Genomic DNA, 72,089 nt, shown 5'->3' on the forward strand with positions numbered 1-72,089 from the left:
GCATCAAATTGTGTTATGACTTTACATAGCTTTCTATTAAATCACGCACAATGGGAGAATAACCTTTTGCTTACATCTTAAAAGGGGTTTTTTTATACATTGCTTTGCTTTTTAGATAATTTGGGATGATGGAGATTTATCATCAAGAGAATCCATCACAACATTCACTTCCACTACTTGAGAATTTAGTGAAGCATCAAAAGCTTGTGTAATAACAAGAAGAAGCATATATAATATGATCATCTTTTTACATTATTATAAAGGGGCCTTGTGCAATGGATAAATAGTAAGGGGTGAATGCTATCTTTTGTTTTCCTTCCCTTATTTTTTCTTGTAGGGGACAAATGCATGCCCCTCACAATAATCATCCATGCATAAATGGGTATTTGATGGAAAAAGTGGAGAATGTACAATAGGTAACAAGTAGTCATGAATTAAAAAAAAGGGGGTGGAGGTCAATGCTTTTAAAACTTAGCATATAGTGTACTTTGATCTGAAATTGAGAAATCCTAATTTGATTGTTCCTTTGTCTTTATTGAAAGGGTTATATTTTTTAAAAAATAATCATAATTCCAAATCGAACCATTAGTTTCGTTGATTTAAAAGGCAAAACTGATTACCTTCAAGCTTTTCCATTAATGGTGTTTGGAAAGAAACACTTTTTTCAAGGTTTGGTAGGAGTGGCTACATGGAAAGAAAAGAAATGGATATTTTCAATGAGAACGTAACAAAATCACTTAAAAAAAAAAACACGTACCTTGCATGTGTTATAATCATGGCCTTATATTTACATAACAGTGATTTTTAGTAAGAAATAAAAAAGTGAATACAAGTGCGGAGAGCATACACTAGCTTGACGAAAAGAACGTGGGTGGTGATAGTGTGAAGAAAAGTCATGCACGCACAAGAGTGGCTGTACTTTTGAGTAAAGTGCAAGCGGATGCATGGAGGTGGCATGTCATTACTAGGTTTGATCACAACACAATATTCAATTTGCTAGAAAAATTCTAAACTATTGAGGAATGATGGATTACCTAAGGTACACAAGCGTGTGGTGGAGGGCGTAGAGTAGTCCACAAGCATCATAGAGAGAAAAATTCTAAACTATTGAGGAATGGTGGAATACCTAAGGTACACAAGTGTGTTAAGGGAGAAGAATATTCCACAAGCATCATAGAGAGACAAAGAGTGGAAATAACTTTTTCATTATGGAGTAAATAGGAATGCACTTATTTCTTATATTATGGAGGAAAAAGGAATGTATAATGTAGCCATTGAAAAGTGCTCCTTTACTTTCAATTATGCAACACCTCCCAATGTCAAAGATAAGCATGCGTATGCATGTGAGTACATATGCAAGTGCAAGCATGTGCACGCACACACATGCACACGTGTGGGCACACTCTTGTGCACACACATGACAAGAAGGTGAGAGGTAGCAAAGCCATGCCTTCTTTTTGATATGCAAGGGGATATGATAAAAGCATGTTTAAGTGTACCAAAACCATGTCGCGAGATTATATGCAACACATAAGCATGCCAAATGCTATGAGGAGAATGCGAAGGCACATGAGGGAGTATGTATGGGGGAAGTTTTGAGGTAGAAAGGTAGAATGTGAATGCACATGAAAGCTTCCACTATTTGAGCCAAGAGGAGACGTACTTAGTTTTTTGAATTCAAGGTGGAGCATTGTTATCATTTACAAGATCAAGGACAAAGCACATTAATTGTTGCAAACATATATAATAGCTTCGTCACATGGGCAAGGAGTGTTAATCATTGCATTTGATGCTTCTTCCCCTCGGCTGTTTTTTTTTTTTGGAAAACACAAACTTAGCATGTTTTTCTATTGGATTCTTAAATGCTCTATGGAGGTGTCACTTGCCTCACAAACCACAATATGGTTTCTATATATCTGCTTTGCAGGTGTGAGGACCCTTTGCATCTAAGTAGTTAGAAAGCTAATACATACACACATACAAACATTGGAAGGAAGTCATGACGATTTCACACTAAACTTCAGAGCATCTTTGTACAAATTGTTTCTTCAAATCATTGTTTAAATGCAAGGAATGTTCCCAAAAACACATGACGTGTGTGGGGCTTTCTCATGCTATGCTTTCAGTGAAATGGGTCATGGGTACATGGGAGGCAGGGCAACAGAGCATGTCCCACGTAGCGCGAGAACACCCCCTTTTTCCATGTTGAACTGAAATAATATTACTCACCTACTCACTTTTTGTGCATAATAGCTTGGTAGACACAAAACCATACAGACCCGAGTTCAAATTGACCCCCCGTGCCGTGCCCTCACATCTCCTGGCCCCCTCCCCCCCCTTCTTACATCATAAGGTGGGGGATTAAAACCATGAAACAAACCCTCTAGAAAAGAAGAAGAAGAAAGGCAATGGACTTTTCAAAATTAAGGTTTTCTTTTGAGGGTTAAATTGTTCATCCCTTTGATACTACATTGCCCCACCGTCCCCACCGCGTGCACCTCTCTCGGGAGACGTGGATTTTTCCCATCCTTCCAATTGGGCGATTCCCTCGGGGGCCCCATTTTGGGGGGGTGTATTCCTGGCCCCGCTCGTCTCTCTCCTCTGCGCAAGGTGGGTTGTCTCCACATTATTTTGCAGTGGTAGCTCTGGCGTAGCATCCTTTTCCCTCACCAGAGAAGGAGACGAAAGAGAAGGGTTCGGCTTGCCATTGTGCTTAACTGGGCGGCTTCGTCCCATCTAATCCCGCGCGCCTGTGCGAGCCCAATCATTGCTCAAGAGGAGGAGAGAAGAAACAAGGTATTGTGTCTTGCCCCTCTTAGGGATATCAGAGCACTGGCCTTCACTTATTACAGGAAATGCTTTGTGTATAGTTAATCCTCTTATCACAGTGCCTTACGTTCTTGTGTGGGCAAGTATGAAGATGCAAAAGCCTTAAGTCCTTATGTGGGCACCTCTCCATGTTTGTGTGTAATATGAAGATGCAAAGCCTTAAGTTCTTATGTGGGCACCTCTCCATGTTGGTGTAATATCATGATGCAATGTCTGCTGTACCTGTGGAAGAGGGAGTCTTTAATCTAATTAATTCCAATGGGTATCCATGATTGGCCAAGATTCTGAGGTTAATTTTAGTAGGCGCCAACGCATGGAGTTGCTAAAAATAGGGTCTCATCATTGCAAGCTGATCAGCATGGATTGTAGATTGCAAGGATCGAAACTGCAGCATAATTTATCACAAGGATTGAAATACGGACGTTGAGACATCCAGAGATATTCTGAGCTAATGACTTCCACACATGGGTCTATTTTGGAGATGGCTTACATCAACTGTAAGCAATCAATAGGTATTCACATGCAGATATGGGTCTATACCAGCTTAGTGTATCAAGAGGAGATTAACCTGGAAGATTCAAAGAATGTCTGATGAGGATTTCATTTGAATAAAAGTGGAGGATAAGGCAATGGGCTTACCCCTTACTCTTGGAATAAATTTGGCATCTAAATGAAGGGATTGTTATGTGGGTCTTAAAGCGCAAGACGTCAAAACACTTCGACATTGGGCCTTTGATATACAAAAGCATGGGTTTGCAGCCATTCAAGGGGTTAAAGATGTTGCCTAGAAAGATGTTGCCTAGAAAGACCTCTTAATTTTCCTTTATTTTTTTGGAAGGAATTTGATTTTGCTCCTTGGAAGGAATTAGGAGAGCTTTTGGGGCAATGGGTTTGTTGCAGCCCCCTCGTGGGGATGCTGATGAGGAGGCAGATGCATTTGCTAGTAACTGCTCATTGAGAATGGATGAAGGCAACAGCACCACAAGTGTGGCTCCTCAAGGTAGCTTTGTTAGTTATGGCAGCAGCCATGGCTATATACAATATGCTTCCATTGACAAAGACAAGTATTCTGAGTGTCTAGGAAGGGCTGACATTTTGAACTTACACACAAATAAAATTGCCGAAGGTCACAGAGCCAGCCATTCCACCTCGAAATTTGGAAAAGTGGGTCAGAATTCACATTTCCTGAAAGACCCACTCAACAACAGCAATCCTGCCTCGATCATCGTTGGTTTCAACACTCAGCAATCTTCGTGTTCAGAAACAAGCCTAGGGCAAAGTACCGAACTTGTGAAGTCAGTGCAGCTGGATTCTCCTACAACAATATTGCAAGAAATTAAAGACCAGTCGTCTGGGCCATTGCGAAAGAAAACCCCCTCTCCTCTCTCAGATTTACTCTCTACTAGTAATACTGGTTTTCTTGGACATACAGAAGCGGAAGCTGAAGAAGTCAAGGATGGGCAACACCATTCCAAGGGGATTAACAATTCACAAGATCCATACACAAAGTTTGTCTTGGAAGACACAGGCACAGGTTTCTGTGTCTATCAAACAGAAAATAATGGAAATTGCATCAAGAGCAGCCCATTGTCCATACCTTTGTCAGACCGAAGCTGCAATGCAGGAAGAGCTGTTGAACTGGGGTACACTCGTTTACAGACAGATGGTCCTTTGCTTACAGACAAGGAAGTGCAAGCATTGCAGAACACCATGGTGGATAACCATTTTCAACAACAGCAGTCTTCTCCAAGAGTGCTGCAGGGTGACAGGTGGATTAAGGGAACTTCATATCAGCATTTCTCCCAGCAAGGACTCTCCTTGACTCTTTCTTCATCACCCCTTGGTCCTAAAGGCACCTCACGGGTAAGAAGGTCACCAAGTATGACCGAATTTGGACAGTTGGCCACTGCAGTGACATTCACTCCTGCATATAATGTGACTCCCCCATTCAATCCAATTTTGATAGAGAAACGGGCTGGAAATGGTGTGGCTGGAATCAGGGAGAGGGCTCTGCAATTGGAAGATAACTATGATGATGTACAATCACACCCACCTTGTAGGCCAGGAATTCTTTGTCAAAGATGGAGTTACGAAGCTGTCCCGTTAGTGCAGATGGGATACAAGCCAGTAACAAGCTTAAATGGTTCAACTACGAGGAGGTCCCTTGTGGGATCCTTTGAAGAGTCTCTGTTGTCCGGCCGTTTTTTGGCAGGAAAATCTTGCCAGGTAGTTATTCCAACTTTTACTTAGAAAATCTACACATCAATGTATCATACCTGGCAGTACATCAGGTGTATAATGCTGTGCAAATAAGATCTACTTGACTTTTATCTTGTGGAATAAACTGTGCCGGGCTGCATAGATCATACTATTTTTGGATTTTTTGCAGAGATTGGAGGGGTTTTTGGGTCTTCTGAGTGTGACTGGCGGATGTTGGTCACCGCCACTACAAAAGCTTCCATTTTCTGTTACTTGTGTGGACGGAGAGAGCTCGCTACTCTATTATGCATCCATTGACCTTATTAAGAATGCCACCAGCGTGAGGCTTAAAGGAAACAAGGCAAGAAACGCTGGCTCTCCAGATGATGGTCCAACAAACAAAAATCGTTTGAGGATTCCGATTAGTGGCCGCGTGCAGTTGGTATTTTTCTCTTCGTGCGTGTGCGTGTGCGTGTGCGTGTGCGCGTGAGAGAGAGAGAGAGAGAGAGAGAGAGAGAGAGAGAGAGTTTATATTAACGTCCTCAAAAGACCCAAAGGATCTATGAGAGCTCTGTGTAACAGGATACAACGTGTAGTGTAAACAAGAGAACACTCACAAGAAGTAGGATCTTTCAAAGCACAAAACTTCAAAACTCAAATTGCATAGTAACAGAGATAGAGAAGAATATTGTATTATTGAAGTGATATAATAGATGGCAAATGAATAGAATCGGTACTTCAATGGACAAAATTTAGCAATCTTTCGTGATGAACAGAACGCACCAGATAGAGAGATATGTGCAAAAATAGAGAGAGAGAGAGAGAGAGAGAGAGAGAGAGAGAGAGAGAGAGAGAGTCGGACACAGTATTGGGTCCTGAATACCCTCTGTAGGGCCCCCACCATAGATGGTGTATTTGCTTTATTAGAATGATGAACAAATAATGCAAGTATTTATAGATCTTATGACTCTTGACCTTCAACCTTCACCTTGGCTTTAGGCTTCCCTTTGGCTGTCTTGGCCCTTGGAATTCTGCAGCCCTTTGTGAATTGTAAGATGATGAAATGAGATGCTAGCCTTTGCTTTTATAGGCTTTTTATGTGCTGGTCGGTGGTCTCTTACAGGAGTTGGCCTGCTGGAATATTCACCTCACGACCTGAATATTGCCCTTTTTAATGGGTGCTTTTCACATCATGATCTGGCTGCCTTGCTGGGCTGTCCAGCAGGCTGCCCATGGGCTAGAGCCCACCGTCTGGCCAAGCCATGAGGGCTGGCTGACTGGGCTGCCCAGGCCATAGGGCTGGCCGACAGGCTGGCCAAGCCACATTGGCTGGTCGCCTTGCTGTCCAGGTCCCTCCAGGGTTGGCCGAGAGCATACCCAGCCATAGTGTTGGCTGTTGGGCATTGGCCATGGCTTCTTGGCCCCTAAGATGGCCCATAAGGGATATATATATATATATATACCTAGATGAATCCAGGACATACCCGAATTTGCCTTGATAGGCTAGGGTCTAATACCCTGACTAGGGTGGGGCAAAGGGCTGCCCCTTCTTCTACATGCAACTACATGCTCTAAGACCCAAATGCTTGGTATTTGGCTACAAGCCAAACACCTGGAACACTTGTCATCATTCCAAAGGGTGACTCATAGTACAGACTGGCACTGCTTCATGTGCGGGACTTGCACGCCTGACCAAGACCATGTACGGGACTTGTACACCTGACCTTGGACGCTTAGAGTGGAACCCTGGCTGACTCGTCCTAGACTGGGGCTCACAAGGGACGAGTTTCCACTCCATGTCCCACACCTGCCGCATAGAAAGAGAGGGGGAGAGAGAGAGAGAGAAGGAGACGGAGAAAAAGGGGCTGGAGTACGGATTCTTTTTTTGGAGTCTAGAAACCAACCACACAAATGAATTTTTTTTTTTCTGGTTTTCTGGCTGAATCTTCACATTGGAAGAAGAAGGCTGGCTCTGATACCAATGTAACATACGGAAGCTTGATGAATAGAATCGGTACTTCAATGGACAGAATTCAGCAATCTTTTGTAGACGAAGATAACGCACAATATAGAGAGATATGTGCAGAATAGAGAGAGAGAGAGAGAGAGAGAGAGAGAGAGAGAGAGAGAGTTGGACATAGTAGTGGGTCCCAAATACCCTCTGTAGGGCCCCTACCATGGATGGTGTATTTGCTTTATTAGAATTATGAACAAATAATGCAAATATCTCTGGAGATCTTCTAACTCTTGACCTTCAACCTTTACCTTGGCTTTAGGCTTCCCTTTGGCTGTCATGGCCCTTGGAATTCTGCAGCCCTTTGTGAATTGTAAGATGATGAAATGAGATGCTAGCCTTCGCTTTTATAGGCTTTTTATGTGCTGGTTGGTGGTCTCTTATAGGAGTCGGCCTGCTGGAATATTCACCTCAGGACCTGAATATTGCCCTTTTTAATAGGCGGTTTTCACCCCATGATATGGCCACCTTGTTGGGCTGTCTAGCCTGCGCAGGTTGCGCAGGCTGCCCTCTTTGCTGGGCTGGCTGCCCATGGGCTAGCCCACCGTCTGGCCAAGCCATGAGGGCTGGCCATAGGGCCGGCCGACATGCTGGCCAAGCCACATGGGCTGGCCACCTTGCTGTCCAGGCCCCTCTAGGGTTGGCCGACAGCATGTCCAGCCATAGTCTTGGCCCCTAAGATGGCCCACAAGGGATACTCCCTTGATAAGCAAGGGTCTAATACCCTTTCTGGGGTGGGCCAAAGTTTTGCCCCTTCTTCTACATGCAACTACATGCTCTAAGACCCAAATGCCTAGTATCTGGCTACAAGCCAAACACCTGGAACACTTGTCATCATTCCAGAGGGTGACTCACAGTACGGGCTGGCATTGCTTCATGTGCGGGACTTGCACACGTGACCAAGACCATGTACGGGACTTGTACACCTGACCTTGGACGCTTAGAGTGGAACCCTGGGTGACTTGTCCCAGACTGGGACTCATAAGGGACCAGTTTTCTCTCTAGGTCATCTTGCACTTGCTGTACAGATATGTCCACGTGGCATCCAAGTGCGGGATGCACATGACATCAAAGCCCCACACTTGTGTGCTCTTGTGAAGGGAGCTTTGATGGCTGATCTGGAATTGCTAGAACGGAGGCTTTATGCTAGTAGAAAGTGACGACTGATGAATTGTGTAGAGAAGGGACTGGCTGTCTATCTATATAGGCCTATATATATAGGGTGGTTATGACATGACCACGTAGGTCTATGGTCATAGCCGTTGCCATTGTTTTGCTGTGTAGACTTAGCCCCTAAAGGTGCACTAGAAATTGCTATGCGGATTTTCTACCTCCCACAGCTCTTTGGATCATCTCGGACCCCGCAATGTCAAGGCAAGGGCAGGGTGTTCAAGAGTAAAGTCAAAACTACTCCGTGTGTGGACCCTTATGTGTCACAAAATTCCTCATAGCTTCTGTTTTCTACTGTTCATGTGTGGCATATGGAGCCTGACATGACATATATGTATGGTTGGTGGAGCTTGACATGGTGTGTCTATATGGCATATGGAGCCTGACATGACAGTACATGTATGGCTCATGGAGCCTGACATGATGTGATTCCCTGGGACTAGCTATCTTGGAGATCTTCTGTTTTTATGTTCTGCGAAGGTTCCGGAAGGATCTTGAGCCCTGGACATTTTAGCTGATACAACTGTGCAGATGGGTGTTTCTTCCGGTCTAGCTGTACTCATGTGTGTGCATGACTTTGATTTTATATTTGGATGACTTGTCTTGTTTGCCTAGACAATGCCTGAGATTGCTGCCTGTGTTGTCCATGGGACCGTGGACGCCTGGGCACCCTGTGCACATGTATGTGCACACTGGTTTGGGACTGACAGGTGGTCTACATGTGTTTTATAGGTCGTAAGTGTCCCTAAAAACCCAATTTACACCTTTATGATTTCACATACTAATAATTATGGGTGCAGGTTCACACACACTTATAAGTGACCGGACAACTCGTAAGTTGTGAACACTAGACAGGACTTATTTAATACACGTGGCGGCCAAAAGACGGGCTCGGACAAGATTTGGGCCATTTGCATGTAGGCCCAATCTGGACCTAAAAAGCACATGTTTCAACTATTCTTGGCGGAGGAGCTCTATTGTTGAAGGGGAACTCCAGTTTTGCTCATGCACATGCTTTCTGGATGCATGGGAGAGCTGGTCGACCAGTTTTACAGACTGCGACAGCCATCTACCACGACAGAAACTCACCCGGTGTATGAGAGATGCTGGCCGACTGACAGAGAGAATAAGCTGATCATTAAGGCGGAGATTTGATGGATATAATGCTCATTTATTCTCAGATTTGCAGATCAGCTGTGGAGAGAATCGAGATGTGTGGCACTCATTAGGAGCTTCATAATGATATATAGGATGCATAGGACATTTTCATTAGTTAGGATTATATTTAAGTTTTAATGTATGGACACTTATAAGTGACTTTAGGATGTTTATTTGGTGTGAAGACTTTTATTAAACTTTCAGCTATGAAGAGGTACGTGCATCATCTTTGTGCCCAGCCTTTCACGGGTGTCTCTACTGCAGCGACAACATATTGGCATCACAGGTCAACCTAATAGTTCATTAATTCTAAGTTCATTGTCTCCCTGAATTTGTGGATGGGCACTGGCCATGGTTCGCAGAAGCCCCCACAACACCACAGTAAAGAGCTCTGCAAGGATAGGCATGTTTATGCAACCTTGCTCAGATTGTGGGGGGATAGCAAGCTACTGCACATGGTTGGCAAACGTGGCCACAACTTCCCCATTCTTATGACCAGTCATTCACTAGAGGTCTTTGATCTTCTGAACATACTATGGGTGGAGAAAATTGCTGCTGCAACCATGTGTGGATAACTTCACCCTCATCATTAGTATGAGACATCTGGAATTACAACCATGTGGATGCTCCCCCTCAAAGATTGGAATATCTTGGTTTTTTTCTTCAGTCTTCACTACTTGGAAGAGGTCTCCTTTTTTTTTTTTCTGATGAGTAGATCCACCTGTAGGTACGATATTGGATGCCTGCTTGAAGGCAGCTTTTTACATGTCTGGTAACACCAATGGGTGGCTAGCAAGGGTTGAACTTGGGACGTCCCCCTACCGAGCTCCAAAACCTGCACCTTTGGGCTATGCGCCCATTGGCTAAGAGGTGTCTTTCTTAGTTACTGATTGCTCTTGTTTGCAATTATATTTTTCATACTCCTAAAGTTTGGAAGTATGATAGTATGAAAATGTTTGAAATTTCCGGGCCTGCTAATCTTGGTAGGGTTGTTTGCCATTTTGCTGCATGTAGAACCTGGTATTTCACAAAAATGTGGTTCTCAAACATGTTGTGAAGAAAGCACTCGGCAGCATCATTTCTTAATTAATCAAGGCTGCACATTGTACTGACAAATATTTCAACCCTTTCAAAAACATATTATGGAAGGGCATATAGCATACATTGGGTTTTTTGAATAACGTTTGCAAATGTTGGATCAGCAATCATACGAGTATCATTGCACCCATGATGGATGATTCCTTAGTTGCAGCTATCTTTTTCTTTGTTCATTTTTTGAGTTATTTGGTAGCATAAAAGCCATTTCATTGACTATTTTGAGGCATGTTGACACATAGCATAATCAAAAAGTTGCCTGGTTTTTGAGCTCATCAAGTTGTATAAGCCACATCCTTGTCTGTACAGGTTCTGAGTAATCCGGAGATGACTCCTGTGCATACATTCTTATGTAGTTACGACCTTACAGATATGCCACCTGGAACAAAGGTATAGTATGGTCAGGAAAAAGATTTTTTTATGCCTACACCCCCTTGCACACACGTGCACACACCCTCACTCACTAGCTTATATTTTTCTTTTGTCAGACATTTCTACGGCAAAAAGTATTTCTATCAGCACCGGTATCAGGGGAGATGATTGGGAAGGTTTCTTTTGCCTCTGGAGAACACTCAAAATCTAATCCGGCCTCATGGGACGGCCTCAGCAAAAGTGAGGTTGTCTCTGCCTACAAAAGAACCAAAGGAGCGTCAGGGAATAGGAATGGTGCATTAGAAACATGTACAGTGCACCTATCTAATGCATTTGGAGGTGCTGAAAGTTTACTAGTAAGCTCTTATCACACTGAAAAGTGTGTAAACAATGCTGCATTGTCAGACAAAAGTAGTATGGTCTCCTTGAATGGAACTAACCATGAAGGAAACCATTTAAATTGCCAGAAGGATTGCAAACATTTTCTTAAAAGTTCTACCTGTAAAGAGGCATGTAATCATAATCTTAGGCAGTCTGAGAGAATACAGAGTAAGAAGAACACTGAAGGCAGTGGCAGTGTTTTGCGCTATGCACTGCATCTGCGGTTTGCCTGCCCACCTCTGAAGACAACTCAGCGGATGAAGAGGTCGGGCATACTTCCCTCTGACTCCCCTCAAGAACTGTTCTCTAGTGATGATAGCCTTGCTTTCGAGGACAAAAGACGTTTTTATTTGTACAGTGACCTTCGTGTTGTCTTTCCTCAAAGACATGCAGATTCTGATGAAGGGAAGGTAAATTGTATCCTATATCTGGCAGTTTGTTTCTTGGTTTAACTTTGGTACTTTACTCAAATAAATAATTTGGTATAAAGCAAGATTGATATGTTTTGTTTGCCAACTCAAGTGATAAGAGGGCTCATTTCATGGCTAACCGCACTTGAGGGGGGGAAATAATGAACAAGGGGTAAAGAATTTGAGAAGGAACGGGGGGATGTTTCGATGGCTCCCAAAGGCCGTGTCACGATTTGTAACTAATCTCTCTAATAACAGCCTAATCTTGATTATTAGTGAAGAGACACTATTCAAGGGTTGTGATAAGGAGCCACACCCCTGCATTTGGCATGTGACACATTAATTGTACCTCTTCAGGCCATATTTAAGAAAGACTTCTGTCTCAATGCAACAACACTTAGCTTTCCTCTCTATTTGTCTTTACTCTCAGTATTAAGTCTCTAAACATGTCTTATTAAATATCATTAGGCTAAGAAGTCCTTACAGTGATATTAGAGCAATCAAGCTCCTACATGTAGTATGCCAACTGCAAAACCCTAGCCCTAAAATAAGAAAACTATAACTCTAAAAATCAGCCAACCCTAACCCTAGAATTAGGCTTAGCAAGGTTTGTATGGAAGAAAGGGAGAGAATGCCTAGTCAATTTTGCCCAATTTTGCTTGATTTGTTATTTCCCCCAAATATGCAATAAGCTTTCTTCATTTTTTTAAAAAAATGATAGAAGGCTTTAGGCTACCCGGCCAGCATGTGTTCTTACCAGATCTTTGATCAGCTCTCTCCACCCCTTAAGAGGCATCATTTTATGCAAATTCCCTCTTCTAGGCTGAATCATCACCCTTCAAGAGTCGCCACCTTTCACTAAGAAAAGACAACTTTTTGATAAAGAAAAAAACATTACAAGCTAATGTTTTTACTATTAAGGCTTTTACCTTAGTCTTATCAAAACATTATTAAACATCCGAGCCACGTATGTGGCCTACACTCATCCAAGTGATCAAAGGTAATGTGGCCGCCTAGAGCAAGCACACAAAAAAACACCACCACTTGAACGTCACGTTTTGGACCTCTATATGCAAACTGGCTAGCCCGACCAGCGTGCGCACACTAACCAACTTCCCCAAAAAAAAATGTGCACCCCTTGGAATATCGGATAAACGGTTGAGTCTCCCTCCTCTTTATGCTTGCGTGCTTTAGCTTGTGGCTCCCCCCTCTGCAGCAGCACACGTGTTTGGCCTCTTCGTGCAGAATTCTCAAGTAGCCGGTTTGCACGATAGCCTATGGCAGTCATGGCTCATCAAGTGTGCTCTCTCCATTTAAATTTGGCGGTGAAATCATTAAAAAAAACATGTGGCATTTCCACGTGAGAGAAACCCATCATTTCATTATTTTTCGGCATAGTAGATATCAGGTGAAATGTTACATTTTATGGGTTGAAGACACCTACTTGCATTTGTCGAACACACCTCATCATTTTTCAGTAACCCCCTTTGCCAAGGTGGCTTATGGCCGAGAAATTTTATAAGCTCAGTTATCTCCAGGATTCTCCTCCTTGGGAACCTTCACTACTCTAGTGCCTTGGCTTGCACCTGATTTCTCTTCCCGAACATTTAAAGTCCAGGTAGCCACACCTATTGAAACCGGCCTTCACAGACTTGACGGGCAGTGAGCACAACTTAATGAGCTGGAATAATAAACTTTGCAAGAGAAAAAGAAAAAGAGATGGAGCTAGAGCGCTCCTGCACACAAGAGTCCAATAGGCCCCAAAGCGTGGCGCCCCCGCAGGTATTTATTTCTCTCTTGAAGTCGGCATAACCTTTGTACAACTTCCGGGAAGAGAACACCTTGTTTGACATAGAGGGAGTCTCTTCGAAGCTTTCACCCAATTTTTCACGTGGGCTACAATGCTGGGCCTTGGCCCCCTTTTTATACAAATTTTGGCTAAAAAGCCCAGCTTTTATTTTTTATTATAAAATCTCATTGAACGCTTTTGTTTTATTTAAAAAAAACTCGCACACGGGAGATTTTTCACTTTGCTTTTCTCTTTCAGCGTTATGGTTTCAACACTGCTCTCTCGCTCTCTCTCTCTCTCTCTCTCTCTCTCTCTGCGTTTTAGGGTTCAGCGCTGCTCTTTCTGCGTTTAGGTTTCAGCACTGCTCTCTCTGGCGTCTTTTTCTGCTGTAGCCTGGCGCCCCTGCTATGTGGCAGTGCCACGTCATCCGGACGGGCTGCCTGGCCTGTTGGGCTGTGCAGCAGGGCTGCCCTTGCTTTTGCATCACCTGGCTGTTCTCTACCCGCTGCCCTTGGCCACCCCAATGCTGCCCCGCCAGGCTGCCCCTTAACCTTTTTTATGTAGTCCTTTGGGTTGCCCTTGGGCTGCCCTTGACTGTGCAACAAAAGAGAGAGAGATGGTCTCAGGTGCACCTGCAAAACAGTAAGAGAAACATACCAAAAAAACACATACATACATACATGCACGTGTACATACATATGAGCATGTACACACACACCCCAAGCATGTATCTGCACCTACACACGTGTACAAACTTACACATGCACATACAGAGTAAAACATGATAAGTGAATGTAAAACATGCTTAAAACATAATCACAGTGCTTAAGAATAGAGGTAAAATACTCAGTCCTGTAACATATCCCCCTCTTAAAACAAAGCAATCGTCCTCGATTGCTTAGTCAAAGGATCTGCCAAACTGAAACAGAACCTAAGATAGCAATGAGAGAGCTATGTCCTGCCAACTGAAACAGAACATCCAGAATAACACAAACCAAATGTTATTCACAAAACCGGCTTCCACTTCGTGAATAGACATGTCCCCTTGGATGCTTTACCTGCTCCGCTCATGGCCATCCCACAGGACCCACGATCAGCAGTACATCATGAACATGAGTAAACACTGATGCATCAAAGCAAGCATACATGCATACCCATAAATACTTCTTGAGGTGTTCTCATATGTTTTTAAACCTTGGATTCCATAACATATAACATCTCAAAGGTATCTATATACATGCATATCAAACAAAAGTCTAGAATAGGCATCCCCATTCTCTCAATAGATCCATATATCCATGAATCAAACCATTTGACTGGTACACATATATCATAGAAGTCCCATAGGCAGATATACTGTCAGTTCAGTATCTCGGGTGTGCTAAGAAGAACACCAAGCGACTTCTAGATCTCATCCAAGTGAGCTCTGTGACAAGGGAGCAGAGTCACCCCCCTCTTGAGTAACAGGTATCCAGAATCCACAGCTGAACCTGTTGAAGCACTTTGTAAGGTAGGCTCCAAACCAAAAGCCTCGAGGTAAAGTTTTAGTATCCTCGGTGAATCTACTAAGTCACCCTCCTTCATCCACTTCGAATCCATAGGTGAATAGTTCACAAACTTCACCAGATATCGACGTGAAACTTTCCCTCTGACTTTTCTTTCCTTATGTGCCAAAATCTTTTTCGGTTGAAGAATCTCATCTAGTTCTTCTACCTCTGGTTGCGGCTCATCAACCTGATCTGTAGGCACCTCACCTCTGAAAGGTGTAAGAAGACTCACATGGAATGCATTATGAATCCTCCAATGATCCGGTGACCGAAGACGATAAGAAACATCACTCATCTTCTCAATCACCTGAAAAGGCCCATAATACTACATACTCAGTTTAGGATATAAGTGTTGTTTACCCTTCATCTTCCGAGTCTAGCCTTCTCAAATCTCAAAAGCACCCAATCACCCAAATCAAAAACCAATGATCGACAGTGAAGGTTTGCTGCTTTCCTTTGTTTCTCTTGAGTTCTTTGAAGAGCCAACTTGACCTTCTTGTAAGCCTCATCCATATTCTCCACAAAACGGTCTGCCTCAAAGATCTCATCCTTTGTATGCAAGATTGGTGGTACTTTCTTCCCGCCTTCCACAATCTCGAAAGGTGCCTTACCTGTTGAAGTGTGAATCGTGTTGTTGGAAGCAAACTCCACCAAAGGAAGGTACTTTTCCCACTGCTCCTTATGATCCGAAACATAACACTTTAGAAGATCCAATACAACTGAGTTGGCAATTTTTGATTGCCCATTTGTTTGTGGATGAAAAGGTGATGAGAACTTCAACAAAGTCTTCATATTCTCGAACAATGCTTTCCAAAATAAACTCGTCATTCAAGGATCTCGGTCACTAACACTAGATGTGGGCATCCCATGGTACTTGAAGATATTTGTCAAAAATATCCTTACCATTTGCTCTGCATTAATCTTCTTCCTGACTGGAATGAAATGGGCCTGCTCGTTGAAACGATCCACGATAGTCCATATGCCATCATTCCCACTCTTTGTCCTAGGAAGATCAAAGATAAAATCCATATCAATACTCTCCCACGGTCTATCTGGAATAGGCAAAGGATGAAGTAACCCAGGTGTCTTTTGACGGTCATACTTCACCTTCTAACAAATGATGCAATCATGAACAAAAGCATCAGCATCCCTACGCATACTAGGCCAATAAAAGAATGCCTCCAAAGCTTTCACTGTAGCCTCAATACCACGATGGGCCTGCATAAGGCGGAGCATGGCACTCTGTCATAACCTTCTGCCTCAACTGAGATGTGACACACAATTTGTCATGCATCATAAAAAATCCTTCTTTGAGAGAATAATGATCAACTCGCTCTCCTTCAGTCAAACGATCAAAAATCTGTTCAAAATCTACGTCATGAGCATACTGCTCTCGCATATCATCAAGTTCATGATGAAAGATAATAGAGACGGCGGCCACTTGTGGTTTCCTGGACAAGGCATCCGCAACCACATTCTTTTTGCCATCCACATGTACAATGTGAAAGTGAAACATGGACAGAAAGTTAGCCCATCTCATATGCTTCTCCAAGAGCTTCGTTTGAGTAAGGAAGTATCGTAAAGTTTAATAATCACTTTGAACAATGAAATCAGCTCCAAGAAGGTAATGCTTCCAAGTAGAAAGAGCATGAATAACCGCAAGAAGCTCCTTCTCATACACTTTTAGATTCCTTTCTGCTGATGACAAAGTTCTACTCTCATAAGCAATAACATGCCCATCCTGCATTAGAACAGCTCCAATGCTATTCCTACATGCATCACACTGTATCACAAAAGGCTTATGAAGATCCGGTAGAACCAAAACTGGACCAGTGGTAAGCTTTTCCTTAAGTTTGTTGAAAGCTTCCACTTTCTTCTCTGTCCATCGAAACTTTACATCCTTTTTGGTCAAGTGATGTAAAGGTGAAGCAATCTCTGCAAAGAATCGGATAAACCTCCTGTAATATGAACAAAGTCCCAAGAAACTTCTCACATCATGTACAGACTGCAAATCCGACCAATTCTTTATTGCTTCAATTTTTGCTGGATCTATCCTAACACCATCCTTAGACACTATGTGTCCAAGAAAGTGAATCTCCTGCATGAAAAATTCACTCTTTTTTCCATTGACAACCAACCTTTGTTTTCTAAGTTCCTCAAACACTTTGGTCAAATGCTCCTGATGCTCCTTCTCTGAATGAGAAAACACAATCATATCATCAAAGAAGGTGCCCACAAAAGCACTGTGAGGTCGGAAAATTCGATCCATCATCTTGTTAAAAGTCGCCGCAGCATTCGTAAAACCAAAAGGCATGACCAAAAACTCATAAAGTCCAAAAGTTGTCCTGAAAGCTATCTTGTGCACATCTTCTGGTCTGATGCGAATTTGATGGTATCCACTAATGCGACTGAAGTAAGCTGCTCCTTGTAACCGGTCCAAGATATCATCGATTCGTAGTATAGGGAATCTGTTCTTGAAGGTAATCTTATTCAGTGCCTTGTAATCAATGCACATCCGCCAAGAACCATCTTTCTTTTGTACCAAAAGCATTGGTGAACAATAGGGCGAAGAGCTCGGCTAAATCAACCCTTTGTCCAACAGATCATGCACTTGGCTCATAATCTCTTCTTGTTGGGCTGCACTTATCCTATAAGGTGGCTTATTCGGTGGCGAACTCCCAGGAATCAAATCAATCACATGATCCTCAGGCCTAGTAGGCGGCAACTCCCTTGGCAAAGCCTCTGAAAAACAATCTTGAAAACTTTTGAGAAAATCCATTCTTTCCTTGTCCAACTTAGACAGGTTAGATTCTGTTGTGTGCTGATTCTCTTTAACATACACTAAGTAAACAGAAAGATGTTTTTTCATTAAACGAGTCAAGAGTGAGTTCCTTATTCTTGTGAGTGAGAGTAATTTTCCTATTGAAAGTATCAACTACCGCTTTAACTTTATGGCACCAAAGCATACGCAACAAAACATCACAACCCTCCAAAGGCATAATGTAGAAATCATCCTCTCTGTCCATGTAAGTCTGCATACTGAGACACAGTTTCCCATGATCAGCGTAACCTCAACCGTATGTCTAGGACAAGCCAAAGTAGCCTCATGCAACACACCCATCTCGTCTGGTTTGATGCCCAACTTTGCCGCAAGCTCGGGGGTGATGAAGTTTGCACGAGCCCTAGGGTCGAAAAAGATCAAAACCTCCTGATTCCGAAGTCTTCCCCATGCTCTACACAACTCTGAAGATGCGTCTCCTTGCTTCAACCCGATCAAGTCAGTTCAGCAGACGGCTTCTGTTTCTTTGCTTTAGGCTCTTCCTGTGAATTATCTGTGTTTTTGAGTGCTCTCTTCGGACACCTATAGTACCGATGTCCCTCTTCTCCACAAAAGAAACATTTGTTTGGCAGCTATAAGTTTCTTTCCTTCATTTGTTCTTTTTTGGGGTAAGGGTTGAAATTTTCTCTTCCTGGATTGCCCCTTCTCTTGTGGTTCAGTGTCTTTGGTCTCCTTTGACTCCTTTGTCTCTTTAGATGCTTTCTTTGAGAAGAGACGTTGATCCTTGAACCCTGACATCTGACCAGTAAGCATGGCATATCCAGTCTGAGCATTTTCTATCATTTGTGTCATATTGGTGACCTTTGTTTTAATGCAATAGTCACGAAGCTCCTTGGGTAACCGACAGCAATACGTCTCTACCTGCTCAACCAGTGACACTGGCATAAAGGATGTGACCGGCAACAGAGCATTCCAAAATTTCTTGTTATATTCTTCCATATTGCTACAGTCTCTGGAATCTAAACGATGCCAAGCCGTCATAACATCCACCTCAAAAGTCGGTGTCAACCATAAAGGAGAAGATTTGCTTGAACTCCACCCAAGTGCTTGGTGCTATGCCCTGATGAAGAAGTGTCGATCACCATTGAAGAGCATTTCCCTTTAGGAAAGAAGCTGCCTTCTGTACCTTAGATGCCTCTGTGAAGTTACCACCAGAGAATGCCGCATCAAACTGTTGAATCAAGGTGAGAGCCTTCAAATGATCCTTTGCATCACTAAAAGTATTAAACTTCAATGCAGCACCACCCTCTTTATAATCTTTTGGCTTCTCGCCCGGAACGAGATTATCATAGGGATGTGGTTTGAGAAAAGAATTGCCCACAACATTAGACCCCATGCCCATCATGCCACCTCCCAGACTAGGCATACCAAAAGCACCTCCACCACCACCACCACCACCACCACAAGTTCCATACATACCTCCATACATACTTGGCTGTATACCACAGCCCCCAGTCATGCCCATGTTGGGTACACCCGTCATGGAATGAAAGACAGAGCCTCCGCCAAAGTAACCAGGATGAGAAGTATTAGCAGGGTTTCCATAGGTAGGTGGGGGAAAAGAAGAAGAAGAATAATCAGGGTATGGCTGAAAGTTTGGGTAGATGGGAGCCGAATGTTGAGGCTTAGCTTTCTTCTCAGACCCCTGCTTCCGTGGTTTAGAATCAACTTTGAAGTTTTGTGGAAAACGTGAGTCCTTCGCGAGTTCCATTAATCCCTCCATCAAGCTCTGCATCTTTGCTTCATAGGTAGCATCATCATCTTCAAGTTCTGGCATATTGGGAGGTATTTCTTGCTCGCTTTCCTGGTCTTCTTCATAGTAGTCGTCCTCTTCCGAAGACAAATCCTTCATCTCCGCACTAGTTCCAGCCATAGTATTAAGTGTGTCGACCACAGGCTCGCCCTCTTGAAAAAGTTGACGATAGATCCTGGCAATGGAACCTTGAAACCGGCCTTCATAGACTTGACGGGCGGTGAGCACAACTTAATCACACTTAAAACTCTTAATGAGCTGGAATAATAAACTTTGCAAGAGAAAAGAAAAAGAGATGGAGCTAGAGTGCTCCTGCACAAGAGTCCAATAGGCCCCAAAGCGTGGCGCCCCCGCAGGTATTTATTTCTCTCTGAAGTCGGCGTAACCTTTGTACAACTTCCGGGAAGAGAACTCCTTGTTTCACGTAGAGGGAGTCTCTTCGAAGCTTTCACCCAATTTTTCACGTGGGTTACAATGGGCCTTGGCCCCCTTTTTATACAAATTCTGGCTAAAAAGCCCAGCTTTTATTTTTTTATTATAAAATCTCATTGAACGCTTTTGTTTTATTAAAAAAAACTCGCACACGGGAGATTTTTCACGTTGCTTTTCTCTTTCTGCGTTTTGGTTTCAGCGCTGCCCTCGCTCTCTCTGCGTTTTAGGGTTCAGCGCTGCTCTTTCTACGTTTAGGTTTCAGCGCTGCTCTCTCTGGCGTCTTTTTCTATTGTAGCCTGGTGCCCCTGCCACATGGCAGTGCCACGTCATCCGGATGGGCTGCCTGGCCTGTTGGGCTGCGCTGCAGGGCTGCCCTTGCTTTTGCATCACCCGGCTGTTCTCTACCCACTGCCCTTGGCCACCCCAATGCTGCCCTGCCAGGCTGCCCCCTAACTGCTCCTTATGCAGTCCTTTGGGTTGCCCTAGGGTAGCCCCTTGGGCTGCCCTCGACTGCCCAACAAAAGAGAGAGCGATGGTCTCAGCTGCACCTGCAAAACAGTAAGAGAAACATACCAAAAAAACACATGCATACATACCTGCACATGCACATGCACATACATATGAGCATGCACGCACATGTACACACACACACACACCAAGCATGTATCTGCACCTACACACGTGTACAAACTTACACATGCACATACAGAGTAAAACATGATCAATGAATGTTAATCATGCTTAAAACATAATCACAGTGCTTAAGAAAAGAGGTAAAATACTCAGTCCTGTAACACCTACATCCCAGCCTCGCAGTTCGACGTGTGGATCTTGGCTATTACTATTGCCAAGGAGTATCTTCACCATTACACTTTTCTTAGAGGTGCCACTTGCAGCTTTTACAGTGTGTGCTCCAAAATTCTCCTTGGACATCCACACCCTCCCCGGTACCCCAAAGTCCCAACCTAACCTGAGGTCCTGTTGACCCCCCCACGGTATAGGGGGTGGTCTATCGCTACTGCTCCTTTGATAGCCTTGCCCTAACCTTATTCCTCAATGGCTTAGAATAGTTCTCACTAAGATGCAACGTTGTCTCCAGGAGCTGTAGTAGCATGACCAGGTTCCTTTCACTACCATGAATTCTTGAAGACGAACCCCTGTGGCAACAAGAGATGTAGACTCAAATGGTGGCACTACAGGCTCCGTTTCACGTCACAAATGTAGACACGTCACTCTCAATTTACAAGTTCAACGGCTTCTATTGTTACTCGCCCAAGAAGTGTGGGAGCGTGTGCATCGCTTGACCGTGAGCATAATTAAACATTTTGGCATTTAATCACAGCCATTAAACAATCCACAAAGCTGAAAAAATAAAAGTTGCACATATAACATCGCATAGAGGCTGGAATGGGCTGGTCCCTCCCTTGGAGTATTTCTGTCATGTGCAAGACATGCACAAGCATACCTCAAAGCTAGTCCTGAAGAGGCAACAAGATAAAGACAAGAGCAGAACCAGATTGTGGAGCTTAGGTAGCTGAATTGGCAAAGGAGTTTACTGTTTGAGGACATGGTGAGCTGTCAGCCAGCGCTGAATGACCTGGATGTTCTGTCGGCTGCAGCTTAAATAAATATTATGACTTGGACCTGGCCGACCAGCAGTCGGCCAGTCCATGGGTGCTCTCCCAAGCCTATAAAAGGCGCCAAGGCTCATTGTTGTGACTCATTCAGCCCCTTGTTGGCTGGGTCATAGAACTAGGGATTTGTTCAGGTATTTTACTACCTTTTCAAGGCAGCCCATGGCTGCAAGGATTCATGTACCTTTTTGTACCATAAGATATATTGAATTTCCAGCTATCCCTCTCTCTCTCTATTCTCCCTTCTGTCTGCGTTTTTGCATCAGCATGTTCTAGATGGTGTTTAGGGCTGAAAGAAGCATCTCAGAGCTTCCGCATGTTACAATTTCATTATTCAAGGAGAAAAATAACATGTACAAGCTTTGAGGGCCTCTCTCTCCCCATGGGAGATGCCGGATTATCCATATACAACCATAAACCTATCCTTCATCCAATATGGCTATCCAACATGTCCTTCCATAGGTGCACAATTTTGTAAACCAACCCATGTGGCTCATTCATGAGCTCATAAACTTGTAAACCAGCACATGTGGCTCATAAACCAGTATAACAAACAGCATGTGTGTCGCATCCATGAGCGCCAAAACTTGTAAACAGCCTGTATATTGCATAAAACCAGAAATTTCAGCAAGCTTTAGGACTGTTTTTTTGAAAAACAGCCATCCGGGTGTGCAAGATGGTGTAGAGTAATGAAAATCATCTTCCCTAAGCTGGATATGGCTATGGTGGGCTTAGAAGTGAAGAGAAGAATTGGTGAAAAATCAGAGTTTTCAACCTCCCAAAAACCTGCCTGAAGCTCAAACACGCCCAAGAGATGACTCTCTCATATTCAAATAAGCAAGAAAATGCTACAATGCCATGTGCAGTGCTGAATTGACAAGTGTAAGGACACTTGTCTCACTTTTATCCTCTTATTTGCCACATGTCCCAAATCAAAGGCTAGAAATTCCACAATCTTCAGCTCTAAAAATATCCCAGATGATCGCTAATTTCACAATGGCGCTGTGGCAATCCTTGATCTCTGTTGAATTCGGGAGGTAATAACGCCAATGGAAATTCCATTGGAGATTGCTAAAAATAGCAAGTTTTCCTAAAATTTAGGAGATGATCTCTCTGTGTTCCACCACATGAGAAATACATATAAGCACCATGTAGAAATTTGTTTCATTGCTTGATCTCTACCAAATCCTCAAGAGTTCGACATTCGTACTTTCCACTTGTTATTTGAGCTCCAAAGCCCATTTCTGTGTCCAAGAAACCGTCTCCCTCAAGCGCCTGAACACTCGGTCCTATGTACTAGATAATCCCCCATTTCCAAAGCTTGTACATTCTTGATCTTTTGGGCGTCCAAAGCCCATCCACACACATGAATTCTGGAGATGTCCAAAATGGTGACATCTATCGATGCACTAGTCAAGGGCACCGATGCTATACTCCCAAAGATAGAGACCGATGACTCAAAAGTTATTTACTGTCTTTTACAAGCATCTAAAACAAAGAAGCTGGACATTAAAGCCCTTGATCTTTACTTTGACCAACACAATAAGTGTATTCTCGACCAATAACTGTACAAGCTCCGCATGTATTTTGGAGACCTGGACCCCACCAATGCTCAGAAGATTACCTTCACCACTTCCTTGTTGAAAGACAATGCCTTTTATGGTGGCAACGATGACCAACTGATGGGAAGACCGTTAGCATGTGGGAAAAATTCGAGAGTGTGATCCGTGAACAGCTCATTCATGCCAATGTGGGCTTTCAAGCACGATATCGACTACGCCATGTGACCCAAATAGGATCATTGGCCGCCTATATTTCGTAGTTTACTAGCTTGGTACTGAAGATTTCTAGAAGACAAGCTACATGCTTTTGTTGAAGGAATTACACCCACATTACGAAAGTATCTTCACAAATACGATCCAGTCTATTTTTCTAATGCAATTCGTTGTCCTAAGCACATAGCCGATGTCACTTTTATACCTCGGGGATCTTCGTCACAAGGTCCCGCAAGATCTTCTAACTTTGGTAATTGTAATGGATCGGTTCGTGATGGTTCCAAGCCTTCTTTTGGCAGTTCTCAACCTCGATCTAATTCTCAATACCAATCTTTCCAGAAGCCTCATGAACGAGATGGGTCATTTGTTGATTGTCCATGGCGCCAATAGTCTTATCAACCATGAGGATCCAACCATAGGCGTGACCCTGGACGCGACCAATCATGTTCTCAAGGTCAACAAAAATTAGGATTATGTAATATTTGTTTACGAAGCCATCATTGGTTCTGTTGGATTATATCATCTCCAGAGGGTCTACATCACCTTTTCATGCTTGTACTGGTCATTTTATGAGACCCTGCATTGGCATATTTTAGCAAATATTATTCAGCATTTTTAGGCATTTTTAAAGCATTTTATGCGACTAGTCTGTTGTCGGCCTGCTACAGTTGGCTGACCAGCACTCGGGGGGAGTATATAAGGGCTGACTCCCCTTTCCCCCATTTCATCTCATTCTTTTGCATCCACTTGAGGTCATTAGCAACTGCTTCTGCTTCTTACCATTGTACATCACCTACAGGCTTCCCTTGTTCTCAGTTTTCAGCAATAAACATCAGTTTCTAGCATTTACAGGTCTTGTACCTGGGCCTACATTTGTGTTTTCTATTTGCTTCACTTTCTTTCATGGTATCAGAGAAAAACGTTGACCTGTGAGCAGAAGAGAGCTGCATTTTCTGTCTTGGAGCAGAGGCTTCGGCAGTTTGCTGCGTTTTTTGCAGATTTCAGCGTAGAAGGTGCTGCGTTTTCTTCTGAGAGCAGAGGCTTCCTCAAGGTTGCTGCGTTTTCTTCATCTGACGCTTGGGATTGTTGTATTTCTGAATTTTCAGTATAGATTGCTGATTTTTTTTTGCTGATTGGATTGCTGAAGCCCTCTTCTAGGTGCTGAGCTTGGAGAGATCTTTCTTCTTCCTCTCCTTTCAGTTTTCCACCCTCCCTCCCTTTCTTCTTGCTGTGCACAGCCTGAGAGGAGGATTTGCTGATTTTTTTCAGCCCCTTTCTTAAGAGAAGGTTTCTTGTCAAAGGACATGACTTCATGAGGTTTCTCTATTGCTGCTCCTCCTCCTGTTGATTCTCCAGCACCATCACAGCTTGGATCCCCTGCTTCCGCTCCACATGTGGTTTGTATTCCCAATCTTTCCTCTTTGAGTTTCTCTCATTCATGTCTTGCTCCCACCCTTACCGATATACCATCCTACAATCCTCCCCAAGTCAGGGACTCCATGAAGCTTACAGCAACCAACTATCATACTTGGTCTTTCTACACTCAGCTGTTGCTGGAAGGAGCCGGTGTGTGGATGGCTATCTCCACATCTCACTTGGTGGACCTTGCTTTGAGAAGCATATTAGATGCTCGGGCTCGTCTTATCATCATCCATTGCATGACTCCATCTATACAGGCACAGTTTGTCTCTACCCAGAGTAATGCTCATCAAATGTGGACAGAGATCCAGAGGAGGTATGGGAGAGATTCGACAGTGAAGATTGCCAAATTGAAGTCAGATCTGGAGAAGCTTACAATCAATGAGTCAGATAACTTGATTGAGAAGATTGGAGAGTTCACCCGTATCAAGTTGCGGCTTGAGGAGTACGAAAGCATCATCAACAATCCCATCCATAAACTACTTGATAAATTGCCTGCTTCCTTCGATTCTTTTAGGGATAATATTTATTTCCGTGAGGAAGTTGTGAGTTATCTCTACGACAAGTACATGCTTCGCGGAAAAGGCAAGTCGGAGTCTACCTTTGTTGCCTCTGACAAGGGCAAAGGCAAAGTCGGAAAAGAGAAGAACAATAACAACAAAAACAAAGGCAAAGGCAAAGTCGGAAAAGAGAAGAACAATAACAACAAAAACAAAGGCAATGGCAAGGGTAAACAGGATTCTAAGGAATCCAAGGACAAAAGCAATGAATGTGATTATTGTGGCAGATCAAGTCATACTGAGGCTCGTTGCTTTGCTCGTCGTGATGATTCTTGAGCAGCCAAAGCCAAGTATAAAGCCCAGGATGCTTCTAAAGCATCTGACAAGGACAACACCAAAGATAAAGGCAAAGTTTCAGAGGAGGGATTTGCCAAAGTTAGTCACAGATTCATCCATTTCTTCACAAGATTCACTCCTCGTGATCACAAATATGACTTCTCCTGAAGAGGTTAGTGTCACACCTGAAGCAGTGGAATGGGTTGGTGATAGTGGTGCTTCTGCCCACATCACCAATCAGGCCCATATCTTGAAGGACTACCAGACTCTCTCTTCTTCAATTCGTATGAGTGACAACTCTTTGCTTCTTGTCACGAGTGTTGGTAATGTTTCTTTGGGTTCCTCTGCCACCTTACATGATGTTTTGCATGTACCACGGATTTCCAAAAATCTGTTTTCAATATACAAAGCTTCTCAGAAGGGACTTGGTGTGTACTTTGATGATGCAGTCATCAGAGTAATTGACAGGAAGACTCTTTCCGTTGTTGCCAATGGAGTCCATGATGGGGGTCTCGACAAGATCATCAATTTTTCTTCCTAGATCCCTCACATTGATTCCCATATTCATCAGCTTTTCTCCCCCTTGATGGCTTTGGTTTCTGAGGGAGATACTTCTTTGTGGCATTCTCGCTTTGGTCATGTACCTTTGAGGTAATGCCCCTATCCATATACAACATGATCTTGGATCAACAATGGTTATATCAGTATGACTCTCTTATTAGTTTTTGAAGTCACCCTTTGTCATTTATCAAAATTGGTATGGTCATGGATCCAAGGTGTCTGCAATCAACCTTCAACACCGACTTTGTCCTTGCATATCAAGGGGGAAGGGGGAAAAGAAGAGGGGGAAATATGGCTCACCTTTTGCCACCAAAGAAGAAGCAAGAGACTTTTGAAGATAGAGGGGTGGTTGGGACTCTGGCACACACAAGCCCTTAACGATTTATCCGAGGTATAGAGAGGAAAATTATGAACAGCTGGCACACCCCTTTGTTTGGAGGACTACTGCAATTGATCTACCCCAAACACAGGAGCTATTAGATCCATCTACATAGATCTAATATACACTCTCAGTAGTCAATGGGAGCGCCTCTAGGGCGGCACACAAGCCATGCAAGAGCAGCCTATCACATGCGGAAAAACTGCGTGTATTAAGAACTATGCAAAATGCAGAGATTGGAGAAAGAAAGGAAGAAAGAAAGTTTAAGGTCTTTGAAAGACCCGAAGGGTCCATGAGAACAAACAAAACGTTACAATGGTACCATGAGGTAACTGGATATCATAGGAGATCACAAATGGAGATATGGAGGATGAAATATTATCATCATGGTGGAGTGTGTAGACGAGAAAGAAAGAAAGATAGATATATTAAGCGTCTACTGAAGACCCAATGGGCCTATGAGACCAAAGTGATACAATAATGTCCATGGCATATCTCATCATGGAATGGAAAATAAAACAGAAAGAAGCAGTAGAGCTCAAGTATGAGAGAGAGAGAGAGAGAGAGAGAGAGAGAGAAATGAAATGTTATATTAACGTCTTCAAAAGGCCAAAGTGACCTATGAGACCAAAGTTACAACCATGTGACATCTGATACACTGTCTGGAAAAGAAAAGAGATAGCCCCACAATACATCAGTAGGAGGGAAGCTAATGCTACTAGTCAAAATGGGGTACATGAGTACATGGATACATGAATACATGAATATGGGGGAGTACAAAAGTGACAGTGAGTACAACAGTATATGGCTGGAGTCGTAATCATCCTAGGAGCTCTAGCATGGGTCTCTGCCGGATGGCCTGGATATCTGCCATAGTGAGATGCTTGGTCGGACGAGCCCGATGCCTCGCAATGATGCTCTGAATCCTCCGGTGTAGGAGTAGAGCTCAAGTATGAGAGAGAGATTGCACAACTTGAATGGTACTCATTTATGTAAGAATGAAGGACCCAAGTACATGCTTTTATAGGCATTGAGCCTTATCTTTTGACCCTAAATAAGACGATTTTCATACCTAGTGTGTTCACACCACTAAAGACACTTGACTCAACTCTAGACTAACTCCGAAATATCCAACAAAACCCCCTTTGGAGTGATGGTGGAGTTGCATGCCTAACCTTCAATAGTCGTGTACTCCAACACAAGCAAAGACCAAACATAGACCGTGCAATTGGCTTAGTGGCTCATGAACATGGCTCAGAGGCTAAAAGCATGGCTCAGTGCAAAGGATTCAGAGGTCAAGTCCTGCTTGGGGGACAAAGACAGCCTACATAGGTCTCTAATATATATATGTACATATATACATATATACATATATATATACTCCCCCCAACAACACCCCCCACCTGGGGGCGGGTCTAAAGCAGGGGAAAAAAGGGAATGATGGAGAGGAGCCTTTTATAGAAACAAGGCGTCACAAATCCACAAGGATTGAAAATATATAACTCAGATTTTTGGGGACTACCGGGGCAGAGAACCCAAGACTCAACAAAAATAAAACCTAAAAATTGAGGAAGATTCCCCCCTTGGTGCTGATGAAGATCCTTTTTCGGCATCGTTTCCAAGATTCCGACACTTGATGGTCAAGTGTGGGATGTGTACTTGCAAGGAGCAGATACTTTGTGATGGTGCTTGTAGTACTGATGATTGAAATCCTTTTTGGCACGATGGTGGCCAGGGTAGAGGACCCGAGGAAAAGGATAACCTCCTCCATAATGATTTATCTCAAAGGGTAAAGGCTATGATTAATTTTTACCTTGCTGCACATGTGCTTGACTGTTGCAGAAGCTGGTGGAGCAGAGCACGACAGAGAGGTCTCAACGTATATAACATGAATTTGATGCTCCTTGTATTGCTTAAACATGAAGGTTTGAAACCTTAGAAGACTACCAAGTTTTGAAACAGAGTAATAAGGTTTGAGCTATGGCTGGCTAGAGAAAACGCAACGAGGATGGCAAGGCTAGAAGGTGGAGCGGTGTACACGGCTAGAAGGCTGGAGCGGCCATTAGAGAACAGCAGGCAGAAGAGAGGCGGCTGAGGAGAAGCGCCTGAAGATGCAGCCAAGGCTGTTTGCGGAGGGCCGGAGGAGACACAAGGGTGGCAATCACTTAGCTGCAGAGAAAACGCAGAGATAGAAGTGCTGCATGCTACTGGTCGTGGAGAAGCAGGCCACCTGGGAAGAGGTTGCAGCAGCTTGAGGAGGGTGGCACAGAGCGCTGGGTCATGAGGGCCTCAGCCATGCTGACGGACGGAGAAGTGGAGTGGCCGGAGGCACCCCAAGCGCAAGCGGGTTGCTGGTCACTGGGCACGCACGTCGACGGAGGGCGGCTGGTGGCGCTGCAGGGAAGTGTGCTGGCATTGGTGGCCTGCTGGGCACTAGCGCTGCCATTTGCAGCGGGTGGAAGGGGTGGCACATGGCACTGGGGCGATTTAGCGAGGCGGCGGTAGGCTCTAGTGCGGCAGAGTTCACACAGAAAAAAAAATCCAGATCAGAGTAACGCAAGGCTGGTGTTGGTGATGGCACCCAAGCTCTGATAGCATATTGGATATTACAAGAGATCACACATGAGAGCTATGGAGGATGAAATATCATCATCATGGTGGAGTGTGTAAAAGAGAGAGAAGCAGTAGAGCTCAAGTATGAGAGAGAGATTGCACAACTTGAATGGTACTCATAATGTAAGAATGAAGGAGGGTGTTCACACCTAGTGTGTTCACACCACTAAGGACACTTGACTAGACTCCAGCCTAACTCCAAAATACCCAACAGTAACATGGTCACAAAAAGGGAAAAAACGTAGACAACTATGCACATGCACAATGATGATGATAGTAGTGTCTCTGGATATAGGGGAAAAGAAATACATCGCCGTGTCGTTACAATATGTAGTACATCCTCCAAAATGTCTAGCATAGGGGAGTCAATGACTTCCGAGAGAGTCGTCATGTCTATTGCTAGTGGGAAAGTGTCTGTGATGCTGGAGGATCTCCCTGATCTGAAGCTGCTGTGTAGAGGCCGGTGGTGGACCAGAAGCCCCTGGACTCCAGGTGCGCTGAAGCTGTCCAGTGTGACTCCAGAGGGTCGAGGTGCTCCACTAAGTGGCATAGTGTAGTGACAGGGCCTCCTACATGAGGCGCCTCTCGGGATTGCTGACCTGGAGAGAGAACATAGCCCAAAACGTCATCATGGGAAGATGTGGAGTGAGTCCAAGAAGACAACAGGAAGCTATGATTGAAAAGACCATGTGCATGCAGCTCTTTCTTTCATCTGCCGGCAATTTGATATTTGCTTTTTGCTAGGAACAATTTCAACTAATTCCAAAAATATGTGACCCTGCATCTGAAGGATTTTTGGATGCCTCACAAGCTCGAGGGTGATTATCCACGAAATGTTTGTTACCTAGTCACATAATAATATCAAAAGCAAGCTCATCAAGAGCAAAGGTTGGAGAGAGACAACAGCAATTTTGGGTCTTGTTGGCTTGATGGGCCAATTTCAAGTGAATCATGAGAATCGATTGACTCATGAATCTGTAGGAGCCAGATTAATATTCGCGCAAGTGCCAAGATTTAACCATAGGTGCTTAGTAGTACTTTCAAGAAGCAGGAGTGCTTTGTGTCAAACTTGTAGGGGGGATATTGAAGACCTTCTGTAGGGGGAAGAAATCACATGTGCTGGGCAATTTCCCCGACTCTTGTGATGCTGTTTGAGTGTACATGCAGCTATATAGAAACAAGTCACAGACTGAGGCAAACAAGGCCTCCAAAGGTATCTTCATCTCATACTGCATTGAGGGCTGGAGCTTATATTGGACCTTACACAAATGCAGCTAGGAATGCGTGCAGGGCTGCTTATGCATAAGGGCTGTAGCAGATATTCATGTCGTGAGATAGGTACTGATGTGCATGAGTAAATATCTGTGTACTCTCTGCCTGGGTGAGAGACTGCATGTGACCTTGGCGCAGGGTAATGAACAACGGTTGAATATCTTGTGTGGGAATATGACTTGCGGCTCCTGTCGTTTGCCATTCTCCTGCAGGGAATTTCCTCCCTATGTTCATTACCCTATTCTGCTTGAACACCTGCTAGTGTTGTACACATGGTGGTGATGCCTGGTTACTTTGTCTTACTTTCTTCTTAGCAGGAAATGCTTTTCTTTTACTTCTCTAGCTGCTTCTAAATCCAGTCCTTTGGTTTTTTATGTGGCAGCTTCAAGTGGAGTATGATTTTCCAGCAGATCCAAAATATTTTGAATACTGCAGCTGACACCCCTTGTTATTGTGTATATTTGGACATTCTTAGAACTACATGTGCAGATTTGTCCATTGCTAATGAACGATCCATTGTACACAGCACATTGCTTCTGTACATAATTTCATTCTTTATTGCATCTCTAATGTGGAACTAATGTTTGGAATAAGGAATTATCATTTATTTAAAAATTGAATTATACATTTGTGTCAGAGTTAGAACTCACCAGGCAGCAGAGTGATAGCCGCTCAGGCAAGGCCCACCGACAACTTCATCATTTCTGTAACATGTGTGTTGGCCTTAACTCTTTGTTTGTAATAGTTCTTGTGGTCATTGGCCTTTGATAACAACAAATAGATGCAGCAAAACGCTTCCATTTTTAGCTATATTTGACCCTTTTCTGATTGTTTTTGGATAACTCACTTTACAACAAACTTTTTGTAGTAAACAGACTTATGGGCTGTCTGCTTCATTGCAAAGCATTCATATGTACACTATGGAGTGTAGTTGCTCAAGGCACTCATTTTTGCTACGAGGCTAAATGCTTTTTGCTAGAGATGTTAACCTCTACTCAAGTTGTGAAGCTAATTAAGGGCAATGTGCAATGTGCAAGAGGGTAGTTTAGGGTTTTGCTTTGCAATCCGCTTCATATACTTAGAAGCATGTAATGGCCATGTGGGGTAGAAAGTTTGATATATTTTGTTAATCTATACAGTATTCCATTGTGGACAAAGCCAAACTTGGGCTCTTGCTTCTAGCCAATATAGGCACAAGACAATTGATGATAGAGGAGAGCACATTTGGTTTACTCTAGGAGCCAATATAGGCACAAGACAATTGATGATAGAGGAGAGCACTTTTGGTTTACTCTAGGTGAGACAGATCGTGCATGTTTTTGAACGTGGGGGAATTATGTAAGCTTCTATTGGTTCCTACAATACTTCAATGTCCTCTGTTTTATTCACGTGCATAAAGAGGTCCAGCCACTTCCTAGAATCTTCCACAAGGTTGCCTAACTCATCAAACACATTCAAACATGTGATATACCTGACATCCATAACATTGAGGCAATTTTCTCTTCATGATTCTAGAGTTTTTATAGCAATATGCAAGGGGTCACTCGCGAGAGTCCCAACACTTTGGAAGCCAAGAGTACATTGTATGCTCTGGTGCCAATGAGAACATCAATATGTTTTGCTTTTCGGTTGTGTATCAGTAATAATTATTTCTTGTGAGCTATGATACCTTTGTACACTTGATGCTAGTAATATGGGGTGTTATTTGACATTGTCGTCAATAGCATCTAATAAGGCACCAAAATGTTGTTTTGCATTTCCATTAAATATATTCTGAGAGTTTTCCAAGAATAAGAGTGTTTTTCTAAGGTTTCATTTTAGTATGTAATGATTAATGCTTAAAAAAGTCAATGAAATGATGATCCTCCTTGCCCTTTCTATTTGCATGCATTCACCCATATCCTTTCTATTTAAGGTCGTACAATTTATATCGTATGTAATGAGTAATGCTTGAAAAAGTTAATGGAAGGATGATCCTCCTTGCCCTTTCTATTTGCATGCATTCACCCATATCCTTTCTATTTAAGGTCTCACAATTCTCTATTAAAAGCCTCATTCTATGAGTAGAGGGAGGGAGAGAGAGGAGGAGGAGAGGGAGGGGTGGGAGACTAAGGTTGTATTAATTAAATGCCACATCAATGGGCATTTAATTAATAGTGCTGGTGATTGAACAAGTGGCCATGATTCAATCGCCTACTTAACCTATGTGTACACGTGTTAAATACTAAAACGTGTGTATTTTGGTGCTTATTTTATACTTAATACTTCTCCATCTTTTTAGCCGGCAAAAAGCAACTCACATTTGTTTAATAGTGACTTCTCTCTTAAAAACAAAAGAGTATCTAAAATACTCTTTTTCTCTCAAATTTGCAAAGGAAAGTGATTAAAAAACTCTCTTCCACGTGTGAAACTGGAAGCCACATCAACAAACCTCTTGCCATCCTTAAAACTTGAAGACGAAGCTTTCGAATTCCAAGTAAGAAGAGTTTTCAAATTATTATTTTCTAAAATCTTCAGTTCAGAAATCAATTGAATTCCAATAATCAACCACATTATCCATAACTTTTCCACACATAAAAATACATATTTCATTCTTTTTTGTGGGAGTGAAAATGTGTTATTTTACTTGCATATTTTACCCTTAATTGTGTGATGGAGGCAAGTGATTTTCCACTGTCATATATATTTGAATTTAATTTTTATTTATGCTTATGTGAGAGGAAATTATGCGTATACATAATTGTGTCGTCAATATTTTGAATATTTATATCGTTTGTGCCATAAGAAGCACATGGGATTTGTTTTTTTTTTAAATTCTTTATCATGCTTGGAAATCTGGGGAAGTTATGTCAAAAAAAAATCAAAAATTGTTGTATCAAATTTTGGAAAATTACGGAAGAAAGGTAAAGCTTTGTTTGCTCTTTTAGGTTAAAGGAAGATGACTTACACATAAACTAAAGATAAACTATTTAAATGTTTGTGAAGCTACTCCTTCTGACCAATTTGTTTGCTCTTTTAGGTTAAAGGAAGATGACTTACACATAAACTAAAGATAAACTATTTAAATGTTTGTGAAGCTACTCCTTCTGACCAATTTGGTCATAGAGCTATGGTACAGTTGGACAAGACACTAGTGATCCTTTTTTTAAGCAGTTTCTTAGGCTAAATTGGGTGCAGGGTGTGCTACTAGCCGCAACCCACAGATGGTCCTTATTGATTCGAATGAGCTTCAAAATTTATATGAAAGCTTCTCCTTTTGACTAATTTGGTCATAGACCTACGCTATAGTGGGATAAGAGTGGGACAAGACACTAGTGATCCTCTTTTCCAGTAGTTTCTCAGGCTAAAGTGGGTGTGGAGGGTGCTACCAACCATAACCACATATGATCCTTATTGATTCGAATGAGCTTCGAAATATATTCCAGCACATTCAAGATCTACAAACTTGAGTAGCACAAAGTGAACAATGATGGACCGCCCCCCAGGCTAGGCCACGTTCAGGATCTACAAACTCAAGTAGCACAAAGTGAACAACGATGGACCGCCCCACAGGCAAGGCCATTGGGTCCTTTTGGGACGTATCCTCCTTTAACTTCGGAGTTATTTTGTAGGGAGAAGAAGGAGCATCATCCAAACGTTGTTAGAGCTTGGATGAGTTGTTGGTAGACATATTTCGCCATTATTCACGTTGCCCATAGGAGCATAAAATAATGGCGGTAGAAATGTTTTTAAGAGGGTGTGCCTTCACTTGGTGGGAAGATCTCAAGTTGAAACTCACGACTTCTAAGACCTGGGAAAACTTCCAAGACTATGTTCTTGGAGACTTTCATCAAAGAACCTGATGAAACTATTGATTTTCACTGACTTCAAAAGATACAATTGGTAAAGAGGTCTTTTGAGGCTTTCATTCATGAGTTTCGAGAGCTTATAGCTAAGTTTGCAAATCTCCTAGATCGTTACATCCGCTTGTTCTTTCTTTAGGCTTTACCTCATGATTATGAAAATGAGATAAGACGAAATGTAATTAAGTCTTTTGAGGATGCATTGCACTTTGCATGTATATATGATGATACAATTGTAGTTGTGGGAGAAAGTACATTGTAGGTCCTTCTGACCAAAGCAATGCAATGAAGGAGAAAAGGAAAGGAAAGAGAAACTGCTAGGCAGTGTCACAGCAGCCTCTTCGAGGCCCATCGAGTAGACTTTTGGGCATACCTCATCGCTGGAGAAATCTAAATCAAAGTCTCTTTGTAAGAGGCCTCGATCCAATTCTACGGTGACCCTTGATGCTCGCAAGGGGGAATATTTTAAATGTCATAGACAAGGCCACTATGCTCATGTGGTACAAACAGGTATTGTTCAAGGTAATCCACTTATTTATTCTATTGATATCTATTCTTTCAATAATAGTTGTGAAACTTGTCATTTTGACATGGGGGTGTTTGGTCCACATCACCTTATTCCAATCACGGGTGAAGTTATGGGATCCCTTGCACATGTTTTATTTGATGATAGTAGTACTAACAACTTTATTAATGCTTCTCTTGTCCAAAGATTATGTATCCCAATGGCATGGAGTGACCACTACTATGTGGTTAATTTGGCTCAACGCGTGTCTAGTGTTAGCAAAGGAAGGTTCCTAAGGTCACTTTGAAGATCTAAGACTATGAAGAAGACCTTTCTTTCCTTGTCATCTATGCACCTTAACATCATAAATGTATTACATAAAAGAGTAGTTTTTCCACAAAAGCCCCATAGTAAATATTCACTATGTACATCATGTAATCACTTTTGAATATGAAGAAGTTTTCCTTGGTTAATGATTTATGTAGTAAGTCTAATGAGTAAAATTTCTACTATTGTTGGTGTATCAAATATAATTAATGATGATAGTCGTGTATGGAAACAAGTCGGAAATGCTTAACAATATTAAATGTGATGTTCTTTATTGTGTTCTAAAGAATGAAGCATAGTGTAGTGATGGTATTTGTGCATCTTCTTTAAAGAATAAATTTGAAGTGTTTCTTGATTCAAAGAGTTCCTTCTATTCTAGTTGTTTTACTCAACAAGAAGTTGGTGCTTTATGGGCATCATCTGCTAGGGCTATGAGTTTAGCTCTAAGAGCTACCGCCATTATCTTACATCAAGGAGTCATGGTAGATACACCAAAGGGTAATACATTCAAGATATAAAGCATTAGTGTCCAAAGCTACAACTTGGATGGGCGCCCGTAATGGTGTGATAGAGTGTTTATGGCGATTCCTGCTTCAAGAGCGTGTGGTAGCAAGTTAGGATGAAGTCCTAAGTGATGTGCTTCATGGATATATTATGAGAGTAGTTATTGTAATAGCATTAGGCCTCTTATGAGCCTAAAGTGGCCGGTCGACCATAGTTTAAGTGAGTGTGAATACTTATGGCCATGTATATAAGTGAATTTCTCTCATAATACAGCATAATTTTCCATTGTGCAATTGAGTCTTGCTCTTGCTAATCCTCTTGCTAATCTCTCTCCCTAATGCATGCTAGTGAGTGTGTGTGAGTGAAGTGAGGTGAGAGGAGGGACGAGCACCCGTAGTGCAACGTGGCAGTGTGACAATGCTCGCGGAAACACGTTGTCATTAAGGGTGATTAATCTTGTTCAAGAGGCCAAAAATTTAGAAAATGTGTTAATTGGGGTCTAAATTGATCATATGAGTAGTCGAAATTGGGATTTTTGAGTGTTTTGAGAGCATCTAGATGCATCAAAACACCTAATCACATTAATTTTTTTTATCAATTGGACAAAATTTGACTCTCTTTGCTTAATTTTGCCTTAAAAGAGAAGACCATAATTAAGAGTCTAATTAATCTCCTATTTTAGATTAATTTACACAATTGTTGATGTACAAAGATTAGCATTCCCTTTATCTATCCAATGATGTACTCAATTGTGTGAATTAATTAGGGATTAGTGGTTAATTAGAGTCTTTGAGATTAGTGTAAAAGAGGAAAAGATTAATCTTAGATTAATACTTAATCACTTTTTTACATAACTCATTAAGGCTAATGAGCATTCAATGAGTAGATGCTCATGAGTTGTCAAAATTGTCCATTTTAGGTGTCATTTATGAAGGGTGTAAGGTGTGTCATTAAAAGATTGACTTTTTTGATTCCCACTTACCTTTTTGGAAAAATGCCACTTTTCATTTTAAATTCAAAAATATTCCCCCCCAAAAAGGAAAATTTGTATTTTCCACTAGACTCCAAAAAAAGAGAGAGAAAAAAAGGGCATGAAAAGCCAAGCCGTGAAAGTGTAGGCACGTGAATGGCTGGGACGTGAACGGCTTGGGTGTGAAAGTGCAGGACGTGAATGGCTCGGGCATGAAAATGTAGGACGTGAATGGCTTGGGACATGAATGGCTTGGGACGTGAATGGTTGAACGGCTGGGACGTGAACAGCTTGGCACGTGAAGAGCTTGGCACATGAACGACTGGGACGTGAACGGCTTAGCACGTGAATAGCTTGGCACGTGAAAGGTCCCAAAAAAATGAATTTAATATTTCGTTTAAAAAAAAACTCTGGAAAACACCCCTGTTTGGAGGCCCGTATCTCCTAAACCGTATATCTGATGAAGGCGCTCTAGGACTCATCGAAAAGCTGACATCGAGCTCTTCGACTTTGGACCTGGTCGTCCGAAGTAAAATCGACCATTTTGGCCTTCGACCAACAACCTCAAAATTCGACCTGAAAATCGAGGCAAAAACTGTCCAAAAACCACAAAAAATGGCAGCGCGAAAACGACAAGTCATATTCGGGCTACTTTTTGAGAGCCTAAACTACAAAATCATGGACGACTTAAAGAAACAAAGTTGTAGTACTCCAAGATTACTACAACTCCCTCATATAGAGTTTTTCAAAATTCCTTTCGGAACACCCTTAAAAACGTGCTGCGAAATAGGAAAAAAATTCTTGGGAAATTTTTTTGTCTTGAGACAGTGATGGAAAATAAGTTTTAGGACCTCCTCTTCCATCTGGGAAGTTCCTAGCATACGCTTTTTTCGAAAAAATATCTCTAAGAGATCGTTCACATGCGTATAGCGCCTAGCTAATTAGGACAAACGGACACCCGTTTGATCCAACGAAGAGTACGCCAAGCCTCTTGAGGCTGTACAAGCTGTGAGAAAGTATAAAAAGTAAAAAATAAATAAAATTGTGATTGCTCATTAAGGTGCATTTAGGCACTTCAACATGGCCACGATAGAGGGATTGCTATAGGGATGACACAAGCACTGAACCCAATGGTTGACATCTTCGAGCCATTTAGATCTATGCCACAAATTCACCTCCCAATGCCATTGGCCATGCCTATAACAAGTGTCATCGGGTTTTACACCCCCTATGACTTCGATCCCACCGGGCTTTGGTCCCTTGCCTAACGTTCCCGCAAATCCTATAAGTACCAACCCTTTCTTGGATGCCCACACATACTGACTAGTCCAAGAAGGGGGGTGGCCCAAGGACTCACTGAGTCTCTTCCAACAAGAGCACTCACATAATACGGCCTCAGTGACTCGCCTAAGTGACTCATACAAAAATACAGTCGTACAAATTTCTAAAATTATGGGTAAATATGATGGAACAATAGACCTTGTTCAATTCATTCAAATGTTTGAACAGAGATGTGAAGCCTTTGGAAATCCCAACCGCCCCACTAAGGTACATGCGTTGAACTTATGCTTAGAGGGAAAAGCTAGTCGATGGTTCATGGCATTGATGCCAGCGAGATCAAGACCAACTTCAAAACCTTGAAATCAGCCTTTATACATGGCTTTTCCAAACAAGATGATCGGTGGAGTGCAACAATAAAACTCTATTCAATTGAGCATCAACCAAATGAATCTATTAAAGATTTTATCCTTAGGATAAAACTCTTAGACTCATGTTTTGAGTCATGGGAAAAATTAAATGATGTTCAATTGAGGAGATGTTTCATGATGGGCTTGAAGAATAACAGCTTACACAACTTGATCATTGTATCCAACATTCGATGCAAAGAAGAAATACCTTTTGATGACAACATGCTAGAAGATGAGCATGCTACGAGGTGCTCCTCATCTAAACCATGTGAAGCAATGGCAAAAGAAAGATCGATCTCGGAATTGACATTCCCCGAATTTTATGCAGCCTTGCTTAAAACCTTACAGCAAACATCTCTAACAGAGGATGAAAACCTTCAAAACCAGACATCCTTAATGTTGAAACATACAAGTGAATAGGTACATTATTTAATGTTGCTACAATGTTTTCATATTCACCTTTGTCCACACTCTTCAGAAGCACTTCTAGTGCGTCATCATCTTCTACCTTTTTGCCAATAGCTGCCAATTGTTGCTTAATGCTTTTAAATCTGTTTGTGATTAAAGGTTCACTTTCCTTCATATCCAATTTGTAGAATTACATTAACAGATTTATCTTTGAAATTTTAGCTTGTGTGCCAAATAATTTATTTTCATTCCATGCATCTTTTGCCCATTGTATCCTTTTGTGATGTGATGAATGATTTCATCATTTAAACTGAGTGCGATAAGTCCTAATGCTTTCTCATTCCTGCTCTTCCACTCATTTTTCCCTCTCACCTCTGGGCATTCATCTCTTCCCTCAACTAGCCCCCACAGATCTTTCCTCATGAGAAGATACATGGTTTTGTCTCCCATGTGTAAAACTGCTCCCCATTAAATTTGGCTCTCTTGTGTCGTACTCATGATGATGTGAAGGGGGTCTTACCTCTTGATCCAATTTCAAGATTCAAGGGCAGTGTCTATCCTTTTACAACTTCAATCTGGTGTTTAGGTGATGATTACAACAACAGATTTATCAGCATAAAATCACCAAAAATTACATTAAACCAAAGGTAACAAATCTGTACGGAATGGTTGGAGTATCAAACCATCTTCGAATTTCAATCTAAAGTTATAGGGATTTGAATCAGATACCTAATGGTTAATTTGAACCTTCAATTGCACTAAAATATAGTGATTAGTGCTGATTAATCATTGATTAGCAAATTAATCCTCTATTTTATGTGTAGAAAACAGAGTATGCGGGGAGTCCAGATCTAAGACCTTAGAGTTCAAATGAGCTAAAATCCTTTCAAGGCCATCAATAGTAATTAGTCTAGTAGAGGATTAAGCCAAGAAACACAAGATTTAACCAAACATTGAATGCTTAATCTCTGTTTTACCAAAGTCACCTACAGATTTGATGAAGATCTTGGATCTCATTGTAAACTTGATCAAATCAAAATCTGTCTTCATAGATCACCCTTGAAAACCCCTAGGGCCAAGAGGAATTAGAGCTATTGCATCTGGAGCAGCAGAGATGTCATATTTTCTTCAGAAAAGTAGCGCTGGAAAAATCACAAATTTTTGCAGCAACGCTTGGTGGTTTGACGTTTTGATTGAATGGGCTAAAGCCCAATGGGTATGGCTATGTGTGGCTAGAGTGGTTTGGGCTAATTTGATGTATGAAGGGAGAGAGAGCTCCTCCACCACAGCTGGGGGTACAGAGGCTACTTTGAAAAAGAGATAAAAAATCTTAATTACTAATCCTAATTAGCTAGGTGATTAGCAAGATAATGGGCTCACAATTGATGGATTCTAGGCTAGGCTCTGATACTATGTTAAATTTGCAGTAATGTGATGAGCTATGGTGGATCAAATGCTAGAATCAACATCATTAAAAAAGAGATTAGACGATATTAATTGATGCTTAATGTTGGCATGGTTAATAAAAAACTAGCAAATTCTCATTAGGCCAATGCCTCAATTTATAGAGTTTACATCCAAGCATCCAATCCCAAGCATCCAAGCATCCAATCCCACTGATTTCTCCTTGATTCACTCCACCTCTTTTACTTGATTCTCTCCACCTCTTCCCAGAATATCTCCACACCTCCTAAATCTCCTCATGCTACCCTTTATTCTCTCCTAGTAGATACTTCTCACCTTTTCAAGCTGCACGAGATAGAAGGAGCTCTACTAGAGCAAGAGACCAGAGGCAAAGAGAAGAAATGGCTGGACTCAACAGCTGGAGAAGAAAAAGCATTCTTCACCCGAGGAGGATTCTCTCGAGGACGAGGACGAGGACGAGGAAGAGGCAGAGGCAGAGTAGGAGGAAGGACCTTCACTTGCCACAACTATGGAAAGCTAGGACACATGGCAAGAGACTGCTATAGCAAACCCAGTGGAGAAGGAATGACATCAGCAAACTTCATGGAGGGTCCTAAGGAAGTGGAGAAGGAATGACATCAGCAAACTTCATGGAGGCTCCTAAGGAAGTGGAGTCAGATCATCTTTTCTGAGAGAGAGAGAGAGAGAGAGAGAAACCCCACAACCCAATGTAACCTGCCCCAACAGAGTAAAACCACCTCTGAGCCACCGATGATGTAGGCCATGTGGTAGATGTATGTGTGAGCACTTTAGTCAAGGTCACCGGGGGGCACTTGTAGTAGTCTTGGACACATAGAGAGAGAGAGTGTCTATGAGTTTAGGGACTTGAGGCACTGGTCGGACTATCAACAAGTAAGAGGGAAACTTGGTACAGGGTCCAAGTGTGCTAGGAGTATTCACTTGAGGGGAGGTGTTGAAATATACAAGTGAATAGGTTGTGTGCGGGAACAAGCCCTTAGCAAAAGGCTGTAAAAGAGAATGAATCTGTAAATGTGAGAGAAGCTGTGAAAAGGTGAGAAGTATCTACTAGGAGAGAATAAAGGGTAGCATGAGGAGATTTAGGAGGTGTGGAGATATTCTGGGAAGAGGTGGAGAGAATCAAGCAAAAGAGGTGGAGTGAATCAAGGAGAAATCAGTGGGATTGGATGCTTGGATGTAAACTCTATAAATTGAGGCAAAAGAGGTGGAGTGAATCAAGGAGAAATCAGTGGGATTGGATGCTTGGATGTAAACTCTATAAATTGAGGCATTGGCCTAATGAGAATTTGCTGGTTTTTGATTATCCATGCCTACATTAAGCTATCAATTAATTTCTCACTCGTCTTAATTATCCATGCCTACATTAAGCTATCAATTAATTTCTCACTCGTCTTAATTATCATCTACTCTCTTTTCGAATGATGCTGATTCTAGCATTTGATCCACCATAGCTCATCACATTGCTGCAAATTTAACACTTAATGCCTCTAAAAGTGAGGAGCGAAATGCCTTGTGTTGAGTGCAATCACAACGACCATCCCAATCCTCATTGTGCATTCAAGGCACCTGTCCTTCTATATTGCATATATTGTAAAACCTTTGACCATGATACTAAAAAGTGTCTTGCTTCATTCACAATGGACTCAAAACCTCCATCTCTCGTGCACCAAACAGAAACAGTCCAAAGGGTAGACTCACTGCCTAGGAAGCAGTTAATCGAACACTTTAGTGTTTCTAGTCATGGACCTCACAAGGTGGCAAACTGCACAGTTTCGAATACTTCCATGCCCATAGTCACTGACACCTTGCGCGACCAATGTGTGAACGATGTGGCATTGGTCACATGTTCCAAGGTTGCCCAAGATGAGTTGCTTCAATGCAACTTGTCTCACAAAATACAACTCTTAACATCTTAAGTGTACAAAACGAGCAATTGTCCATGGTACCCTTGAATGTGCTTACATGCTTACAAGCCAAGGCACGAGAAACAGTCAAAAGGAAAGCAAAAGACAATACCTCAACATGGGTAGAACATGCTTTAAAACAAAACCTAAAAGAGAAAACAAAATAAAACAAAACCTAAAAGAGAATACAAAACCTTCTAAACCAAAGAAAGACAAGGGACAAAAAACTATCGAAACCAAGGTCGAATTAAAAGACAGGGAAAAGGAGCCTGTAGAGGACATAAACCCAAAAGGGGACATAAACACAAAAGAGCCAAAAGCTATACAAGATGCAGAAGCATTCACATCAAAAGACACAACACAAGCCACAACACCCATATGTGAGACACATAATACAAAAACCCAAAAGAAAACTCAATCTCGTCGTATGGGTAAACAAAATTAAAAACTGACAAACCAGAGAATGAAACAAGTTCTAGTACATCACTAAGTGAGGATGAAGCAAGTTCTTACTCTTCACTCAATGCACCACATAGACCAATCAAGAAACTAGAACCCACCCAACCACCCCAACTGGATAATAATGATCACATGACATATACGGAATGCAAAAAGCAAGCTTAGGAGAGCATGCTTAGCTTGGTTAAATGTCTTACAGGGTCACCGCCGCCGGTTGTGATTGAGCCTCATAATGCCAATCCTAAAAGAACAACCAAGATTCAAAGCCTAGAAGATTACCGCTTTCCCTTTCAACAGGACATACTCTCTACAGAAGAGTCATTTGAGACAAACTGTATGAACTATAGGCTTGAGAAAGCACGTGAGAAATTTGATAATTCCTTTACAAGATTAAAACAGTCTCTCAAAACCTCATTCGGAGGAATACTCTTCTCTCATAATAAAGCCAACATCACATCAACACTTGCACCTTTAATAGCTTAACCTGAGTTATACAAGGACATAATGAACTTCATAAAACAAGACTCTGAGGATTTGCAAGTTTCCAAACAGCCCTCATTAAAGCCAAGTGTGCCAGTGTATGCATTGGGTACTCTTGAAAAAGCTGCGACTCAAATAGAGGATGAAAGTGAATGGGAATATAAAACAGAAACAAGATCTGAATCTGAAACAATAATCGAAACACCCATGGTTCCTTTAGAAAGATTCTATCATGGTATGGTTGGATTTCCCTACAGGCAATGATGTTCAACGCAAACGTGCATTGATTAGTCCTTGAGCTAGTCTTCATAACGTCGTGAGTGACAATAGACACTTGGGTGTCATTGGGACAACCTAAACTCATCTCTACAAGCAATAGTCTTGCAAGAGGAGGCAATGGACAAAACATTGAAGTTCCACGTTCTTTTAGATACACTACTCAAACAATCGATGGCGATATGGAATTTACATTCCATGTTACCCTAGAATCCCTTGAGTATGATGTTGTCTTGGTGGACCTTGGATAAGTGAATCATTGTATTCACTAGATGAATCCATGCAAACAGTCACCTTGAACACTCTTATAGGCAATGTACAATTGCTATTACGGGAGGAAGAAACCTTGCAAGAGCTGGAACTTCCAACATATCTTACTGAAAAGATCACTAGGATTTTGGTTGGATTGGAAATTGTAAATAAAATCACCATAGGTCAAGCACAACTTATCCAACACGAGAACACAATCTCATGACCCTCGAGCTATGAGATTTTTTAGGTCGACCACCAACACTAACGGCACATCTTGAAAGGATTACCTTTACACAAGACTTGAACATGCCATGTCTAGGGTACTTTAAACATAGAATGTATATTGAAACTAACCCCCTCACTTGCAAGTTTTTGGCGGTTGAGTATGTGTTGTTGGAAGCAGATTTAATCTTAGGGCATAAATGGACTGTTGCTGCCTAAGCACCAATGTGCTTTGCTAGCGATAGAGTCATCATGATGGTCAACGACAAAAAGTTGACAATAACATACTGCCAGGAAGAGGATCCAACTTTAATGGATATCTATAATGCTATACGCAAAATGATACAAGCCTCTTCCACAGAAGCCCCTCTACACAATGACCTACCATTTGCGTCCAGCACCAACACAAGAGCTTGTCTGTTCAAGCAAACAATCAGCGGTCTTCCCTACTGCCTCGATATCATTTCACCAACAAATTTAAGAAGCAATACGAAGACTTAGGAGCACATCAAGAACATAATAACAATGCTCTTGTCACCCCTCTGGAAGTAAGAAATGAGCGCATAAGAAGATGTTGCTTGCAAATCATGACATAAATGACCTTTAAAAAAAAGGGCGGTCAAAATCTGCAAAAACACGGAATTCCATCTCACGGAATTACAATTCATGGAGTTCCATATCACAGCTTAAGAACTTGCACTTTCATAATTTAAGCCTCATCACCACAGATTAAGACATCTCACGCATTAACCTTTTCCAATAATCTTCAATAGTCATTATATATCTGTTAGCTTATTGCTTACTATTCTTTTGGCTAAATTAATGTAGCAGCTGCTCTATGAGTAAATACCCATACTCATGCACTGGAGAACATTTGCACCAAAGTCTCACCATCAACAACTTCCAGGTACATCTCTGGATGGGGGGGCCATGGTGGGCAAAAGCCTGGTCAATGGTATAACCCATCATCTGGAATTTTCCTTCAAATTACAAACCTCTCCAAACAACGCCACCATCTTCACAAATCAATGATCTTCAATCCTTAGTGAAGATATCTATATTAGCCTCGTAAGTCGACATAATTCTTTCAATCCTCACCAACAAGTGGCTACTTCAACACAGAGCAGTTCAATAAGAGTCTACATGACTCAATTCTTGTACTTCATGAAAATTTGCTTCTAAGAGCACTTAGTTATGCATAAAAACATAAAAAGCACATGGGAAGAAGAAGACAGGATCAGGTCCTACTCAACAACATTTGACAAGAATCCTGCCACACAAAGGGACATCATCACAAGCCAATTACTTCAAATGATGAATGTCGCTTCAATGAATCAAATGAGGAACTGAGAATCACTATCTCGTTTTGATGATTACGTCTACGTTCCTCCGAATCCTTCTCTCTCTTCTCTCCCATTATAAACATCTCTTAGTGTCCCCACTAACAAAAATCACATGTAACTTTGCCGATGATTGCTAAAAACAAAGTGGGCCAAAAAAAAGGGCTCACACAAATATAAAAATGCAATCATTCGCAAAAACCCCCCACCCCGTTAGGAATTCCCAATACACAACTAACCTCTTCATTCATTAACCAGCTTTTCTTATTTCCTTTGGAGGAACAAAGACCATTGAATGTCATTCAACATCAAAGCCCGACAAGCTTATTCATTCTCCCCACACAAAGGTCTTCAACACGATCACGGGGTAGACGCGATCGCCATCAAGAAGGGAGGAATGTTAATCCAATTCTAGGATTAACAAGAGCTACCGCCATTATCTTACATCAAGGAGTCGTGGTAGATACACCAAAGGGTCATAAATTCAAGGTATAAACCAATAGTTTCCAAAGCTACAACTTGGAGTTTAAAGTGTTTAATCTCGTATAACACGCTTTTCTCACCAGCTCACAAACTATGTCTTTTTCTTGTCAAGAAACTTAGCCACTTCTTATCCAACTACACTAAAATTGCTAAGTTTCTTGTCAAGAAACTTAGCCACTTCTTATCCAACTACACTAAAATTGCCACAATTAGAAAATGCTCACAAAACTTGGCCAATATGGACACCTTACCTCACTAGTTTGTTTGTGGGGATGCAAACCTTAGTGAGTATTGACTATTGTGGGAAAAGGTGCTCAAAATTTTGATGTGGGAAATGGCTCCAAGCAGTGTTTGAGAAGGGGTGGCTTTGGGTTATCCTTTAGCTAGTTGAAAATTCAAAATGGACACTAACTACGGGCATTAAACGAAGTTAAGCATGCCCACTCTCTAAGATGGAGCTTAATTATGATCGATTGTGAGCTTCTCTAAAGGGAATTGTGTACAAAAAAATAAAAAGTAAAGTAATATTTTTCAAATTTTTGACTTCATGAAAAATTAAGAGGCAAAATGCTCGACTGCCCATTGAAAAGGTGTTTATAGACTACGAGGTGGACGCACATTGTGCCATTTATCATGTGGTTACGTGGATGTTGGCTCATACTCATTAGCTTCCCTTTTCATTTTATTGAAGAGTCTTACTTGCACAAGGGATAAACACCAAAAAAATATTCAATCACAAGCAACCACAATAAATGTTATGGGAGCACCTTTAGCATGGAAGACCAAAAAGATGCCCATCACATAGCATTTATGGTCCCATATAATTTTGATACCCAAGCTTTGAAGTGTATAAAGGCCTAGATGACTTCGTGTTAATCCTATCTATTGCATGCCCGTGCCGTGGGTTTCTCTTCCAACCTAAGACAATTTTCACTTTGGACACCCTCTCTTCTTTTAATAAATAGTGATGCTCCCTATCCATACTAAATTCATGGAGGATCTCGGCAAAATACGCTTAGATGTGTAAAGGCCCTCAAATGCCATGTATTCCAGAACACTCCCTCAAAGGTCCTTAGAAAATTTGAGGGCTAGCCTTTCCAAATCAAGGCCACTCGCATGTTGGTGTTTCTTTTATTTAGGCCCTTTACACACTACCAAGTAGGGAAACTGAAATTTTGACTCGAAATTAGGGTGGCGGGGGCAATGTGGAGACTCCCTGTCCCCACACTTGGGCAGGGGGGATCTCTCCCAAATGGTGTTATTCTTCCCCCTTTGCCCCCTAAAATTTTCGGGAGCCCCTTAAGGCTTAAATCCTCAAACTTCAAAAGGGGATTCAAGATAGTGTTTGAAAAAAACCCGAGTTTAGTGTAGTCAGCACTTGCATATATTGGAAAATACTTTTAAATGTAAAACTTGAAGGTACAAATACCTCCAGATTTTGAGAAGTTATAGAACAAAAACCTTCAGATTTCAAGATTTTCCTTTATAAATAATTTCACAATTTTATGGACAAAGGTTTTCCACTTTTTGGGAAAATACTTTTTCTCGAACACATTATTATTTCAAGAAGAACGCCAAACAGTGTTCAGAGAAAACCCGCAACACACCTGCAAAATTCATCATCTCAATTGTAAATTTAATTTTTGCAATTTTAAAGATCGACAAAATTTTACGCATTTTAGTTATTTGTAAGTGGAAAAACTTGTAAATATCGAAGAAAAACTTGTAAATTTTAAAATTGCAAGTTTTAAGATCTGAGAAGAAAAATATTATCCGTGAAACATCAAATAATTCAGACCTTTTGGGGAGGCAAGTGGGGGCCCCAAGTAGGAGTGAAAACAAGGAAATCTGGCTGGTTGCTAATAGAAATTAACTTACATGGACACAAGTGGATGTGGGGTGGTTGGCTAGCTGGAATGCATAAAAGACCAAATTATGTAGGAGAAAAATGGATCTAAAAATAATAATTAATAATTAACATGCAATTAATAAAATTCCTGCTATAATCCAAATGGGGCTTTTTGAGATAAAGACGGTGAGAAGGGATAGATTTGCCCACTACCATCATCAACTCCGACACACAGTCCCTCACCTGCCAACAAGGACACCATAGCTGCTGCAGAGAAGAAATTAAGATGACCTGAGAGACTCGTTGCTCACTCCAGCAGTGCGTGTCGTGCTACTTCTCCATACGGTCCTCCTGTCCTGCATTGCGGTCGTCTCCTCTTTCACTTTTCCTCAAACCCCTCTTCTCCGCTTGCTTTCTCTGCTCTGCCCTCACCTACCTCCCTTTCCTGCACCTTCTTCTACCTCTCCCTCTCGTCCCTCCTTCCCCTTCCTTCCTTGCCCTCGACCTGCTTGTTTAGTCCTCCTTTTCTGCCATCGCTCTCAGTTCTCATCGCCCAAATGCAGACAAACCGTCTTTACACTGAATGCTTCACCGCCCACATGCTCCATAGCTCTCCTTGCTCTGGTTTCGTCATCGCCCACATGCAGAGCATTGCACTCTTATCCCTGCATTCTTCTGATGTGGCAGACAGAGCTTGTTTTGGTCCCCGATTTCCACCGTTGAAGTGGGTTTTCCACTGCTGCCATCAACAACACGGACAACGCCTGCTTTAGCAGGAAGAGCTGGTATTCTCCTTCAATCGAGCCCCCCCCCTCGTTAACCTTGCTGCAATGCGTATGGAGGACATCTCAAAGGAGAATGCAGGCGCCCCCAAAAACACCAGAACCTTCCTGGAAGCTGCTGCTTACAGCTCCGTGGAAGCATCTAGAAGGCCGGAAGGGTCTTCTTCTTCATCATCAAGGGGTAATGGGCACCCATTCAAGCGTTGCACAGTTGCCAACAATGATGTTCATGAGAATGGCTCACACAAGGGGCCATACTCAAAGAAGGGAGATTGGGTGGGCCTTGTTTTGAGAAGCAGAGAGCTCACAAGCAAAGCTAACAGGTCATCAACAACAGACAAGGGCCCTAGAAGCTCTAGCAGAGCTTGGTTTTATGGCATTGCCCTTATGGTTGCTGTGTGCTACCTTGTGGCTGAGGCCTTTGTGCAAGGATCTATCAGCTTGCTCTCAAAGGGGACTGCTGTTGTTGCATCAGAAGCTCTCACACTGAACTACATCTACAAGAGGTCAGGCAAGGTTCTTTCTTCTGAAGAGGCACTGGAATATAAGGTGCAGTTTGTTCCTTGGAAGTTGAAGGAGCGTTTTATGAAGCGTAGACCGACCTTGGATGAGCTCCGGAAGCTACAGCGAAGCTCCTTTCGACGGCCTCGGCTTGCACTGGTAATGGTTCCTTGCTCTTGTGCTTGTCAGGGTAGACCTTATTGCATTGCATTGCTCTAATCTATTGCATTCATGGGTGTCAAGCCTTTGAAAAGCTCTTTTGTGAAGAATTATGATGGGTTTTGCTCATTTGCATATGCCTTGCCAAGCTTTCCTGTCAAGAATTTATGGTGCAGCTAAATGTACATGGGTACATGACACACATTTTGAAAGCAAAGTGTTAAAACGTTAGTGTGCAGATATGAGCTTGCCACCACCATATCCAAGTTCTATCCTTAGAGGTGATGCTTGTTCACCATCTCTGGCCATTCCTTAGTTTGGACCTCATCTCATTTCATACCCAGAGCTCTCAATTCTCGCGTGTAGATGATGATCTGTGTCTCTGCCTCATCATGGAGCCTCTGTGGTGAGATTTGGGTTGGCCTATGGAGATCACGAGTGCATGTGACACACCTTGGGTAAGCTTTGTAGAAGTGTGATTGAATAACACAATCTAAATGAATTTTGGACTGCATGGTCTGCAGAAATCTGAACAAATCGAGAAAGGCTGAAGCATTTGGCACTTCCAGTACAAGCTCTTCTATGACCATTCTAGTGGTTGTGAACTCCGAAAACATTTGACAGGCAAATCATCAGTCCCAGATGTTTCCAGTATTCAGATCTAGAAGCCCAATCGACCAAGTATACGAATTTAGTTTCAAAGAGCTAATGAAACACGTGGAGAAAATCAAAGAGCTAATGAAAATACTTGGAGAAAATTTCAACAATTTGATGTGAAATTAGGTGCAATTAACAAGAAGTTGCATCTAGACAAAACGGTGTATCCACCATTAAGGTTGAAAGTATAAAATTGGAATTTGTAAATTGGAGGAAAGTAAGAAATCGAACAATTAGTGGAATATTTCAAAAAATTTCAACAAGTGGATGTGAAATTAGGTGAAATTTTGCAATCAATCAATTCATAAACACGCTTCTGCAAGCACGCATATTACATTGGTAACAAAGCAACAAGTTTTGATAGAAGACAGATTGTAATTTTTTTCTCATAAGGTTGTGGATATCCATCACAAAGAACTCCATCATCACGAGCGTTTTCACTTAGGTTTGCCTTTTTTTTCATCAAGGCTGAGTTTTGCAAATTCTGAACTAGATAGTACAAGGGGCGCTCAGCCAAAGGGCAAGAAAGAGGGCCAAACGCACCAAGAAGAGGGCTAATGAAGCAAGCAAGCAAGCAAGCAAGGCGCCCTGTTGGTGCTTCCACAACAGCAAAACATATCAGAAGGGTGCCTCTAGTGGATAGAGGGGGCAGATAGGGTAGCTTTTATGTTTGAGTAATTGCGGCTTACCTGCCGAAGCCTATTGGCTACATCAACCTCCCTTTTTTTTTTTTCCGGAAACAAGATCCTTCTATTAGTTAACAAAAAACCAGCTTCAAAAGGCTAGGTACTCCATATACGGAGCGAGGATCAAAGAGCAAAAGGGGAGGAAGTATGCACTTCTCCTCTGGTTGGCCACACTATGAGGAGAAGGCTATCTCATACAAGGGGTGGGGAAGGGGATAACCACATGGATGGTCTTTAGTGCCAAGTGGGCTCTCCACCTCTATTTGTGAGAAAAGGACCAGGTTGCCAGAGCCTTGGGAAGGCTTCTTGATGCTTCCACATACGGTCAGAACCACCCTGAAGCTTCCCTCCATAGTCCCAGGGAATGGGCATTTATAGACTTGGGGATGTTGGGGATGGCAGCATATTCCCGTTCCCATTCCCGTCCCATGTCACTCTATAGTCACAGGGAATGGCCATTCTCAATCTTCTCTGTCCCCATTCCCCGTCCCCATTTCACGTCCCATGTGACTATGCTTCCCCCACTCGTCGCGGAGGGTATGAATGATATCGAGCCAAATGCTCCTAATAGACTCCGGAGGCGGAGGGTGGGTGCCTTAGATGGCTTCGTTGCATCGAGCTCTCTGAATTTGCCATGCAACATTGCTGCGACAAATCTCCTATCTTTGGCATGAACCAAAAGTTCAGTGACCAATAGATGGGGCACTGTCGAAATGCGAAGGTGAGAGACTTGAAGGGCTAGCCCCCCACTTTCCTTCTCATAAGCAGGCTACACCCACCCTTTCTCCATCACACCTTCGCCTAGTCCTTGACCACAAAGGTGTGTTTGTTTTTTCTTCACATACATTTGACGTGTGTAGAACATGGAGTTTTGACATCTTAGAACATGGAGGTTTGGCAGTTGTCAAAGAGCTCTTTAGTTTCTTGGAGAAAACATGGTCCACCAACATCTATCTCTACAAGAGTATAGTGGCACCATATAGGATAGAGAGGGGTGAGGAGATTATTCAGCAGTTGGAGAACGACTTGGAAGCTTGCCGTCAAGACATCCAATGAAGAACGACATCACATGCAATGGTAAGTCCATCCATAGATGAAGCCCAACAAGAGGGAGTGTCCGCTTGTGCCATGACAGTTGAGGACACTTGTACATGGTAATTAGGGTTAGCGTTAGGATATAATCAGTAGTAAATCAACATGATGTAGGAATGTGTAAGTGTGGCAGTTTTTAGATCAGTTGCCCAAGCAGGTGTTAGTCAACTTGGCCAGGGGGCTAAGTGTTGGGCACCTTCATAGCTTAGTTTAAACATGATTAGTGGATTATATGACATGAATTTTGGGTTCTCCAGAAGGGAGAAGATCTGTCAAGAAAGTAGCAGAATTATTGCAGTCTGGTCCAGTCCAGACCAGCATTAGAGTTATGAGTTAATGCACATAGGGAGTGTAGAGTTAATGCACATCAGGAGCTGAGATCTTGTAGACATCATTGTATATTTTTTGATTTCAGTCAAAAAGTTAATATATGCAGCAGTCGAGGTTAAGAAAGCAAGCCTTCATGCCATCTCTCTTCTTCAATTCCTATACTGTGTGTATGTTTTTGCATATTAGTTGTCTAAAGTAGCACACTTCTGGTAGTGTACATCTGACAAATGGACAGGTTTGGGGCATATTAGACCTGTTTTGGGAGAAAGGTATGTTCAGACTATCTTTGCAAAGAGACTTAGGCATCTTCTAGGTCGAGTTTGATCATGTGAAGTGATGCATGTCAAATTCTTTAAGACCATCAGCAGTAGGGGGAAGTTTTCCTACAAGTAATTGCACACAACCCGAAGTTTTGATCCAAGTTTGCCTTCTAGATCTTCATTCTCACATCGGTAAAATAAATACTCTGCATGGGGGGCGCCTTGGCATTGGGATCCAGCACTGTCTCTGCATGGATGAATTGTCAACATGCATGCAGTCTAATTGATTCACTACCAGTTTAATTGCATTGAATTATATGGGTTTGGCCAAACTGTTTGACAGTCATGTATGTTCCACATCATCCTTTATCCCAATTTTCCCCATGTGTTCACAGTGGTGTATGTATGATGTGCTACAGTTCAAGTAGAATATACTACAACCTGATAGTAGTCCCCAAAGGTTGCATAGTTTGTTTCATATATTTTAGGTGCCTGATGTCAATGTGAGTAGCTTGAAGCTATACAACTGAAGATAAAGACCAAGTGCAAAAAATTGTAGCCCATATCTTTTGAGAAGGAATGGCTGTTCATATGGTGCATTTTTGATGTGGGTTCACAATTTTTTTAAAGAAAAATGGAGTTTTAACTTTACTTTATTTGTTACTCTTATTTACTCTGTTAAGGTCTGTGCCAACCTCGAATCTACGCCAGAATCTCTATATTTGATCACTCTGTGGAAAGCTATTGAGGTGCTTGGATATGATCTTGAGGTACGTGTTTCTTTGCTGAGCAATTTAAGCATATGGAGCCTCAGTGCAGCTGAGTGCTTTTGCTTCTACATGGGTTGGATTCTTGTGGTTGATGTCATAAGTCTGGACTGAGGGCATTAACAGTTTTTTAATTGTTTGGGTGATACATTTAGCAGAGTCGTGGAACTTAAAAGTCTAGATTAAGGTTACTGGTGAAGAGTATATGAATGTTTCTAGGTACTCGACTGCTTTTCTAGAAGAAGTGAAGGTATTGAGGTTGTTAATTCAAAGATAGAAGAAGAAGATGGAGAGATTGGAACATCTCTTATCATGATTGAGTGACATGTCCACTTTTTCATAGATTCCTTGTGGGTGTGAGATGCCAGATGGGGAGAAGAGTCTGGTCAGATCCATGTCTGGGTTTGTTGTTAAGTTTAATGTAAGTTTTTCATGATGCATGCGATGGAATCGCTTTGATGCAGTTGGAATGAGAATGTCCCTTCAGGCAGTGTATTTCTGATAATTAAGCTAGCTTTGAAGTGTTGACTGTACATAATTCTCAATGGTGCTGGTGTGGATGACAGATTTTCTCATTGAAGGATGGCCCTATGCACTCTGCATGGGAGCAAACTCGTGCTTTTGTGACCACGCTGCATCTTGATTTGGCCGACTATGGGCTTGGTATAGATTGGTCAAAGTAAGGCAAAACTCTAATCAGCTTTCTTAAGGATGGATGACTATGAGAGATAAGGCACAGAATAGTGCCCTCAATGGAAGTCCCTGTAATGGGCAGCTAAAATGAGTAGCCTCTTCATGGTGTGCCATAATAATTAGGAACCATCTTATTCATATGTGAAAGATAATGGAAAAGATTTTGAAATTTGATGCATCTTGGTTGGATTTCTTGGGCAGATTTGAGGGCGTCATGCTGAGCTCCTTGGATATGATGCCTGCTGTGGCAAGGTTAGCCATCTTTAGGGTCGTGCTTGGAGCAGTGTTTGTATGTGTTGTTTTCTGAGCAGACATAGTCTCTCTGCTGCTCGTTTGATAGTTTCATGCAGGATCCATTCAAAGAAGTGCCAGTGATCTGGATTTTGCATGAAGAGGCCCAAGGGAAAGGTTTAAAGGCGTATGGGTCTCCTGGCCAAAAGGATCTCATATCAAAGTTTAAGAGGGCATTTGAGAGAGCAGATGTTGTGCTGTTTTCTGATTATGTTCACGTGGTAAGCAAGGCTTTGGAGTCTCTTGCATATAAAAAGCGCGTGATATCTAACATTTTATAAAGACATCATGATTAATGGCTCAGTCTCTTATTGACAGATGGAGTATAGTCTACTGGATACTGGAAATTTCTTTGTGCTTCCGGGTTCTCCGAGATGTGTGTGGGAAGCAGAACAGTACATGTCCATGCATACAAGAGAGGAAGTCCGAAGGGCTCTGAACCTTGGCTCACATGATATTGCCATTGCTGTTGTTGGGAGCCCTTTCTCTTACAAAGGTGTTTGGAGAGAGCATGCCATTATCATGCAAGCCATTCTACCCCTTGCAAGAGATATACAGAAGAACAGCAGAAGGGACAGTTTCTCACTGAAGCTATTCTTCTTGAGTCGGGGCTCTTCAAGTGGCTACAACATGGCCTTGCAGGTAAAACTTTATTTTCTGCCTAAACCCATCTTTTCACATCATAATGATAAGCTGAGTTTTTTATGGATGATTATGGGGCAGATTTTGGCTGCTCGGATTGGGCTTGCCAACGGCACAGTGTCTCACTTTGGGGGTGACAGGGATGCAGAAGAGCTGCTTTGGGCAGCAGATGCCGTTGTTTACAGCTCTTTGCGTGAGGAGCAAGCTTTTCCAAGCAGTCTAATTAAGGCTATGGTGTTTGAGCATCCCATTATTGCTCCCAACATCACAGTCGTTCGAAATCATGTAAGGGTTCTTAGTGTCATAAAGCTTCCATGATTGGGTGAAGCAAATGTAAACACAGCATATTCAATCAGGTTTAATAAGCCACACTTCTGTTTTGAAGGCGTCCTGCATAATGTACATAACAGATATGTTTTGAGTTTGGGGATTCGTATCATTTTTTCAGATGCAAGACGGAATCCATGGCATCATATTTAGGGCAGGAGACAGAAACGAGCTGACACAAGCTTTTGGAAAAGCTATATCACAGTCCGGAGTGACAGATCTGGCTCTTGATACCGCATCGCGCTGCAGAGTACATGGTCATGGACTGCATGTAGAGAACATCATCTCCGGGTTTGCTGGTTTGCTAGAAACAGTAATCCAGTTTCCTTCAGAAGCACACCTTCCGCTGCCGGTTTCTAATGTCCCGGAAAACTTGAATAAGGATTGGCAGTGGCAGCTTCTGGAGGTCCCTAATGGATTTTTTGCCTACAACTTCTCAAAAGGGCAGAGGTACAGGAGAAGTCAAAATGGTGCAGCTGATAATGAAAAGCAGATGAGCAAATATGGGTCTGAAAGCAGAGCTTTGGCTGCAAAGAGTGAAAAAAACGATGGGCTGAGCCTTGCTGATTGGGAAGAAGTGAAAATATTGCAGCTAGCTGAAGAGATGGAGCGAAGCGAAGAGGAGCAGGTATGTTTGCAGACACATGGTGTCTGTATCTGGCTGGTAGCCCACATTGAGTCAATACTTGCTCATCTATTGGGCACATTGTGATGGTATGGAGGAGACTCTGTTATATAGTGTTTTACCCACATCTTTTTTGCATTTTTCTTTGAGGGGCGTTTCTACAGCTCAATGAACGGAATGAGCAGCTGCATGGCACCTGGGAAGAAGTGTACCGCAGTGTTAGAAGGACAGAAAATATGAAAAATGACTTGCACGAAAGGGAGGACGGTGAGCTGGAAAGGACTGGCCAACCCATCTGCATTTATGAACCATATTTTGGTGCTGGTACATGGCCTTTGCTAGGCCAAAAAAGCACTATGTATAGAGGGATAAGCTTGGTAAGATCAAATTTTCGTCCTGGGTAAGAAAACCCAAGTTTCACAATGCGAGTAGATTTTGTTGTAAGAAAACCTCAATTTCGCAATGCAAGTAGACTTTGATCTTGATATCTGTCTAATGTAACACCCTTGTGTAACCATCTGGAATACCTGCATGGAGAGCTTCATACACATGCCTGAGCATAGGATAGATAAGGATGGGTGAATAAACCTGCGCGTGTCATGGCTGTAGATCACCTTGCCTGTGAATGACTACATGTCGAGTCTCATACCACGCCTTGCAACCATCGGGGGGTTTCGCAATCCAATAGCTGCCTCTAAGGCAAGATTAGATTCAAACCCACACAGAGATTGCACCTACTCACATAAATAGGTCCTAGACCCTGTTAATAACCTTGCTTTTATGGGATTATGAACTGACTCTCCAAGAGCTAACTGCTAACCAAGGCTACACCTTGCATGATCCATAGAATAATAGCCTTATCGCTTAGTGGGTCCATGCCAAGGTTGTGACATACGTATTGTTAACAGATTCCGAGGCAGCGAAGGGCGGGATCAGATGATATCGAGGCTTCTTTGCGGCTGCCTTTGCTGAATCATTCATATTACCAGGACGTGCTCTGTGAGTTTGGTGCATTTTTAGCCATTGCCAATCGCATTGACCGTATTCATAAGAATGCCTGGATTGGATTTCAGAGCTGGCAGGCTGGAGGGAGACAGGTATACTGCTATACCCTTCGTTAGATTTTGAATGCTTATGGGTTTCCACATTAGAGGAAAGGTCAAGTGAAGAGCATTATAAAGAGTGAATAACTTGCTTAATCTCATCATATCTACACAGGTTTCTCTTGGAGCTAAAGCTGAGGTGATGCTGTATGATGTAGCTAAAAGAGGCAACGATGGAGATACACTCTACTTTTGGTCTTCAACCGATCCAGTTAGCTTGGATGGCAGACAGGGATTTAACCATCATGATTTTTGGTTGTATTGTGATGCTATCAACAACGGTAACTGCAGGCATGTTTTGGGCAACTTGTTGGTTGGCTGTAATTCTGATTTCTGTGATTTTATTTATGATATCACATCAGAATTTTGGTTGTTTTAATGTCTAGCAATTTATTTTGCTGTCCTTGCAACAGGGGTGTGTTTTTAAGGGCATTTAAGCAAATGTTTGGGCTGCCATCAAGCTGGAACACATTGCCACCGATGCCTCTGGATGGAGATCGCTGGTCGACTTTACATAGCTGGGCAATGCCTACAGCTTCCTTTATGGAGTTTATCATGTTTTCAAGGTATGCCTGAAATGGCAGCTTTATGTCATAGCACGCACATGCAAATGGGCGGTCACAAAAATTCAGTAGCAAAAGATGATGTGGTTGCATTGGTTTCTGAGACGAGTTCCATTTCAGGAATGTTATATTGTTAAAGCATATGTTCAGATCTGAGTGTTGTGTGTTACAGTTAGCACATTTCTGATGAGAGGACAGAGGATGTTCAGTTACTAGGCAGACCACAGTATGCCATCTGTACTTCTGCTTTTCACCTAGGCTCCCATCATCTCTGGTGGGACACCAGACATTGACAGGGAAGATCAGACTCACATTGTACTTTGCCAAGTGTGATTCCTTGGGATGCGAGAGACGGCAGTATATACCTTGTTGGAGTGATCCCACTGGTTGTGAACCCTTGGGTGCTGTCTTAGGGCTTCTTGATGATGACGGAGCTCTAGTAGATACATACCTAAGCATCCCTGATCCGCATACTGCATAACCCGTGAGAGGGGGCTGAATCCATCTTGAAAAAGACACTGAAATCTCCTGTGAATCTCATAATAGGGTGGGAGACTTCCTTGGTCATGCATACCTTGCATATCCGTCCCTCTCGGGGGATGCCAGGCTGAATGTATAGACGGTGTGGTGATACTCTCAGCTGGCCAGTGGTGATATGCATGGCATGTGACATAAGAGAGAGAGAGAGAGAGAGAGAGAGAGATCTATTAATGTCTACAAAAGATCAAAGGGTTCCAAGCATCCGTGAAGTGACAGTCACAGAAAAAAACATGATCAAAATCCACTACTAAAGCTGAGAGAGAGAGAGAGAGAGAGAGAGAGAGAGAGAGAGAGCTAATTCAGAAGCTGGAATCTGTGATAGGATGTTTGTGAGTGCACTGGTCTCAGAATCTCTCTTGGAGCATGATGACAAGGGGAAATGCAGTTTGGGAAGTTCAAGATTTGAGGTATATGTGTGGTCTGGCTGTTTCTAAGTCGGGATGTTTTAAAGTACCCATGTTTACTGAAAATTACTGATTACAGCACCTTGGTGCTGGCATTCCTTTGTGTATTTGGTCTCCTTGTTTTGTAGTTTGATTTATTGGACCAGCCATGTCGATACTGTGTATTTCAGGTGAGGCACTGTTACTGTAGGCTGTTGGAACTGCTTATCAATGTGTGGGCGTACCACAGTGGCCGCAGAATGGTGTTCTTAGATCCGCAAACGGGGTCGATGCATGAACAGCACAACCTGTCTTTGAGGCATGGCCAAATATGGATCAACTTCTTTTCTTATAAGATACTCAAAGGCATGGATGAGGATCTTGCTGAGGAGGCTGATGATGGAATGTCAGACAGGAGGCGGCTCTGGCCCCGCACTGGTGAAGTTTTTTGCACGAGAATTCATGAGAGAGAGCGCCGGCAGCGATATGCTATGAAGTTGGAGAAGAAAAAGCGGGACAAAGAAAGGGTGAGACGCATTCGTGGGCGTCAAAGGCAGCGCCCCCTGGCGAGAGGCTAGAAGAGGTAGGATATTGAGACTGTCTATACTGTTTATGCCAGCATTGGAGATGACCCACGATTGTCTTGAGCTGGAGGAGGGAGACGAGGCTTATGGGTCATAACATCCCATCTCTGTGGTTGCCAGCACCTCTCTTCTTCTTCCTGCAATGGAAGTTTGAAGAAGAAAATTTTGCAGACATGGGTCATAACATCCCATCTCTGTGGTTGCCAGCAGCTCTCTTCTTCTTCCTGCAATGGAAGCGGTTTCTCATTTTTGGGAGGGATGAAGCAACAGTCAAGGGAGAAACCATTTTTGCTATTTCCAGTGCAACAGGAGGGGTGGAGGTAGCAGGAAGGGTGCAAATGATGGGAAGTTTTTTTGCAAGTGCTGGATTGCAGGATTGTATATGAAGCTGGGCAGTGTAGGTTGGGGGCTAGTATTCTTTCAAGTTTCCAGTCCAGAGGTGTATTTGTACAGGATGTAGGCAATTCCACTCCAATGGAAGTGGGTATTTTTTTGACTGACATAAGGGCTATTTCTTTTTTTCTTGCAAAACCAGGTGGCTTCAGTCTCTCTGCTACCAGAGCAAGTCTAAGAAGAAGTCTATTAGGAATTACCCAGCTCAATTTTTGCTTTTGTCTAGTAAATTCCACATTTCATAAGCAGTATCATTTTTTGCAAAATGAAATTAGCATTGGTGTGTGCAAACTTTGATGAGAGGGTGGTAGATTGTATAAACAAAACACATATTGAAGATGCCTTGCCATTTGATTTGGTTGAACTATTTGATCCAGCCATAGAATTTCGTGCCAATCCATATAGCGTAACAGAATCAACTTTGACTTCTCAAAATTTATATAAAGTCTCGCAGCATTACCAAACAACTCTAAGACACTTACGATGCATGTGAGATGAGTTGGATCATTTTTAGGCATGAAGAACGAGTCATCTGTGTAGAGGCCTATGCTATAAAGTGAGTTCCATTCGATTTCTATAGACCATGAAGCCGTCTTGTCTGCATCAATTTCTCAATATACAAGAGCAAAGGATGTGCATATAGTAATGCACTCAAAGGGCAGCCTTGTCTTACTAATTTTCCCAACGTCCAATGTCTAGAGAGATCCTTACCCATAATACATTGGGTAAAGCTATTCTTATATAACCAATAGATTACAAGCTGCATTTTTGTCTCGAATAAAAGAGTAGTTATTACATTAGCTATGTAATCCCATTGCATTGTATCAAATACCTTCACCACATCCACTTGCATGATTAGCACATCTTGTTTTGTATATTTGGCATATTCCATAGTGATATAGGCATTAGCAATATATATCTGTTGTTTGCCTTCTTGACAAAAAACCATCTTGTTGAGGATGTAATCTGTCATATAAAACACCTCTTAGGCGGTTGGCTATCATTTTGGTGTCTAGCTTATTTATCATAGGCATTAAAGTGATTTGGTGCCATTCATTCAATGTTTCAAACAATTCCTTTTTAGGACAACACTTATTTCCATGATACTAGGATTTCAGAGCTCATCCATGTAGCATTAATCATATACAAAATAAACAAAACACACACATACACTCACACTCACACTCACTCACATACACAAACAGTTCTACAACATGAAACGAAGAAGCTTTCAAGTTGTGTGTCTTTTGTTGTTGCCAAGATGACAGGGATCTAATGTCAGTTTTTTGCAAAAATTTCTAACTGTTTCTAGGAGATGGTTCTAGTCATGCAACATGTTGCTACCCCTCTAGTTGGTTTGTGTGTGTGTGTGTGAGAGAGAGAGAGAGAGAGAGAGAGAGAGAGACTTAGGCTTCCTTCTTTTCTCCTTCCATACCACAAGAGTCCACCATGTAAGGCATAGCCAAGCTCTTTGAAATCTAATCATGATACGCATATGTTTAATTGAATAATCTTACATATTAACCATGGTCAACCAAGGCACAATGAGAGGAGAGAAATAAAGAAATCTTGGATTTCTAAAAAATAAGAGGAAAAAATCCCATCGATTTGACCCTTTGTATTTCGGCTTTCATTCCTTATTTGATCCTTCATTCCTTATTTGACCCTCTGTATTCCGGCTTCCATCCCTTCGTTTTGCTTCGTAATGTCTTTTACATACTGCAGCAACGCACGGGTTGAGTACTAGTATAATTGAATCCGCCAACACTCTAGAAAAATGCCCACAATGCTCACATCCTTGAATGACACCATCCATAGGTTCTCTTTGATTTAAGCTTGCAGGACGACGTTTAGTTTTATCACATGTATGCTCTCACTAGGCCTATCACAAATACCTTTATTCACCATGAATGAAGTGAGAAAGGCCATTTTATAATTCCATAATGGGAGAGATAGAGAATATGCGAGAGGCTACTCACATAACTTTTGGATGAAAGATCATTACCTGTCTTAGCTCATCTATCCAATGAGGTTATTTCCCAATATATTGTATTTATATATATATATATATATATATATGATATATTGGATAAATAAACTCGGCCTCTTAAATCTGTAATTTCTATCTGTAAATTTTTGAAACTATCATAGTGATACTATGACTAAGATGACATCTATGCCTAAGCACTAAGCCCATGATGAGTTCTTTTGCAAAGAGCCAAATGATAGGCTAATTTAGACTTGTTTACTCCACTCTAGATCACATTTTCAGTTTGGGAGTAATTAATTATAAAGCAGGAACATGCAATGTATGTGCTATTTTTGAGAATTTTAAAAGGCTTTATTGGACTCAAGGGAGGCTCTCCACTCTCTCTCCCACTCTTTTGAGGATAGTTCTTTTCTAGTGTAAACACTTGCTATTGTATGAAGATGATATTATGCCAATTTCCTCTTCTTTCTAAAGGACTTAAAAGTAAAATTGGGTGCAGTAGAAAAACCTTATTTGAGCCCAAGAATCTAGCAATAAACCTCAACAAGGCCAAGGTATAGGAGCTGGATTAGATGGTTTGCATGGACATCCCCCAACTTTCTTCCCAAAGCACAATGGAACATGCCACCACATGCTATGAAGAATGCCGTTGTTAATACCTAGGCTTGTTCACAAAGTTTGAGGTGCTAGAGAAAGAGTATACATGGATCCACAATGACGACACACTTGCATCATATACAATTTATGCTAGAAGGGGGAGATTAAGAAAGAGGAGCATTATCTTTTAAGATGTTCCTTCCTCATTTGAAGACTAGGGCAAATGCTACCATTACTTATTTTGGGAAGGTTTTAGGCCATTATCAAAATTCATTGAGAACTTCGAAAGATATTCATAGGCCCCTTCCTCCTTAAAAGTGAATTGGCTTTAAGGGGAATTAATGGCTCCTAGAGGCCACTCTTAATTCACATACACTTGTCGCGTTATTTCATGCTGCAAAGGATAATAAGAAGAAAGGTAGAGAAGATGCCACTTTGGGGTGATGGATTAAACATTGATATCCATGATACCATCCATGTATGCCCGTTAGAGGCTTTTTTTTCAAGATGTTCCTTCCTAGTATGAAATATGGGGTGCATACCACCACTTATTTTGGGAATTCTTTGGGCCTTTATCAAAATTCATTGAGAAACAAATAAATATGCATGGGCCTCTTCCTCCTTGAGGTGAAGTGACTACAGAGGGAATTATGGCTTCTATAGAGAGAGAAGCCATCAACCGCACACACTTGTCGCCTCATTCTTTTGTGATGCAAAGGATAATAAGAAAGAGAAGATGCCACTTTGGGAGCCCATGATACCTTCCAAAAATAAACTTTTTTGTAGTAGCTCTCCAATGCTATCTACCAGAGTAAAGGATAAAGGATGCCACTTGAGTGAGATGCCCGAAGCCCAACATGAGCCACTACCAAGCAAAGACACTTAGTGGCATAAATATGGGGTGCACACACTACTGTATCATGGCTCGTCTTAGCTTTGGTGATTTTATTTGAAATTTCCAATTCAACCAAAATCCTAGGGAGCTTTTCAGTAAGATATGTTGGAAGTTCTAGCTCCTCCAAAGTCTCTTCCTCCCGTAATAGCAATTGTACATTGCTTGCAGGAGTGTTCAAGGTGACTATTTCCATGGATTCATCTATTAAATACAACGAGGCACATATCCAAGCTCCACCAAGGATGACATCATACTTAAGGGAATCTAGGGTAACATGGAATATAAATTCCACATCTCCACCGATTGTTTGAGTAGCATAGCTAAAGTAACATGGAACTTCAATACTTTGTCCATTGGCTCCTCTTGCAAGATCATTATCTGTAGGGATAAGTTTAGCTTGTCCCAGTGACACCCAAGTGTCTATTGTCATGATGTTATGACTAGCTCAAGGGCTAATCAATGCGTGTTTGCACTTAACATCATTACCTATAGGGAAATCTAATCATACTATGATAGAATCTTCAAAAGGAAGCATGGATATTTCAATTTTTGTTTTAGCTTCAGGTCTCATTTTTGCTTCATATTCCCATTCACTTTCATCCTTTGTTTGGCTCTTAATTTTTTCAAGAGTACCCAATGTGTACATTGGCACACTCGGTCCTTTGAAAATTCTAAATGAGGTCTGTTTGGAAACTTGCGAATCCTCACAGTCTTGTTCTATGGAGCTCTTTATGTCTTGGTATAACTCATGTTGAGCCCTTAAAAGGTGCAAGTGGTGCTGATGTTATGCTAGCTTCACCACCATGAGAGAAGAGCATTCCTCCAAATGAGGTTTTGAGAGGTTGCTTTAATTTTGTAAGGAAATTATCGAATTCCTTACATGCTTTCTCAATTGCATAATTCATGCAATCTGTCTCAAATGACTCTTCTGTAAAGAGTATGTCTTCCTCTTGAAAGGGGAAGTGGTACTCCTCTTGGTTTTGTATTTTGGTTGTTTTTTTAGGTTTGGAATTCTTAGGTTCAATTACAACTGGTGATCCTGTAAGACACTCAACCAAGTAAAGCATGCTCTCTTGAGCTTGCTTTTTGTGTTCCGCATCATATGTCATATGATCATGATTTTCAATTTGGGGTGGTTGGGGGGTTCTAGTTTCTTTATTGGTCTATGAGTTGCACTAAGTGAAGAGTCAGAACTTGTTTCATCCTCACTTAGTGACGTACTAGAACTTGTTACATTTTCTAACTTTCTTTGGATTGTTAGTTTTTCATTATGTTTGCCCATGCAACAAGATCGAATTCTCTTTTGGGCTTTTGTATCCTGTGTCACACATATGGGTTTTGTGGTTTGTGTAGTGGCCTTTGAGATGGATGCTTCTGCATCATGTGTAGCTTTCGTCTCTTTTGGGTTTATGTTCTCCACAGGCTCCTTTTCCCTGTCCCCCTTACTTCAACCTTGGTTTCGATAGTTTGTTGTCTCTTGTTTTTCTTGGGTTTAGAAGGTTTTGTTTTCTGTTTTGGGCTCTGCTTTAAGGCATGTTCTTCTACCCATGTTGAAGTATTGTATTTTGCATTCTTTTTGACCGTCTCTCGTGCCTTGTCTTGTAAGCGTGTAAGCACATTCAAGGGTACCATGGACAATTTCCTGTTTTGTATACTTAAGATGTTAAGAGTTGTATTTTGTGAGACAAGTTGCATTGAAGCAACTCGTCTTGTAATCTTGGAACATGTGATCAATGCCACATCGTTCACACAGGGGTCACAAAATGTTAGTGAACTATGGACATGTAAGTATTCTAAACTGTGTAGTCTACCACTTTGTGAGGTCCACGACAATAGAAACACTGAAGTGTTCGATTAACTGCTTCTTGATCAGTTTCTACCCTTTGGACTATTTCTGTTTGGTGCACGGGAAATGGGGGTTTTGAGTCGATTGTTGATGAATTGGGACACTTTTTTGTATCATGATCAAAGGATTTACAATATATGCAGTACAGAAAAATAGGTGCCTTGTATTCACAATGTGGATTGGGATGGTCGTAGTGATTGCACTGGACACAAGGCATTTTGCTCCTCACTTGTAGGCATTAAGGATGGGTGATTTTGAAGGATCTCATGCTCTCTTAGAGATGTTGGTTGTAAGCTTTTAAGCAAGGCTGCATAGAATTCAGGGAATGACAATTCTGAGATCAATCTTTCTTTTACCATTGCTTTACTTGGTTTAGATGAGAAACATCTGATCATCTTCTAGCATGTTGTCATCTAAACATACTGCTTCTTTACAGCATTGATCAAATGTTTTTGGATTGGATACATTGATTAAGTTGTGTAAGCTGTTTTTCTTTAAGCCCATCATGAAACATCTCTTCAATTGAGAATCGTTTACTTTCTCCCATGACTCACATCGTGAGTCCAAGTTCGAAGGATAAAGTCTTTCGTTTGGGTTACGCTCAATTGAATAAAGTTCTTTTGCTGCACTCCACCGATTACCTTGTCTTAAAAAACTGTGGATAAAGTTCTTTTGCTGCACTCCACCGATCACCTTGTCTTGAAAAACCGTGGATAAAGGCTGTTTTTAAGGTTCTGAAGTTGGTCTTGATCGCCGGCATCAAGGTGATGAAACATCGGCTAGCTTTTCCCTTTAATCATAGGTTCAATGCCTGTACCTTGGTGGGGCAATTTGAGTTTCCAAAGGCTTCACATCTCTGTTCAAACATTTGTATGAATTGAACAGGATCAGTTGTGCCATCGTATTTGCCCATAATTTTAAGAATTTGTATGGTTGTATTTCTGTATGACTCACACTGAGGCCGTATGTGAGTGCTCTTGTTGTTAGGAGAGACTCACGAAGTCCTTAGGCAACTCCCCTTCCTAGACTAGTCAGTATATCTAAGGTGTGGGGGCATCCAGGGGTTGAAAAGGGTTGGTACTTACAAGATTGGTGGGAATGTTAGGTAAGGAAGCAAAGCCTAGTGGGATAGAAGTGACAGGGGGTGTAAAACCCGATGACACGCTTGTTATAGGCATGGCCAATGGTATTGGGAGGTGCATTTGTGGCATAGATCTCAATGACTCGAAGATATCAGCCATTGGATTCAGTCCTTGTGTGATCCCTGGCAACCCCTCTATCGTTGCAATGTCTGATTGCCTAATTGCTTCTTAATGAGCAAGCATGTGTTTTTTTTAAACTTTTTATATTTTCTCACAGCCCGTTGTAGCCTCAAGAGGCCTGGCGTTCTCTTCGTTGGGTCAAATAAGTTTCTGTTTGCTCTAATTAGCTTAGGCGCTATACGAACGACCTCTTAGAGATAACTTCCCAGATGGAAGAGGAGGTCCTAAAACCTATTTTCCATCAGTCTCAAGCTGAAAAAAAATTCTGTAAAATTTTTTCCTATTTCGTAGCACGTTTTTGAGGGTGTTCTAAAAGGAATTTTGAAAAACTATGTATTAGAGAGTTGTAGTATTTTTTGAGTACTACAACTTTGTTTCCTTGAGTCATTCGTGATTTTGTCGTTAGGTCCTCAAAAAGTAGCATGAATATGGTTCAAAGTCGTTTTCGTGTTGTTTTTTTTAAATGATTTTTTCGTGCTTTTCGGGGTGTTTTTACCTCGATTTTCAAGTCAAATTTTGAGGCTAATGGTTGGAGGCTAAAACAATTGATTTTGACTATGGATGGCCGAGACCAAAGTTGAAGAGCTTGATATCAAATTTCCAATGAGCCCTAGAGCGTCTTCATCAGATTCACGGTTTAGGAGATACGAGCCTCCAAATAGGGATGTTTTCCATAGTTTTTTTTTTTGTGGCGTTAGGTCTTAATATGTGAGACTCTTAATCTGTGAAAGGCTTGGCCAGAAAGAAATGTAACTCGTGAAAGGTAATTTCATGAAATGGTTTAAACCTGTGAAACTCTTGGTCGTGAAAGGTTTGGCCGTGAAAAGCTTGGCCGTGATGAAAGGCTTGTCACGCATTTTTTTTTCTATTTTTTATAATTTTGGAGTCTAGTGGGAAATACAAAGTTCCTTGTTTTGGGGGGGGAGGGGGGGAGATATTTTTTGAATTCAAATTTAAGGAGATATTGGCATTTTTCCAAAAAGGTAAATGGGAATAAAAAAAGTCAACCTTTTTATGACACCCCTTACACTCTTCATAAATGACTCCCAAAATGGACGATTTGACAACTCATGAGCATCTACTCATTGAATGCTCATTAGCCTTAATGAGTTATGTAAACAAGTGATTAAAAACTAATCAAAGATTAATGCTTTCACTAACCTATTTTATACTAATCAAGGCCTCTAATTAACCACTAATCCTTAATTAATTCACACAATTGATCACATCATTGGATATAGCAAGAAAATGCTAAGCTCGGTGTATCAACAAATGTGTAAATTAATCTAAAATAAGAGATTAATTAGAATCTTAATTTTTATCTCTTCTTTTAAGGAAAAATTAAGCAAAGAGAGTCAAATTCCTCCAATTTGATGAAGAAATTGATGTAATTAGGCGTTTTGATGCATCTAGATGATCTCAAAACACTCAAAAATACTAATTTAGACTACTCACATGATCACTTTAGACTCCAAATAACACATCTTCTAAATTTTTGGTCTCTTGAAGTGAATTAATTACTCTTAATGGCAAAAACCAGTCCATTAAGAGAAATTAGTTGAATTCAAGGGTTTTTTATGGTTTTGAGAATTTTTTTTGAAAGATTAAGCTACTCCTAATGCTTGCTAACACTCTAATCCAAACTATTCCAACAAAAAACACATAGTTAAGCTAAAATTAATGATTTTAGTTCCATGTTTAACATTAAAGAGAGCTAACATTCACTAAAAATTGCATTCTATTACATTTTTTGATGCAATGGATGCAAACTAAGCCTAATACAACCTATGTGCAAGCCCGAAGAACATGAAAAACCATAATAACAATAACAAAAGAACAAATTAAGCTAAAAATTAAGTAAAAAAACATTCTTTATAAAAACAAAAAAGAGAGCTATTCTACATCGAATCCCACACAAATCACCATCAAATCCACATCTTTTTCATGGAAAACCATTAATCAAGATAATGGGCAATGGGTAATGCATAGATTAGAGGAAAAACGATAGAAAAGCCAAGGGATGGCTCCCCGGCACGGCGCCAAAAATGTTATGGCTCACCCTAACCCTCCTTGAAACACAACTAATAAGAGATTACCTGGTGAACCGCAACTGTCATGAGGATATTTCCAATGGTGGTCGAGCTCATAATCCTTGAGGTTGCCAATCTCCTACAACTCCTTGAGGTCGCCAATCTCTACAACTCCTTGAGAGAGGCAATTACACCCTGCCTCTCAAGAGCATTGTTATACTACCGCGTTGTATTACGGGTACTCATCCCTCCTCTCACCTCACTTCACTCACACATACTCACTAGCATGCATTGGGGAGAGAGATTAGCAAGAGGATTAGCAAGAGCAAGACTCAATTGCACAATGGGAGAGTATGTTGTATTATGAGAGATATTCACTTATATACATGGCCATAAGTGTTCACACTCACTTAAACTGTGGTGGCTGGCCAGGCACTTTAAGCTCATAAGAGGCCTAATGCTATTACAATGACTACTCTCATAATATATCCATGAAGTACATCACTTAGGACTTCATCCTAACTTGCTATCACACGCTCTTGAAGCGGGAATCGCCTATAAATACTCCATCAAGGTGTCAAGGCGCTTGCGACATACATCATTTTTGTTGGGTGAAACATGAGTATGGCACCAAAAATTGAAAACAAGCTCTTTCACCTCATTCATTAGGCAAAATATGGACTCTCATTTTTGCCCCTTAAGGATTTCCACACCTCCTCTCTCTAGAAAAATGGGCTCATGGTGAAATTTTTACAAATCAACTCAGGAGTGAGCGGAGTTTGGACATTTGGAATCTACTCTTTGAGACCTTTCCAATGATATTAGCATGATGACGTGGGAACTTCTTGAATATGAAAAATTGGCCATCATGCTAATATCATTAGAAAGGTCTCAAAGAATAGATTCCAAATGTCCTGATGGCCAATTTTTCATATTCAAGAAGTCCCCAAATTGGTGATGATGTGACATTATTCCTTTATGCATCTTCCTATGCATAAAGATCAATTTTAATGAGAATAACACTTTTGAAATAAAAATAATTCCTTTATGCATCTTCTTATGCATAAAGATCAATTTTAATGAGAATAACACTCTTCCTATGCATAAAGATCAATTTTAATGAGAATAACACTTTTGAAATAAAAATAATTCCTTTATGCATCTTCTTATGCATAAAGATCAATTTTAATGAGAATAACACTCTTCCTATGCATAAAGATCAATTTTAATGAGAATAACACTTTTGAAATAAAAATAATTCCTTTATGCATCTTCCTATGCATAAAGATCAATTTTAATGAGAATAACACTTTTGAAATAAAAATAATTCCTTTATGCATCTTTCTATGTATAAAAATCAATTTTAATAATTAATATCAGTGATATCCATGCATATTCATAGGTGAATATGTACATGGAGTAATCAGAATATTTCTTTTAGATGCAAAAATGGTGGAAATTACTCTTTTGGAATAACATAAAAACAAACTTTCTTTTCCATAAAATTCTGGAAAATTTTACCATAACCTCCTTTGTATGGCTGACCATTTCAAATTTTTATCATTCTTTAATTGACTTAAATTAACCCAAATTAGATTCATAGAACTCTAATCTACACAATTTTCTAAATTCAAGAGAGTAAACAATAAGAAGAGTTTAATTAATCCTTTAGTTAATCTTTCTAGGATTAAGAAAGGCTGGAATGTAAAGAAGAGAAGGGGGTGGCCTTTTCATCAAGGCATAGCATTTGAATTTAATTCAATTTACTGCAAAACATAAAATCCAAGAAAACCATAGATTTAAAATTAAACAAGTAAGAAAATTAACTTACATAGAGCTTGTAAGCTCTCCTTTGGCTTGAGGGATTGAGGGTTCTACTCTTGTTTGAAGTAAGAGTGGCCACCAATTCACTTTGGAGAGGATTAGGCCAAAAACAATTGAATTATTAAAAAATTCAATGTAAATGGCTTAGGATAGGAGTAGAGTAACAATGCATAAACACCATTAAGCTTTTACAAAGGGGGAGGCTTCTATTTATAGGAAAAAGTGAGCCTCTAACCAAGCAAACTGATTCTAGAATTTTTCAGATTAGTTTGGTCAAATTTTGACCATTTTTGGGTCAGTTTAGCTTACTTTTTGGATCTAGTTGAAACAGGAGAGATAAAAATATCTCATTATTTTTGAGTTTAAAACTCCTCCACACATGTGAAATAGGTGCCTCCTTCATGAGGGGAGATCCCCGCATTGACGTGTCAAAAATGCATCATTTCCTCTAAATATCTCTTAATTTTTAACTAATAAACCTTGTACTCAGTCAACTCTTCATCTTATGTGAGTGTTTACTCATTTTTGGGGGTTTTTCTTTTATTCTTCAATTTATCTCCTCCTTACATTTGGATCAATCTTATTGGTCCATAGGAACCTTAATTGGACCATAATCCAAAAATTTCTGAAAATCTGGACCCTTAGGCTAAGGTCTTTTTTTATACCTATTTTCAATTAATTCCAATTGCACATTGGAAAGTTCTTTTTGAATTTCTATTTCAGGGGAAACCATTTTAGACACGAAGGATTTTTATATAAAAAAATATCTCAATTTTGAATTACCTCCCTCTAGACATTTTCTCTCTCCAGGCCAAAACAGGATCTTTCTTTTATTTCAGAGAGAGGAATAATTATAAGATCAGAAGGGGAGGTTCTTATACCTGCACACCTCAAAAGTTGGAGGGAGGAATCTTACATCCTACCCCACTTAAAAAACGCGAGATGTCCTCATCTCGCAAATTAGAGGACAACTCTTTCCCCCTTAAGATCCAACTGATTCTGGGGTTCCTTATAGTCTGGTGAACCCAATAGAATCCTGGGAAAAAGATCCCTTATATAGAACTCATCATCAGATATAACAATTCTTTCAGATCATATCATTCATATCTTTAACACAATAATGGTCCATTAGACCAAAATTTCCATCTGAACAGTCCTCCATGGGAATTTTCAATTATACAGAATTTTAATTTGACATCCCTTAACTTGATCCACTGGGTCAAGTGTTAACACAGTAGCAATCTGTCAGTACAATCCACTAATCTCATAGTGATTTGCTAAAGTCATTATCGTCATTCCAGTTACGAACATCATCACAGGGACTCGTCCCATTCATCCTCATTGTGGTTTTGCTTAGCTTATCGCTTTTCAACCAAAACTCTGGAATCATCATTTTTTCAATCAAAATCCAATTCAACTCATCAAATCTCAACAAGAGTTTTTAAAATCATATCAACCACATTCGAATTCATCATCTGGATAGCATTTTTGCTTATGATTTCAAGTCTTAGATTTACTCGTATATACTGCCAGTAAAGAGCTGCAGTTATACCCTCGGTATATACGGGTAATCATAGTCCTTGGAATTATAAGGTAAAAACCATCATGTCTAGGCCTCAAGCAAGTCAGGGATTCCATGCAATTGCGGTACTTCCATCTGAAGACCCAATTACTAATTTATGAATTTCAGTCTGAATATCAAATTGTATGAATTTCATCACACACTTACAACCTTTTACTGCTACTTCATAAATTTTTGATATTTTTGGCTTCTCGGTTGATCCACATTTTGCCACATCATCACCAATTTGGAGACTTCTTGAATATGAAAAATTGGCCATCATGCTAATAGAAATTATGTCTGTGTATGTTCAACTTCCTTGAAGCATCTGTAATGTTAAGAGAGGATGGTGTTAAGAGAGGATGTATTTGTGCCAGCTCCATTCATAAGAATCATTGGAATAGACCTTTTAAGAAATAGCTCCTCAGAGTTTCTAGGCACTTTCACTACTTCAAGTGTATTTCATATGCTCTCTATTAGACTTGTCTGGTTCCATAGTGGAAAGCTGCTGGAAATTTCCTTCATGGAGTGATGTTAGAGAACTTGAGATAATATATCAAACCTGGTCTTCTCGTCTAGACTCTTTGTCCGCTGATGAAAGTACTGAACAATGTTGTTTGCATATTTTTTGACACTTTTGCTCGTTTGCATCATGACTTGCATTGTGATCCTGCTCTTCTTATACCTTAGACTTCATCTTTGCACATTGTTCTTGCTTCCTCTGCACATGATAATCCTTGATTGCATTAGCAGAAAACTTTACGCATGACTCCAACCCTCTACACAGGCTGAACTTCTACATCTGCCTTTAAATGCTTGGGAATCTATGATGGGTGAAAGGTCCATGCGTATGTGTGTGTGTTGGTGAAATATAAATAAGGGGCCTGTAAATAGGCACAGAGAGAGAGAGAGAGAGAGAGAGAGAGAGAGAGAGAGAGAGAGAGAGAGAGAGAGAGAGAGAGAGAGAGAGAGAGAGAGATGTGGGGGAGGTGGTGAAATGAGTGCACCACGAGCTACGTGTAGCTATTTTTTGTTTTCAGGCTTTTCAAACGTAGAAAATGTGGGAGAAAATGACTTTTTCAAATGTCTAAAAACCAGTTTAAAAGCCATGTCCAGGACATAGGTTTCGAGTCCACCTTACCATGCATCCACCCTATTAGAATCTAGAGCTGAATTGGTGGAAATGTCCACAATCTGGAGTGACCTCGAGGAAGACATCAGTGGTGCTTAGAGAGGATGTAGCATAGTGGAATGTAGATAAGGCCAGAATGCAAGAA

At 41.4% G+C, this 72,089-nt stretch overlaps 2 protein-coding genes across 3 annotated transcripts; both read left to right on the plus strand.

The window, feature by feature from the left end:
• The first annotated feature begins 2,126 nt into the window (after positions 1-2,126).
• LOC147605436 (uncharacterized) lies at positions 2,127-31,092 on the plus strand. 2 transcript variants are annotated; one of them, XR_015265186.1, is made up of 6 exons: positions 2,127-5,055; positions 5,219-5,470; positions 10,775-10,855; positions 10,954-11,628; positions 30,373-30,543; positions 30,860-31,092. XR_015265186.1 is itself a non-coding variant. In XM_086793649.1 (5 exons), the coding sequence occupies exons 1-5, from the start codon at positions 3,715-3,717 to the stop codon at positions 30,914-30,916; spliced, it is 2,406 nt and encodes an 801-aa protein (XP_086649775.1). In that variant the 5' UTR covers positions 2,127-3,714; the 3' UTR covers positions 30,917-31,092. The 2 variants fall into 2 exon arrangements, 1 of the variants encoding a protein (XP_086649775.1); XM_086793649.1 differs by lacking the exon at positions 30,373-30,543.
• Positions 31,093-47,634: 16,542 nt separating this feature from the next.
• Positions 47,635-59,078, plus strand: LOC147605437 (uncharacterized). Its single transcript, XM_086793065.1, has 14 exons — positions 47,635-48,871; positions 52,580-52,666; positions 53,230-53,342; positions 53,558-53,608; positions 53,697-53,868; positions 53,966-54,289; positions 54,371-54,574; positions 54,738-55,244; positions 55,406-55,618; positions 56,150-56,338; positions 56,460-56,635; positions 56,758-56,910; positions 57,770-57,854; positions 58,022-59,078. Exons 1-14 carry the CDS (start codon positions 48,260-48,262, stop codon positions 58,406-58,408), a joined length of 3,273 nt encoding a protein of 1,090 aa, XP_086649191.1. The 5' UTR covers positions 47,635-48,259; the 3' UTR covers positions 58,409-59,078.
• Positions 59,079-72,089: the final 13,011 nt, after the last annotated feature.

The sequence above is a fragment of the Cibotium barometz genome, chromosome 59 (genome assembly GCF_041138505.1).
Source record: "Cibotium barometz isolate CiBa-2024 chromosome 59, ASM4113850v1, whole genome shotgun sequence".
Classification (NCBI taxonomy): domain Eukaryota; kingdom Viridiplantae; phylum Streptophyta; class Polypodiopsida; order Cyatheales; family Cibotiaceae; genus Cibotium; species Cibotium barometz.

Coding starts and splice junctions, on each gene's coding strand:
- LOC147605436 (XM_086793649.1), top strand. CDS start 3,715: ATGGGTTTGTTGCAGCCCCCTCGTGGGGATGCTGATGAGGAGGCAGAT. Junction 5,056..5,218: donor TGGCAGGAAAATCTTGCCAG/GTAGTTATTCCA, acceptor GATTTTTTGCAG/AGATTGGAGGGGTTTTTGGG. Junction 11,629..30,859: donor CAGATTCTGATGAAGGGAAG/GTAAATTGTATC, acceptor TTTATGTGGCAG/CTTCAAGTGGAGTATGATTT.
- LOC147605437 (XM_086793065.1), top strand. CDS start 48,260: ATGCGTATGGAGGACATCTCAAAGGAGAATGCAGGCGCCCCCAAAAAC. Junction 53,609..53,696: donor ATGATGCCTGCTGTGGCAAG/GTTAGCCATCTT, acceptor CTCGTTTGATAG/TTTCATGCAGGATCCATTCA. Junction 56,339..56,459: donor GGCAGGCTGGAGGGAGACAG/GTATACTGCTAT, acceptor ATATCTACACAG/GTTTCTCTTGGAGCTAAAGC.